Source organism: Pungitius pungitius, chromosome 19, assembly GCF_949316345.1.
Source record: "Pungitius pungitius chromosome 19, fPunPun2.1, whole genome shotgun sequence".
NCBI classification, from domain to species: domain Eukaryota; kingdom Metazoa; phylum Chordata; class Actinopteri; order Perciformes; family Gasterosteidae; genus Pungitius; species Pungitius pungitius.
In genome coordinates, this window is record NC_084918.1 from 10,140,353 (window position 1) to 10,212,441 (window position 72,089).

General features: G+C 44.5%; 1 protein-coding gene and 1 long non-coding RNA gene across 4 annotated transcripts; one reads left to right on the plus strand and one right to left on the minus strand.

The window, feature by feature from the left end:
• Nucleotides 1-20,137: 20,137 nt before the first annotated feature.
• Nucleotides 20,138-34,637, minus strand: LOC134107491 (uncharacterized). 2 transcript variants are annotated; one of them, XR_009942764.1, is made up of 4 exons: nt 34,500-34,634; nt 29,445-29,633; nt 23,926-23,995; nt 20,138-21,335 (listed from the first exon to the last, which is right to left on the minus strand). It is a non-coding gene; the product is annotated as an uncharacterized LOC134107491 (long non-coding RNA). The 2 variants fall into 2 exon arrangements; XR_009942763.1 differs by lacking the exon at nt 29,445-29,633 and having other exon boundaries at nt 34,500-34,637.
• slc35b3 (solute carrier family 35 member B3) lies at nt 34,563-41,132 on the plus strand. 2 transcript variants are annotated; one of them, XM_037456452.2, is made up of 10 exons: nt 34,563-34,786; nt 35,618-35,854; nt 36,058-36,179; nt 36,316-36,470; nt 37,777-37,884; nt 38,022-38,119; nt 38,262-38,354; nt 38,541-38,652; nt 38,864-38,933; nt 39,487-41,132. In XM_037456452.2, the coding sequence occupies exons 2-10, from the start codon at nt 35,639-35,641 to the stop codon at nt 39,635-39,637; spliced, it is 1,125 nt and encodes a 374-aa protein (XP_037312349.1). In that variant the 5' UTR covers nt 34,563-34,786; nt 35,618-35,638; the 3' UTR covers nt 39,638-41,132. The 2 variants fall into 2 exon arrangements, with proteins under 2 accessions (XP_037312349.1, XP_062415267.1); XM_062559283.1 differs by lacking the exon at nt 34,563-34,786 and adding an exon at nt 34,795-34,909.
• Nucleotides 41,133-72,089: the final 30,957 nt, after the last annotated feature.

A 72,089-nucleotide genomic window follows, 5' to 3' on the forward strand; every position in this document is an offset into this window, starting at 1 on the left:
TCACAGGACAGGAAGTGAAGTTACCCAGAGACACGAGACACAAGAAAGCTACAAAATAAGACAAGCAGACCCAAACCGTGACACTTTTTGAATGGTTTGCCAATTTGATCCACCCTCCCTGCCTCCCGAAAAAAGACATCTCGAGGAAAAGAATTTGCCGAGTAATTGGTGACATAATTTTTTTAGTGCCGTCCACTGTTTTTTCATTTTCAAAACAATGACTCTTTTCCACTACAGCATAACAAAAGCAGTGAAAGAGTTATGTAAAAAGTCAGACTTTGGTATAAAAAGTGAGACTTTCAGATCAAGTGTTTCATGTATACTGCATACTGTTTCTGTGCAATAATTCAAAAACCAGACAAGAGGTCTATACAGCGTTATTAACCTCAAAGCTATTAACCTGATCCGGTGTTTGGATATTTGTGCAAAGTCTGGCCTCAGGGTGCTTTTGTTAAGCGTGGAATTATGCAGATGTTTCCTCATTATTGCAATCACGTCTTGCCTAAACGGAGATGCTTATGAACACATGAATAACTGCTCTTTTGGGTTTCGCATGACTTCGAACAAAGCAGACGTTCATACCTCTTGTCTCCCCTCCACTGGCCCCCGATTAGAAAGCCTCTTTAAGCGAAGGTGCCGTGTGCTGCTGGAGCCGCAGTGTCTCGTGACTTAATCTGGATTGAAACCCAGCACCCTTTTTATTAGGTTATGCACGGCCGCAATGTGTCTTGTCACTTTGCGGAGACAACCGCCAATAAAATCCGTTGAACGGAATTAGATTGTCATTGATGTGTCAGTGGGATCGTGAGAACAACAGATCGATGACCCGAGCACCTCGCGCGATATGTTAAGATGCAGAAGACGGATATATGAACAAAAGGAATTCAACAGGAGAACAAGTTTGAGGAGCTGTGCACAACCTTTCTCTCTCTCTCTCTCTCTCTCTCTCTCTCTCTCTCTCTCTCTCTCTCTCTCCATCTCTTCCCCATATACACATGTGTGAAAACGCACGCACAAACAAGCAGGTCTTTTCTCACATTTTAGCTTGGAGCGATCTCACGACATCAAAACAACGGAGAGTCAGTGAGAAAAGGGAAGAGAAAGGAGCCAAACCAATTCCAATACAGCACTAATGGGCCACATCGTGCCAATACAATAAATAATGGCCCCTTCAGCTCAGTCAATAGTGAGTAAATGGAAATTTAACCTTTCATTAAATGTGGTCATATTATTTCCCTCACTAGCTACCCAGCTCTATTTCCTTCTGACACCTTTTTTCCCTTTTTGTGTACGAGAACCAAGGGCAAATTGTATGACGCAGAACTGTAACTTAAGTAGTTTATTGTAATATAAAGGTCTAGTTGAAAGGTCACAGGTCATACAGTAACATCCATTAATCTAAAGATCGATGGGCAACCACGTGGTGACAGCAAGCTCACGGGATATAATAAAAGAAGCGTCTTATTAAGAGCAGTAAAGTTTTCCTGCTCAGCATACATGTCTCTGCAGGCTGTGAAGTGGCATTATTGGGAGAGCAGGCGATGAGTCTCTAGGCATCCTGTCTGCTAGTAGATGAAAAGGCGCTCCGCTGTGGCCAACCTGCCCTCTTAATTAATTAGCGCTAGCAGGAAGCGCTGGCCCACAGGGGAGAGGAGGGCCCTCCAGAGGACTGGACAAGGTGATAATGTCCTGAAGGGGAGACCGAGTCCTGTATGCTCTGGTAGCTAGCTCATGCTACCATGCTCAAAATGTGCAATGTATGAATCACGGTCGGTGCTGCCCATCACCCAACGCATGTGTCCTAAATCTGCTGGGTAGGCTCCACCAGGTCTGGATATGTTATATTAGTACAGTATCCGTGCAGGGCAATTACATATCATGTGGTTACGGCAAATTAACCTTCGATTAAGCAGCACTGTGTGCTAGATATCACTGCTTACTGGTTTTACCGAGTACAATTTGACAGAAAACATACCTGCGGAGCACATACTGTTCCATCGCAATGTGTTTCTAGTGCATGAGGTGCTGGGTGTGTACGTACACCAGGACAGGGAGGCGGTCGCGGTAGATGGTGGGTGTACCGAGATCCCACATGTAAAGTTTTGTTTTCTTTTTCAATATGTTACAAAACTAGTTTCCCTGACCGCGTGCCTCAACGACCAACCAAATAAACTAAACAGAAAAAAGTTGAATCCTACTTTACTGTCTACGTCCTGAAAACACATTCAATTACGCATTTGGTTAACATTAGGGATACTATGCTGGCAGGAAACAACCTCGTTATTCAAATACAGATGTTCTTCAAAATGCATTTAATCTCTTTCTTTGGCTTAAATTTTGAATAAATCAGTGATGGTAAATGCCTACACATCTGTGTTAGCATTAGCTTTTTGTCTTAAGTCAGAACAGGTTGATGAAGAACAGCGGAGCAAGGTCATCTGCATGTCTGGAAGTCAAACATTCACATGATTCATGTCGTCACTCAATCTCAACACAGATCCTTATGACCCGCAAACTCTTAGATTGTGTGTTGCTGCGATGTTGCCTTGTTTTGTTTTTGTGTGTGTGTGTGTGTACCCGTGCTGGAGTGCGTGTGGGCAAACTTCACTCTCTTTCTCTCTTGGTGTCCAATAATGAGCATGTGCACCTTTTCTGCCCGGGGCCTTCATACACAATTTAGCCAGAAAGCCATAGCTGATCATGATTTAGCTTTTGACACAGCTCGCCCCGAGGCAGGTAGAGGGGGGGACTAATACAGATATCTGACTCCCAGACTGTGATGGAGGGAAGGAGAGAGAGAAAGTAAGAGGCCTTTTATTGACTAAATGATAAAGAGGTTGGTAATGATAAATAACAGTCATTTTATTGTTGAATTCCCAGAAAAGACACATTCTACACAATATATAAAGAGAGAAATAATAGACGGGGAAGTCGCTCGCCAGGGTCTCGGCGCGCACGCTCCCTACAGAGCCGGCCATTGTTAAACTCCAATATTCCTCTGCTGGGGTGGAGGTCACAAATTGTGTTAGAAGGACCTGCTGCTATGAATACTACATAAGGCTAATGCAGAGTGGCAGCGTCATCCCCGTCTCTGGCGCTAGAAGGAGGACCCAGGCAAGACAGCACCAGTCTCGCCTACGGGCATCTTTCTCTCTCTCTCTCTCTGTGTATCTCTATTCTGTGGTTCTCTCTCCCTTCTCTCTCTCTCTATGTCTTGTTCTCGCTCTTTTTCTTCCTCCCCTTTTTCATCCACTCCCTTTCTGTTTCTCAGCATGGTCCGTGCACTGTTTCCCCAGCACCTCAGTGTGTCAGGGGGAGCCTGTCACTCTCTGGCGCCTCCAAGTCTGCAGGACTCACCCGTCACTAAGAAAAGGTTGTCTAAACCTCTAAGGACAAATGAAGTCTGAATTAATGCAATGCAATTAATGCAAATAACAGCAATCTCTCTGTCTTGGTATGAAGGAGAGAAAAATGCAGCTTGGACACATGGTGGATAATAGTGTGTGCTGACCGTCATGGCCACCTTTTATTATCGCCCACACAGTGAATGCATAATATTTTCATCCAGTGGTCCAGTGTGTGATCCAGCTGTGCTATCTGGTGGGAAGTTCTGGTGTGACATACTGGTGGCTAGTGTGTGTGAGCCTCAGGATACCTCTGCGGTTCTGCAGTTCTTGAATACTGAGTGGAGAGTGGCCCAGAAATGAGCAGTCAAATCCAATTAAATTACTCAAATTAAATTGCACAATGGTTATGGAATACCTGATCGAATTACTCACATTCAGGGGATTTCGACAGCAACCAATTAGTTCAAAGTATAAAGTTCACACGCTCAAATTAACACCAAGAGAGGACAGGGCCTTTATTTGAGGGAAATGATACATAATAATTACATCACGTTGGAAAACATCACAAATTATACGCCATGCATTTAATAAGAAAATAGGAATGGTTAATAGGTCTTGATAAGACAAATCTAGCCTTGTCAAAGGTGCAACAGCTAGGTTGACTAAATTAAAGAGAAGTTATTATTGGTTCGAAAGGAGCTTAAGGGCTGATTGTTGCTCAGTGAAAACACAGGCACTCAGAGCGCTATGTTGGTAAAAATCAAGAGAAAAGACAAAAAGGTTGTAAAAAACCTATGCAGACGGTAGTTAACTCTACCTCCTCTGGTAATTGAGATATGTTGACCAGGCTGGTCCGACAGTTAACAAGATTTCATATTAGTTAATTTTAGCAGGCTTTTCTTGATGGATTGGCCAAAATAGAAGCTTTATCATTTTCTCAATAATGATGGAATTCTTTAGAAGCTCCTGGATTAATTGTACTTGGGACTTCCTGACCTTTTTTACATTTTAAATTTAGCTTCTCAAGGTGCCTTTTCAAGGTGAGGCACGTGAGTAATGAGATACAAAATCATCCTGTTAATTGACTTTCAGCACATTTAGAACTGCAGGACCAACGTATGCATTCCCACTTAAAAGTAAACCATTTCAGCTAATAAAGTTATTAATCTTGCCCATACAGTAATTATCTCAGCAATTATGCTGTAATTGCACATACATCAAGGCTACCTCTTATGGTGGGGCCAGCTTGAGTTTATTCTGTACGATTTTCTTCACATCATTTAAAGAGAATCACAGAATTGAATCGGTATCATTGGCATTTAACTGATATAAGCATTGTGACTTTTTTGTTTTAAATGTCTTTATATGCACTGTGTGAGGATTTGATCAAAAAAACACTTCTAGGGTTCTAGGGCAGCCATTAGCTGTATGAAAATAGACTTACCAGACACAACAAAACTGACCTTTCTCCACGTTTAAATCACTTGATTACAAGAACAAACAAGCAAATGATCTCTCGCATGCATCCCTGCTCGCATTGACGACTTGAGCCGCAAAAGTACCATAAACGGCGTAACATGATAATGCTACTTTAATTACCCCTTGGTCAGCCCACTTACAAACCTATTGCCGCAGCAGTCAATATCCCCAAAGATCCATTCATGCCTCGGCTGATGGTTAACTTGGGAGCCTTTGCTGAGTGCTTTAGCCTAATTGATATCCTTATTTAGCAATGAGCCAGTGGGAGTCGGAGGGGAGTTAAATGGAGCAGTTTACCAGGCAGCAAGCATGCTAAACCAGATCCCTGACACCCCCTCAATGGCCTGCTGCAGCCCGCACCATGATTTGTGCGGGCTCATTCACAGTTTCAAATGGATTAACATTAGCTGTTATTTTAGTTTTTCTAAGGACTGCGCTTGTTGTTCGTTCTTTTCTTTCCTTTTTCAAATGATCACAACGAAAGGGCAGGTGGAGCCAGGGATTTAGTTCCACAGCAAAGTAAAGCTATGACAGTTGACTGCTCCCAGGTCACCACCTGACACCACCTGGAGAGACTCTCGAAGCTTTCAAATAGCGTATACACACATGCTAAAATTCAAGAGATTGCACATGATCAACAGCAACTACAAATTGTCTGATTGATTGACAAATGATGCCATAGCAACAGGAAAAGCTATAACACATGCTAGAATGGGCTGGGAGAGAACAATGCATATCCAACAGGTCAAACAAAGCCATCGGGAGCAATGGGAAAAATCTGATTCTTCTTTAAACTGGGTTTGTAGGTCTCTCACTCCTGCCTGTCTCCCCAGATATGTCTCCCTTAACAGCTCAAAGTAATTAGCAACGACCACATGCCAAAGGTAGGGTGGCTACCGTACACAGAGAAGGCAGACCGTATCTTTAATTTGAGACAGTGAGATGCTCTGTGGGGGCTTGCGGAGAGCTGGGAGCTATAAGGTAGACAAGCAGCCCCCCCCTCCCAAGGTCGCTTCAGTGAGAAGAACTAGTCTGGGGACAAAGGATACCCCGCTGTGAGTGAGAGCACATTATGACACTTTAATTATCAATTTTAAAAGCAAACCCCTTTTCAGAAAAGCCAAACTTCTGAGTGCTGTTTGCATGGAAATCATAGTTTTTAAATGTTCAATTTCTCAGTGCCAAAGTGCAACTGTTAACACAACGCTTTCTCACAGTCTCAAACTTTGTTTTTGAGTGATACCCCCGAAAGTCCTCCGGGGCTTCCCATTAGTCACATCGTTGAGCACAAAATGGCCTCCAATCTTGGACGAGCGCAGTCGGCCCGTTCTTTATACTGTCAGGATGAAGAGGAGCAGAAAAACCCAGAGTCAATAAAGTCCCATGAAATGCTTGATATCGAAACGCGGCGCGCCCCGGTGACTGATTAAGCGTCCAGGTCCAGTTGTGATGCCCTCGCATCTCTGGAAGGGAAGAAAGACCGGGAGGGACGGAGAGTGGGGAGGGGGGGGAGGGGGGGGGGGGGGGGGGCGGGCATAATACAGAAAGCTTTGAAAAGACATGAAGGGCTTTGCTTTGCTTTGCTTATGTTTCTGCTTCTCATGTCTTGCTCTTTCACTCCAAAAAAGGTTGTTATGATCCTTTCTGGAACAGATTCATGATTATAATAGGTGTTCTTAATCATGGATGGTGATGAAGATGAAATACGTGCTGGCTAGTTACTTGAACTTTACCTACTCAGACAAAGACGTGAGATGAGAAAAGGGAATGACAGAGATTAAAAATGAACGAGTGCCACTTTTTGTCCAAATAGTGTTTTTCAGCCTGCAGCTCTCCACTGGTATTAAATGAAAAACTTATTTGATCAAACTAAAAATTATTATGCGTCAGACAGATCGACATAAGTTAAATGTCTTCCAAAAGAACTAAGTAAAAGTTGGCACCTATCAATTGATTGTCTTCATGAGTGGAAACTGGTACCAATATGAAAACAGACATTTCTGCTCGGCTCAAACTTGACAGGAATTTTACCGTTTTAATGAGCCGAGTTAAGTCAAACCACAGATAAAATGCATTTCATCAACGCAATCTGATGCCACGATTTAATAACCGAGCACTTGGTCCTACCTTGCTACACTTCTCAAAGTATCGTGTGCAATGCAACCCCCCCCCCCCCCACTTCCCCCTCCAACTCAACGTTAAACACTGAACCGCTTAACCACCAACTTGACTGTTTTTTTTTGCATATGCAGGAGGAGCAAGAGGAACCAAAGGGAGAGAATGGGGGGGGGGGGGGTTGCGTTTTTGGACAGGCCGTGTTAAGATCATTGCTCGGGGCTACAGGCAGGTTGCTATGCGCTGAAACGCTAATAAGCTTCCTGGCTCTCGGTGCAGGTCGGCGAGCCTGCGCCAACTCGTCCTGACACTTCACACACACGCTGTCTTCCACCCTTCTTAATCATTTTTGATAGGCCTCCCTGGGATGCCAGCCATTTAATTTGAAAGAGTTGAGCCACCCAAACATTTTCACCGCCTTTAAACAGAGGTCTGCCTCGACATGCCTGCTGCAGTTTGACCCGGTGGAGAGCGGTGGAGTAAACTGCTGTTTGGTTTTAGGAGGGTGATTTTAGGCCGGCTCTGGTAGGGACTCGTAGGGAGGATGGCTGAGTGAGGCTGACGTGGGTAAATAGAAGAGACTGGAAGATTATAACAAGTCGTACACATAACTATCCCCCTTTTTTAAAGTTTATTTCTGTTTTTCAACCATTTTAACACATCGTATTTTACTTAGTTTGGATTATAACCCACAATAATCTTAAGAAAATGATTAAATAAAATCATAACTGAAAATAAAATATGTTTCTCAAACGTTTTGAGATAAATAAAAAATAAATGAATACAATATGGGTTGAATATATACCAGATAGAATAATGTACCAGTTATGCTTAAAAGTTTTTTTAGTTTTTGATAAACTGTTTCCCTGACATGGAGTTTAACAACCAGTGTCCTACTCTTTATATCTTAGAATTCTGTCCCGCAGCCTGCAGCCAACGGAGTACGGTGAGAGCTGGAGCCTGGGCCATGTCCATAGGGAAGGAATAACAGGCTTTATTGGAGTCTGAGAGATTTATTTACTGGGGTTGTGGTGGATATGTAAGGGACACAATCACCGGGGACTTTGCCGACCAATTTACCATCACGTACTCCTCCAAAAACATCAGTCAGGAGAAATGAGACAAATTCTACAGAAAATAATCATAAACAAACCGTTACATCGCATTTCGGAAATTGTCAGGAGACGCGCTTGACGATAACTATCTGCTCAGAGTCAAAGGAAGAAATGCCCAAAAGGCAAGTGGGGATGTCTGTGTGCTATATGATATTACCGTGACTTTCAAGATAAAGATATCTTACATTATTGGTTTGGACTGGCAAAGACAGAGAGACCGAGAATCCTCTACAAGCCGACGAGAAACAGACGCACACAGAGAGAGGACCGGGGGGGGGGGGGGGAATGTTTCAAAAGTATTGCCTCTTAGCAAAGGCACAGAGAGACTCTGGATGTCCTTATGTCCTTCTATGTGAAACAGCTGGGACTCTCCCCGAAAACCACACTCAAGTCCGCAAAAAAGCCTGCTTGTTAGTTTCTAACTGGGGCCGATGCGGTTTTATACCCTTTTTTGCTCCACTTGCAACATGTACAGTAAAACGCCATTTACTCCCATTTACTCCCATCTAATTTCCGTGTGTGTATTTGCATGCAGAGAGGCACGTTTTGAACAGAGATGGTCGTGCGTGCTCTTTGCCGGAAAAAGAAAACACGGACGCGCGATGGCGGCCGCAAAGCAGCCCCCCGTAAACCCAAAGGCCTGGGAAGGAGGAATTGACATAATTATTAATTAGTCAATATTACTGAATGGAAAAAGTCTGTCTTTGGTTTCCTCCCCAGAGCTTAATCGAACGCAGCCGAGATGAAGCTAAGCTAAACAACGGCAGGGCGGTTAATCTCCGCTGCCGCACAGTTCAGATGCCGATAATGTCCACGGGTCTTAAGTGAGCGAGCGGGGCCCACGTTTTTTAGATTTACTTGTTTGCTGTTGTTTGCCGTCTTTAAGTGGTCTTTTATTAAAGCCAGCCATCTTCCATAGAGCCCTAATACATTTCACTACTCTGATGCTAATGACGGCCCAAGAACGCATTATTCAGCATTAGTTTCATTTCCCTTTGAGCCTCAAATGGCGACAAACTGTCTTGTAGCCATTAGAGCTTTAACTTGCGTCAGGCACGCCACCCGCAACAATTTTGACAAACACAGGTTGGAGGATGTTGACTTGACGGGGAGCAGGACACTGAACGCAGGTCCACTCTGTCTGAAAACAAAAAGCTATTTGTCAGCTGAATTACTGTTTGCACAAAGTCCTGTGAGGACACAGATGAAAGCAGAGAAACCTGTGAAAGTTGTACCTGAAATCAATGGGTCGCTTGCAGGTCGCTTGCGCTTATGTGTTATCGTGCATTCGTGTCTCACGGGTAAATCCATCCGGACACGTGAGCAGTTCTGAGTCCTGTGTTCGCACATCATGTGCTCGTGTGTGCTTTTTGGGCCGGAGAGCATTTGTTGGAAAGTTTGTGTGTGTATTGGTTTTGTTCCGTTTTGAGCATTCCTCATTTTTTTGCGTAGCGTGCGCATGCATGCATACATGTGTGCGTGTGTGTCTGTGTGTGGGTCTGTGTGAAGGCCAAGGACTCCCAACTGACATGCTGTTTGGCAACAGACGGTCCAAATGGAAGCGGCCATATTACTGTTCTTACCCTGCCATCTGCTGGCTCACAACATTCTAGGCCCTGCATCCATCCTTCCATCACAAACAAATGTCTCTCTCTCTCTCTCTGTCTCACAAACACACACACACACATCCCTTGCTGCTTAGTTCACGCCGTGTTTCTCTGCTGTACTACGTTCATCTTTGTCTCTTCTGTTCTCCGTGGTTTCCTTTCTCTTTGCACAGGAACATCCTCTCTTGCCCTCCGCGCGTCCCTTAGCGCTCACTCTCCTCGGATGAAACCAAAGGGGAGCAGCGGACGATTGTTATCGAAAAATAAGCACGGTGTTTGAGAGGGATTTTAATTGAGGCATTTGTTATATTTGAAAAGGTGAACTCCTGAGGGGACAGAAGGAGAGGAGTGGCTAACCCCTATTCATACCCGCCGACATCCATGAAGAATGGCATCTTTTGACTTTCCCTTTTAAAGCCGTGCAACCTTAAATGGCCTAAATATAGAGGAGGGGACGCAGACATGGTAATTCCCTGCTCCTTAGGGGGGAGCCACCAGAGTATACGGGGCGGTGGGAAACAGCCGAGGACTCCAATTAAGAATGAAGGAGGGTCCAGCCACCCAAAATAGAGTGAAAAGAGAATGTCAATTCAACTCTTTTTTTTCCTCCAAACATCTTCTCTCTGCCTCATTTCTAGCTGTTTCCCAAATATTTCTTTGTATGCTTTTTACACTCACTTTTTTATTCCTTCCCCTCATTCTGTCTCTGGGCTGTAATCATGTCATTAATAATGCGCGGGCCCAATGATTGCCTCACTAATACCAGTTGTCCGGTCTGTATTTCCACAGCTTAACTTCGGAGGAAGTCGACACAGGGCTCATTTGTTGTTGTTTTGGGGTTTTATGAGCCCTATACCTCCGGCAGACCCCACGTCCCTCTGACCGCTGACATTGTTAGTTCATTGTGAAGTTCTTGAAGCCCGAGGCGACACCCAGTAGGTCTGTGGAGGTTTGGGTCTCCCCGTATTCACCCCTGTTTGCAGATGTGCGTCCTTTCTGAGCGAGACGGTGCCCCCGAGGGGCCGTGTTCTGTATCGACACGGGTGATCGGCCTTTTGGCATCAAACCCCTTTCAAACTGTCATGTGACGTCTAATGCAGTTCTGCGGTGACTAAGTGATGAAGTCTTCCCGTATTATTAGCAAAAAAGTTTTTATCCTTACGCTTTGGGAAATACCCGCAGGCTCCGCTCTGTGAAAGCATCCTGGATGATTTATGCAATGTAACGGTAAGCGAGGAGGCGTTCTGTATGATGAAGTTATGAAACTTTGTTGGAAGCGCCGCACCCACCGAAGGTATTCATCATCAGGCGTCATCTTTCATGCACTATCCTAGAACATCTGTGAACATCTAGCATTAGATGAGACATAAAAATGCTGTAAAGGTTAGCGACAGACACTTGTTGATTAAGTAAGGTTATGTTGACTACATTTGATGGGTGAATTAAGGTAATATTCCAGCAGGAAAGAGGAAGTGATGGCAGCTACATATAAAGTATGAATTTGAATAATGTATAGGCTCCGTGACTTTCTTCTCTCCAACTCCTTATTCCCTAAAAGGGAATGCTTCAGCCTATGTGTGTTCACTTGACATTCCACGTTGGATGGGATTAGGCATGTTCAGCCTCATGACTGCGGTTAAATGGTGCGGTCTCAAAAAAAGAGGACATGAACTAAGGTGTTCTGAGGGAAATGAGGCATATTTGAAAAGAAAAAGAAGGGGAAATGGGTACACTGTTGTTTCAAATCCTTGATAAAAATACTAATAATCACAGTTTAGTCATGAAAAACAACAGAATGTTGATAATTGAGTTCCATGCCAAACAAAAGTCATTCTTTGTTGCATTTATTGTGGACTTTTACTGTGAGTCAAAACAAATCTGAAAGTCTGACATACTGGAAACGAGTGGGATGTTGGTCTCGAGCCTGGTGGGATGTGGTTGAGAGCTGCATATTAGCAAGATTCAAGGGTAAGGGAGTATTTGACCACCACAAGTTTTTGGGGTTGTGCAGTCACCTGGATGAGGAACAACATTCTGTTGGACAGCCAGCAAACACCACACATATACACTGTATGTAAGCATGGATACACACACCGCATGCATCCACACAAAAACTCACTCTCCTACGCTAAACTCTTCCAGAGACTCCCAACACGTAGCAACCCTTCAACGTCTCATAATTATGCAAATAGTGCACAGTGAGCAAGCCATAAACCCCTCAAAGCGAGTACCGTAGTGCTCTCCCCGTGATTTCTGTCTTCTCCATACGAATGTTTCACTATTTGTTGGCTTGAAACTTCCCGCACATGATTTATTAACCTCTGATACCACTTGATATTTGCAGCACCAACAAGCTGCTGCAGTGGATCGCACAGCGAAACTCATTTGCAATAAAGGCACATTTTCTAATATCAGAAAGCACGTTCTGAGCAAGTGACCAAGTTGAGGTGTGATCTGTTATTTAGACAGGTTGGATGCACTTCCTCACAGCCTGAAATTTCCCCCAGGGCTCTCCTCCATTTTTCACTGTCATGGATTTGAATCTTTTTACCACTGAACTCTTACAATTACTGAACATTCATCACCTGCCTACCTTCTTAGCTACCTAGATACTGTGTGGAGACCAGAGATATGAGACAGACCGGTGCAGTCGGGAATACCAAGTAAGGCAGCGATGAATTCCTACATCCTGGGATAGCAGCCACCTTTTTTTCTTGTTTTGGTGTGTGTGTGTGTGTGTGTGTGTGTGTGTGTGTGTGTGTGTGTGTGTGTGTGTGTGTGTGTGTGTGTGTGTGTGTGTGTGTGTGTGTATGTGTGTGTGTGTGTGTGTCTGTGTATGTGTGTGTGTGCACGTTTTCCCAAGCAGGTAAAAGTTTTCACTGGTTTGATCTTGTATATTTTGTCCACATCCTCAATCATTTCGATTCGTATGTTTATATTACACACTTACCAAAAAAAAATGACCCAGTTTAATTCCCAGTTTGCAAATACTGGGTTAACTTTTCCAAGTATATTGACAGGGTGTTTTGACCCAATTTTAGTGCTATGTTGTATGTGACTGATGGGTTATTTAGCTATACTTATGTCTAATTCAATTGTGGCTATTTTAAACCAGCGTGAGACACAACCAGGTCAGGTTTTACTTGAATAAAATACTCACAGACAGAAACACAATGTATGACATTAAAAACTGCATAGATGCACAAACTATTAAAACCTAAAAGGAAAAGTTAGCTCACAAGTGAGTTTTTAACCTCGGATTGTTTGTACTTTATGTACATCTTCTGAATGTAGAGTCAGTGGGTGTCATTCATTCATTAATTTCATTCTTCTTGAAAAGGAAAGAATCCTCTCTACTGTAAAACCACAATAATAAGTAGAAATGATCGTTGGTGCTTTGCCTGCCCCACTGAAGCTACAAGAATTGATGTCCAAATGGCACACTGTGTATTTCTGCAGCTTACCCCTCATGAATAAAAGCCCTTCTCTGCGAGGTGAGAGAGCCCACCCCTTGTGGCAACAGCCCCCTCGCGCCCTCCGGTCCCTTGTGTTACTCACGCTCACTTGTAGAAGTCCCTTAACGCTGACCCAGAAAGCATAAATATATTATAATCTCATCACCTGTCCATTTATACAGGTGTCACCCTGCCTCGCAGCTTGATTTCCAGGGAGGGGGTGGGGAGGAGAGTTTTTCCAGTGGCAGCGATTGAAGTCACAGCATTATTATCAGGGAAAATGTATTCATGATAGCTAGAGGTCCGAGTGCCCTGTGGGCTCGGTAATATAATAGCAGACCTCTTTATCAAATTGAACAGTTTATTGGAAACAGCTTGTACACATGATTTAGGCACGGGACGGTGAGGCAAGGCTGCGGGTATCCTCCAAACACACCTCCAGTGCACACACCCAAATGATGTACGTACACACACAGTCACAAAAAAAAGTCACAAAAACATGCAGCACACGCTGCGACACTCGCACATTTAATCACACATCTCCCTCCTCCTTCTCCTCCTCCTGTGCCCATCATATCTCATACAAAGCTCTCATTGGATGGGGGCAGCGTCCTGTGGTGGTCTGTTGTGCGCATTGTTGTTTGTATACTCTGAAGAGCAGTGTGATAGCAAAAGTGTGACGCGACAAATGGACTTTGTGCCCCGCAGACAGATTTAAGTGATAGGGTACTGAATGGGAGCTACCCAGCTGTCTCTTTTTATATACATATACCTGTAGATGCAAACACACACAAACTGTACAAACATTCATGAACACTTATAGCAGGCGTGTGCAGACTATTTTGTATTTTGTGGGCATCCTGAGGGACTGCCGTTCTACACCGAAGGTGAATACAGGTATGTACAGCTCATTTTATATGTTAAACCACGTAGAATTTCTCTCTACTATTAAGGACAATGATGTATTCGCTTCACGCTTCAAGTTCTTCACGGTGTCACAGTGTCTGCATTTTTTATATCTTAATTTTAGATATTTGACACATGAAGAGCCAGCATAGTTAAAATAGCATCTTCTCCATGTTCTTCTGTTTACCTTCAAAGGGTTTAAGAAACACAATATGACACATCAATTCCAGTGTCACAACACCCATATAACATAGCGTCCTGTTCTCTAAGATCTCCTATAGGGACGGGAAATGGAAACCATCACCGTGCCGGCTAACGATTTAAAGAGATGGTCAGAGGTCATCTGCGAGCTACTAATGATCCCTTCTTTTTTTTTAAGTCCCTCCAATCAGATGCAGTGGAGAAGTCACCCGGGGCCTCCAGAAGAAGACCTGTCTGGTTAAAGTTAAACTGAGGAAGAGCAGAGGCTGTGTGTGTATGTGTGTGTGTGAGTGTGTGTGTGTGTGTGTGTGTATGTGTGTGTGTTGTGTGTGTGTGTGTGTGTATGCGTGTGAAAACAAGGAATAGGTCAACTACCTATCAATGTAAAAGCTTGCTCAAGTGTGGAGGGCCTTTATGTTCACTTGTTGTTTCTGTGTGTATTTTATTCCTTCAGTACATCATACACTTAGAAATTGTCTTGTGGGTCAGTTAAAACATTTTTCAAAGCTTCAAAAGAAACATGCAACATGATGAAAAAATAATTCTATCTGAAAAAATGTGTCTGTGACACCATGTGTTTAACTTCATCTGACACTTTCAAATTTGGAAGCGGTCTTCTAAAAGAGTTTGTGAAAATGGAGCTCCAGATTTACCAGACACTGTTGCCTCTGGATAAAAAAAAACCTAAAAAAACCATAATATTCCACACCGCTCATATTTGTTGGCAAAATTGCCTTCATTCAGAACACCGGCTTAAAATGTTGCAGGCGTGCCACGGCTTAGAGGTTTTCAGCATGTTTAGCAACTGCAGAGCTGTGAGAATAAACGCTCATTAATCCTTTCAGCCATTTCTGCCCTCAACAGGAGCCTGGTGCACGCAGGAGTTTATCCGCGCAACAATGAATACGTTTCAAGCATGACTGACCAAAAACATCTCGCCGCTATCGCTGTCAAAAATAATCTGTCTGTACGGCGTGTGTTCATTTGGTTTTCAACATATCTCGTCGACCTCTCTTCTTCTCCGTTTCATTTTCCGGTAGCCTCGGACCACGGCCCCCGTCAGTCCTGTGGAAGTTAATTATGGGAGCCAAGCTGTTGAGGGGTTGAGGAGAAGCTTTTTTTTGCCCGATACTGGATACACACCAAGTCTGGCAACGCCACCGAGCATTGTCTGCCGTGATAAAATATGGATGGAAGCGCTGCTAGGCAAATCGTTTATCAGCCAGGTTTAGCATGCACATGTGAAAATGAAAGACTGTGCAATCTGCATAGGTTGTGTGAGCTTAGTTTAGTATAGCCAATGCCATTTGTTGTGTATAAATGGCGGGCTGGCTGTCGCCCCTGTGGGACGTGATCAATCACACATTGCCTGCTTTGCTCTCTAACAGCTATGGGCGAATCCATTCAAAATATTCAAACTAACATTTCAGTCCCTTCTTAACTGCCTGCTTTGTTGCTTTCTACTTTCTGCACCTTTTTGTCTGGCCCCCCGTGTGAGGAGCGGCTTTTTCTCCTGTTAACGTATTCCGCATTCTAACAACCATAAACTTATCCTTAAACTCTGCAAGACATCAGCCATTTAAGGACCAAAGCACTAATGGTCCATTATGATAATTAAATCTAACATATTTCTTCAACCCCGGGACAAGCCATTATATGGAGCATGAGCCGGCATGTTTGCTCGGCCACAAAGCGGCCTCTGAAATAACTCTGCGTGCTCAGTTTAGTCTCCCGTTCCCAATTTGCCTTAATGAGCCGATTCAAGCTGTCAGCCACTGAGAGCAAAAAGGGGCCGTGATGACTGTCAATCTGTGCAGGGGAAGACGGGGATGAATGGACAGAGGGAAGGAGGGAGGAACGGGGAGAGGTTTAAGGAGGTGGAGAAAGGTCACGCACAGATTACACACGCAGTCAGCTGAGCTCGAGGCGGAACAAAAGGTGAAATCCTGCTGTTCACAAGAAAACTTGCCGACAAGCTTTGTAGATATTTTTGTCATTTTAGATCAAATATTTAAACGCTAGAAAATGACAAAGCCGGGCGAGGCTCAATAAAACTACATATCACTTTACAATCATCTTGAAACACATTAACGACTTAATCATTGACCGAAACAATGTCATTCTAAAAAAAAAAAGCTCAATTCCCAGTGTTTTTGTCAATTTAAAAAGAGAAGAGAGGTTGGCACATGGCTATTAACAAGTAATCACAAGAAGTGTTATAATAAAGAATGCCCTTCATTTTGGCAGAGGGCAAGGTAGACCCCAGTGTCCAGCCCTCGTCTTCAGAGGAAAATATGGAGGGAACTTAGGTGTTTGATGATGCGTTTAATTCACACAGGAATACATTAATATGATAGTCAGTAGAGCGGCAAAGCCCTCAAGTAAGGTTCTCTCATTAGTATGTTTCTCTATTTCTTTTTTTAATTATTCAACAAAAAAAAACGAGGAGCTGCGTGACAGATGTATCGGCTGTGTCAAGAAGGAATGATTTGAATTTGAATTGTGCATAAAAACGTGCTCTTATGAGGGCTCATTTGTGTATGTGAACCAAATATTTGACTTTAATGAGAATTGTCTCTGGAGCTTGGGTCAAATGACACGGGTCTGTTTTAACACAATATTTACTGTCTTTTCAATGAACCGCTCACGTTTCGCATGTTCCAATGTCACAAGTAGGAATGGCACGCGCAGTAAAAGACGTGACATTATTGGGAGCATAAGCAGACTACCGATGATGCGAAGCGGGGAGGTGAACCAGACCCAGTGTAGCGCGCCCCTCCTGTGCCGCTGACTTCAAACGCATACCATTTGGAGTGTGCAATGCCCCGTGCGACCTTGATGCTTTAACAAGTCATTCTCAAATCATCTCTGTGGGCTATTATCTCACTTGGCCATTGTCACAACTGGTGAGCGAGGCTTTCATCATGCTCATGAAGTAAACACCTGATCTGCCCACACTGGGGTATTGTCTTCATGGCCTCTGCTTCAACAAAACCCGGCAGACAACAGCAAAAACGCTGTTCTTAATCATTCAGAAGTCACAAGTTGGTAGTAACAATCAAATTTGAAGAAAACATTTTTTTTTTTCAAATTGTCTTGAGTGCTTTACATTTTTTCTGGCTGGTTTGATTAGGTTTTGTTAATCAAAGAGCTCAGGGAATCGGCTCAACGTATAGAGGGGCGTACAATGCAAACGATCCAAGAAGCAAAGCCTGGATTGTTTTTAATAACGTTCAAAAACAAAATCCTCAGACACTGACAAATGCTGAGCCTTGTTGCAAGCAGGAGCCTGTATGTAATGTATTTTCTTTTACATTTAACCTCATCTAATGGGGCGGCTAAAAATATATGCACTTCTTTCAAGCAGTTGTTACTTCTTTTATTGTGTCCGATTACCTCATTACAACGGACGTCCTTTTGTTAAACGCGCTCTCATTAACTGATTGTCATTATTGTCTTTCCTTAATTTTCCTTGACACAGTTAACCACAGCGGGTTCCACTGCTCTGACTCGAGGTTAACGCCAACCTCCTGCAAAAAGGTTAGCCAGGTAATTCATTGCTTGATTGGGCTCACTCTGCAATTAATCACGCTTAAATGAATGCACTCACGGAGTGATCGTTTAGGAATGATGATTAATGAAAGCGTCAAATATTCCACACATTCCGCTTCTTATTGGGCCGCTTTGCTAATGTGGGTCACAGCTGCAGTGGTGGAAGAACGGCAGTCACCCTCGGCCTCTACCGGCGTAGCACTCGCACGCTCTGAGACAGGGGTTAAAGGTCCTGTGAGTAAATTTGGTCTCTTTTTTTTTTTTTCTTGTTTTTTTTCCCCATTCTTGTCTCTTCGGTCCTATTTGAAAAGCCAGCTGCGAATGCAGCGGAAGTGATTTCTGGGAGTCAACGCGCATCAAAATACAGGTGCAAGGTCGAGAGGACGAGCGGCGCACCTCGTGGGCATGTGAGACACTCGGGTGTCAGCTATCGTTGAGTCAATTAATTATTGAACTTGGCAAGAGATCAATCGTTCCAGTGAGGTGAGCCCATTTCCAACTTGAAGCATATTGAGACGGTAACCTATGACAATATTAATCACTAGCACAACAGCAGGCTAATTCCCAAATGTAATTAGTCTACATTTTAATTCATTGAAATCTAGCACTTTTCTAAACTCGCTTAATTATGTACTTACATTTAATTATAGTCCCCCCCCCCCTTGGTTTGTTTTCCACAGATGGAAAAACATATTTATTTTGTGGTGGAAGAGATAAAATAAAAACTCCACCTGGGAAAGGATCGGCAGGTCTCTGCTGAGTTGCGCCGCGTCTGGTAGGAATTTACCGGATTAGCTCAGTCACAAAATGTGAGATGAACCACATTGTCAATCACCCTCAGGGCAGCACGAGAGAGGAAGAGCTGTCAATCAAAGCGGGTCTTCAATCGTCCCATTCACATCGCCTCCTGGAATCAGTCTCTCCCGCTGACTGCTCTTTGACATTTGATGCACGGGGGCCACGAGGATGGAGAGGAAAAAACATCGTCAGATCCTCCCTCCCTTTCTTTCTTTCTTTCTCTCTTTCTTCGTGTCAGTCGGTCTGTTTGTCCTCAATCTTTGTGCTTTAGCAGAGGCGAATGAATGTCTGTTTAAAATAATATGTTGTTCATTTAGCGCCAGACAACAGCAATCGCTGTGAGATTAGCTTGCTGAAACTCCTACAATGCTGTGGCGACAGGCAGAAATGTGGAGGGCGGCGTACAGACTAAATGGAGTGGAGTTTGCAGATTTATGAATGGCTTATGGTATTCCATTCCAGGCTGGAGAACATACGACTTCCCCAAACAGTATCGCGCCCGAGATCATTGATAAAATGCAATGCATTTGCTCAAGCTCAGACAATAAATGCACCCAATTTGGCAAAGGAGTCGATAAAAAAGAAGGAAACGAAAAAACGGAAAAAACGGCTAATCTGCTAAAGAGATAATACCCCCCCTCCCCTCTGAAAGATGCTGGGGGATGAAAAATCCAGGCGCAGTTTGTTGTCGTTTTTATGTGTTTTCTCTCCTCTTGTTTGTATTCCGGGGCAGCCGCCTGGCTCCGAGTGAGGTAGGCACAGTCATTGCTCTTTTGGCTCCCGCCCTGACACCTTGTGCCCTCGAGTGTGGACTCCTTAGCCGCGATCTGATCAGCATCTTTATAGTTTATCAGCCTCGGGGTTCAATTTTGGCTTGGATGCTTTTACAAATGAACGCAATCACTGGTGAGCCTTCGCATCCTGATTGCATTGAGAAGAGCGGGTGGAGGAAAGTTTAGTGGATTATCGTGCCACTTGAGGATGGAGCACAAACACACAGCAGCCGTGGAGAGGGAGGGAGGGAGGGGGGGTGCCTGTGTGCCCCCCTTCCCTCCTCCCCTCCCCTCCTCCCCTGCCTGGGCTATTGGCACTCACCGCTTGTACTCCGTCTTATTTCACTAAAATAATATAATTGTCTCGCGTCTTATTGCTTGTAAAGCCATCTTCTGTCTGCAGGCGATGTGTGTGATCAATGCGCTATCTAACAGAATCAATTCTTCCAGGAATACCTTGTGTTGGTGAAATGATTCCAGGCAGATGCAACCAAAGGGGGGCTTGAAGTCGGATCCTGTGGTACTAGGATTCGTTTAGCGACTTGGACCCTCCAGTTCACACAGAATACTTTGGGCTCCTCGCCCATTTCTCATGTTATTCACTGTGCGTATGCGAGCTAGTGCAAAAAGGGCTTCCCAGGGAATTCACATTCATATTGCCGGTAATAGGGTATCATCCCTCGAACATCTTCTAAGCAGTTTATTCCACTTGTAAGTGCTACAGTTTTTGGTCTCCCCTTCAGATGTATTCTGAAAAAAAGGTCATATCACCTGTTTGGGAATAAAAAACTGATTTTTCTGAGTTTTATTTCATCCATCAACAGTGTCATCTCTGTGACAATGGGGGTTTGTGGCATGGAAAATGTATTTAAGAAAAGCCTGTAAACACATATACAACCAGGAAAAAAACTGCAACTTCCCCGAACCAAAACACCTTGATTCACGGCTGTGATATCGGCGCCTACCACGTCACAACAATGAATGAATTAAAATCCCACTGCCATTCCCGACAGTCGTTTCCCAGTGTGCACCCCTCCTCTAATTCTACAACTAAACAATGATATCAAAAGTGAATTATGTGAGACCTCTGGGGTGAGTAATATGCCAAAAAACTATTACAGGGGGAAACTATGGGAATAGACCCCTCTGGAGGAGAAAAAAAGAGATTGAGAGAAGAGAGAATTGTGAAGCAGGATCAGGCCAAAGGGAACTATTTTGGCAGATCAGGTTGTAATTAATTGTCAATGCAATTCTCGGTGGCAAGTTTGTCTTTGTTAAGTTTGTTCTTGTAGATTTCTTTCTAACATGGAATTAAGAGAGCATGTTGATGGAGACCTGAGAAGAGAGCAAGATTGGCATGTTGAGCATATGGTGTCAACAACTTGTTAGAAGAGCCTTTAGCAAAAGCAGTATCTGACCTAATAAGCATGCAGAAGTTCCCAGGATGTTCCTCGGCATATTGGGTTAGTTCTAGAAAAAAGAAACGTTATGCAAATTCAGGTATGTCTTGGCAATTGTTATTCAGTTGTTTAGTCCAGTGGTTTGATTCAATTTGGGGGGGAAACAGCAATGCCAAATTGTGTCTTTAGATAACATCGCTGCAATGATTGAGTTATGCATTATTGCATTTGTGGGCCGGAGTTTAGTTTGTTACTCTGCAGTTTCAGGCTTTACCTGAGAGCAGCTCAAGCAGCAAGAGGAGTCAGGTCCAAAATCCTTTCATTTCCTTTGCAAACCACACGTCATGCTCTATATTAGGTGGATAACGGACGAATGTTCCTTCATGTCTGCGCACCTTAGATCTGGCTGGAGATTTTGCCCCCCTCCCTTCTTTCCCTCCGCACTGTTTACTTTTCCGACGGTCTCATCTTCATGTGTCTTCTTGTTTTTTTCTTCAGCCTTCTATTGCGTCTCTCTCCCTCTGTCCGTCCCGCCAGGCTCTGCAGCGCCGGCCACGGCCCATTCTTGGGTAGCACAGGAAGTGAAACTGTAACACAGAGTTCACTGGTAATTGGCCACGGTCACGCTAACCAAACAGGAAGGAATCTGCAACTGATTAGAATTCTTCCTCCTGCAATAATAGTCCTCCCTTCGTGGACCCCCACCTCCCAACCCCCTTTCACCCACGCCCCCCACAAAATTAATTACATTTGGGGGTCTATTCCCACTATTGGTTTTCCTGTTTTATAGAGGGACAAATCCCAAGACAACAAAGCCAATCGGGTTTTTCAGTTACAGACAGAAGGGCTGAGGAAGCACAGGCAGGCATCCATCCATTCATCTATCCATCCATCCATATATACATCCATCCATTAGTCTATCCATCCATCCATCCATCCATATGTTCATCCATCCATTCATCTATCCATCCATCCATATGTACATCCATCCATTAATCTATCTATCCATCCATCCATCCATATGTTCATCGATCCATTAATCTATCTGTCCATCCATCCATTCATCTATCCATTCATCCATACATACATACATCCATCCAATAATCCATCTATCCATCCATCCATCCATATGTTCATCCATTGATTAATCTATCCATCCACCCATCCATTCATATATACATCCATCCATTTATCTATCTATCCATCCATATATCCTTCATCCATCCTTCCATCCATCAATCCATACATTGGATCATTCAATCATCTATCTATCCAACCATTCATTCATCTATTAATCCCTTGCTTCTATCCATCCATGTATTAATCCATTCATCTAACCATCCATCCATTCATCCATCCATGTATTAATCCATCCATCCATCCATCCATATATTAATCTATCCATCTAAATAGAGTGGCACTCACTCACACAGACTGCTGAATACTCTGATTGGGTCTCTCTCTCTCTTTCTCTCTCTCTTTCTCGGTGTAAAATCTGGTACAAACGGAACTACCATACCTACCATAATGCTTAGTACTAATAAAGTAAGTTTAATGGGGAGAACAGTCTTAGTTGCTCCTCTGTATTTTACCAAACACAAGAAACACAATGCTTGATTGGATTTGATAATGATGTCTCCTGGTAAAAAAAAACAGTTGGCGTTTTCACATTTTGGGTTTATTCTAAAAAGTCAAACCTGTGATCAATCACCGCCCATTTAAAAAATTTAAAATGTAAAGCACCATTGCCTTTTTAGCGTAATTCGTATCCTTCATCATATGAAATATAATTTGTAATGCTATTTTAAGATCTGTAAAGAACCAAGAACAAAGCCACTTGTGCTTTTGTGACTGTTTGGTGCCAGCTGGCATCAATACCACAGGAAACCAGGGGGCCACTCTTTTACGGTCGGCTGCTGTGGAAATGTTCGAAAAACAATCAGCTTGTGTGAACGCTGCACACCTGAAATTGTTTTGATGTTTTCATTTTGAACAAGTGTGTTGCTTGATGTGACACATTCATTTCACAAACGAAGTTAAGCACACAAGAGCAGCAAGACGCCAAAGGTGCACGTGTAATGTTTAAATACTGTCGTGTTCCGCACCTTTCAAAATAAAATGAATATAAAACCACAGAGATGCATTTTCATCTCATCTTCACAAAGAAACACGGAGAGTCGGGGCTGCTTCAAAAATAAAACGAATGCCTAACAATGTTTTTGATGTCCTATATTTAAATTTGTACGGTTACTTACATTACTCCTACTTCCCTGGTCTTGGAACTAATCCGATTTATATGGAAATGGGGAGCTCTGTTTCATGACAGAGTTGGGGAGAGAGGGAGAGAGAGAGAGAGAAAGAGAGAGAGAATTCCCAGGTTCGCTCCTACTCAAAATGTGCTGAAAACAGATTTTCAGAATCCTTTGGCTTCATGGTATTGGTTATAGGGGATTACACAAAGCACTTAAATCTCAACAATGAGCTGCTCTTTTCTACCAGGGAAAACATTCCTTCATGCTGGACACATTCTCCACACTCAAGAGGTTAATCGGGAACAAATCAAGCCAATATTGTTATTGTGTCGGGCACCATTAACACAAGAGATTATAAATAATGAGTTTTTATTTTTCTAGATTCAAAGGTTTCTTTTTCAAGGCCTTGAAAGAAAATTAGTTATCATGTGCCATTTATTGTAATTATTAAAAAAAGTAAAAAACAAAATACAAAACATGTGTAACAAGTGGCAATCAAAATGATCAATGCAAAACCTTAACGTATGTTAAAACATGACATGATGATGAAAAGCGTTGAATAGTTTCTGCATTAATACAGTCCGATCTAAACTATGGTGTTTAAGTTGGGAGGACTCTAAACAAAACTCTTTGTTTTGGGACAGATTCATGTTTATTTAGAATGAAATTAGAAAATTAAAAATGTAGTTTTTTGAACATGTTGTTTCAGTTTTATAAATCATGTTTATATTGTATTTAGGGTATACTAAACTAATTGTCCTAATAAAACCAACCGAGGTAAAACACAATTTCAGTTAAACAAACAGTATGGTGTGCAGCTAATGCAACCGCTCATTGAAGCCAGTGTCTCTGAGCTTCCTGGCCAATCCTTATCTGCTGCAAACTCTTCTCTTTATCTTTAACAGAATTTAAAATCATCACTTACCAATTCCCTTCTGAACAGCTATGCAAGCTGGTGTTGTCAGTCCTTGGGTTGAAAAACCGAAGATGCCGTCCTGGAAAACGAGGAAATCAAAGTTAAATGAGACCATGCATGCCAAGAGAATGTTTAACCAAAGGGCAAAACGGAAGCTGGAGATAACAGAGAAGAGAAAACCACATAATGTCGTGGTACTGCAGTCTGTTTGGAATCGTGCATGCTTGTGTGTGTGTGTTTTTGTACTTGGAGGACATAAGGGTGTTACTCGTCATTATACATTGAAACTGTCATCTTATGCATCTGTAAATGCATGCGTTTGTGGCTGCATTTGTAAATGTGCATACTTCAAATAAACAAGTACCAGTGTTCATGTATGTGGTGAATTATGGATGAAGAATGGATGTGTGCGTGGGCAAATTAACACAAGCGTGATAGCAACACAGGTATGTGAGCACATAGTGGAGTGCGCAGGTGTGTGTGCAAGTGACTAAGGGCCTAGAAAAGGTTTGTCCCATAATGCAGTTTGTCAGACGTTTGAAGTGGGCACCAAAAAACAATGGCGAGCCTGTGATTACACTGAGCCCCAGTGATGCACATTTCCTATGACAAGTTCACTTCAAAAGACCAAAATCCTGCCCCAACCACAGCGCATACGGCTACATGACAGGCGTGCATATGCTTTGTTTTAACATGAGAGGACATCAGGGCACAGGGACGGAAAAAGGGCAGCATTTATATAAATTCATATTTACGCTTGTAAAACATAAGGTTTGAAAAGGAAACGTGTGATGTGCTAAAACAATTGATGATGTGAATATCCATCATCAATGAATACAAAATGGAAGCATTGAATTTGATTCAGTCGAATCTGCATTTAGCGGATTTTTTGGTTAAAATCGCGTTCATCACAAAAAAAGAATCCTAGATCAAACACCAGCGGCCATCTGACGTTTGAGTTTATTTTCCACTGCTTCATCCTCCGCCGGAATCACTGTGCGAGCTGCACATGACAGACGGGCTGGAATGGAGCATGTCTGGATTATGTTTATTCAATTTAACTGAGCATTTATCCTCCCAGGTATTGCTGCCAGTGTGTGCTCCGTGCGTGAGGGAGGGGTGACAGCAGCAGCGTTTCCAGCAGTTCACGAGCCCAGGTGAGAGTGCGCTGAGAGGGAAACATGCAGCCAGTCCGCACACGTCAAGCTCAGGAGTCTTTCCCAGGAATGAAGGGAGAGGTGGAGACAGATAGCGATCTGCTTTCTCATGTGGCTCTGATGTGCTTCACCACAAGAGGAGATCTGAGTCACAAAACCGCACCGGCAGATAATTAAAAGCATTTTACACTAAACACATTTACGCCACATAAGCAAAGAACTATTGAACATTTTCACCTGCTTAATGGATTTGTTGATTGGTATTATCCATGACTTTCATTTAAAGGGATGTTGCTTTCCCACAATGGTCTGTCATGCAAAGAGACATTTAAAAAAGCCTTAAAAAGAAACAGACTTGAAGTTGTCAATTTTGGACAGTGTGATGTCATATGCACAGAATACCTGTGGGTGTGTACTATCTATTCACTGAATCATTTGGCGCTGAGCTTTTTTTTTGTTCTTAATTCTCATTGCCATGAAACACTTCACAGAGAATATCAACCCAGAAGCAATATTTTCTGCAAGCAAAAACTAGTTCAAAGACTTTTTTTTCTCTTAACCCCCCCCCCCCCCCCCCAATCCTCAAGTTACTGTCCTGGCATCTAGTCAATTTGCAGTGACTTTTACAAGATTTTTTTTCCCCTGACTTTGTAGCAACACTGAAGCCCCCGGGCCGGTGGGTCATATCATTATTATGTGCAGGAAATTATAAGCATGTTTTAAAAGTGAAAATTAGGTTTAATAGTAGAGTACGGCTGCAATAAACGCCGCATGGAATAAAAAAAACGCCAATTTATGAGCCTTTTGGGTAATTTAAAGAATTTGGCCTTGATCATATACATTATGAATGCTGTAGTATTTAACCATATGCGATGGACAAGCTCTATGTTCTGGACATTCATTAAATCGTCTGTATCTTTATAATTGCACGTGTCGCAGTGAGAAAGAGAAGCACAGAATCAAAATAGGAGATGTCATAGTATATTATTTGATTGTAAGTTGGGTGTGATTTGTTAGCAAAGCCCAGATCTTGGACCCGACCAGCACACAGGATCTCCATGCATCGCTGACACAGATGAAAAGATTTCACCTCCCGCCTCACCCGCCCCCCCGCCCCGACTCGTACATCGACGCACAATCGGAAAAATACCCTGCTAAAGAGGGGGGGAAATGGGAACGAGGTGTCCTCGGAGTAACCAAAAAAAAAAAACGCGAGTCCAATTTCCTCCTTTGTCACTTTTTGTAGCTTTACACTCAACTGGAGAGCGAGCTGAGAAAAGAACGTGTTGTCGGCCAGACTGAACCACTGGCAGCTCTCTCCGGCCCGTGTACCACTGGCAGCTCTCTCCGGCCCGTGTGTAAAGCTGACATCTAGTTTCCTGAGTGAAGTCATTTCCTCAGTAGACGGTTTGTACACAAACACAGGACTAATATCGAAGTAGGGGAGGGGGGGGGGGTCTGTACGCGGCTGCTTGTCTTGAAGAAAAGGGCAGATGGCAAACATTCACCTTTAAATCTAATTCCGCCCTTTCGTCGACGGGCACAGATAAAGACATTCACTAGTCATGGTTAACTGGGAAAATATTATGATGAATGGACTTTTGTTCGCGTTTCCCCCCCATTATTCATGACAATAACAACACAATGTTCTCTGACGTTAATGGTGCATGTGTGTGGATGCATCGCTGGCAAAGGCAAGGGTACTTATTATGGAAACAGTGCTATGATGAATGTGCTGGAGCAACTCAAACTTAATCTAAACTGCGTTACACGTTGTTTTGAATATACCTCCCTGGTATGCCCATCTTTAATGTACTATCAAGTGCAGGAATTGCTGTAGCCTCAAAATTCTGAGCGGCGGAGAAAGAGGGAGAGGGAGAGGCTTTAAAATACTGTCTGTTAGAAATGCAAAATTTATGAATACCCCCCTCACATCTCAGCTTGATTTATGTGAAATAATAATACACTATTTAATGCTTAAACATAGCTAGGAGCGATCCGTGGCTATCAAGATGTACAACGGAGTAATGGGGCTGGAAGACAAATCACCTCGTGGACTTGTGATGCTTATTTAAAGGTGCTCAGGCAGATATATTAAACTATATGTAATTGTACACTAACTCTGTGCTGTAAGGCAGAGGCGGCAAACACAGGAGGAGGCCAGTCGTGATGCGGATGGAGTGGGGTAATCAATTTGACTCGAGCATCACCATCCGAGGCGGCCGGGGGGAACCAGGGAGGACTCTTCGATCTGCTACCATGTCATCTTCTTTAGGCTTCGGCCTCCACTCACGCATCCATCGGTGCTAAAAACTTTACCACTCGTGGACATTGAGGAAAACAAAAAAATCCCACAAGTATCTGGTTGAAAAGTTAATGTTTTCTAATTTTAGTTCTGGCACAAGGTGCGCCGGGTCTAAAGAGGAGGACCGGGTCCAAACGGAGCCAGTGGTCACACGGATTGTGATTTATGATTCACTGATTGCCTCATTTAATTAAAGTAAATGGCAAAGCCAAAGCGAGGCCAAATTGTCCTGATCTGATGAATTGGCCGCCGTTTTACCACCAAAAGCAGGTAAGGTAAATAAACAGGGTAATTACGATGGTAAATGAAGCCTGTGTGAGTTGAGCCCTGTGGGCTGTGGGCGGCTCACCCAGGATGCACTGAAGGAGGGAACAACAGGCGTTTCCCGTAACTTTCTATCATCCTCCCTCTGTCTCGAAGGCCGGGCCATGCCAAGAAAATCACGCTGTTGTTCACGCAGACACCTGCGCACACACTCGGTGTCACACAAACCGCAGCTCCCCCTGAACCCCCCCCCCCCCCCCATCCCTCACTCCTGGTGTGTTCGGGCACAATTATAGCGACGGTGATCCACAGGTGTTGAATTCTTCTGGCAAGCCATAAAACATGATATGCATGATTTGTGCAGTCAGCCAGGTCTGTAATTTCATTCTCCTTTTCTTTCATTTTCCCTTCCTGGGCCACGCGATCCATTTCCCCGCTTTATGAGAGCGGCAGACACCCAGAGAGACTTTCAGGATGATTACATGCCCCGTGCCATGGGGGGTCTGAGGAGCCAACACGCCAGCCTAAGACCCGTGTCAAACCCGGGTGAAAACATCCGTTTGAATAAAGGTTTGGAATATTTGAAATGCTCGAGGAGTGCGTCATTTATCCACCTACACATTCGCGGATCCCCCCGGTGAAACAATCGACCGCTAACATGTGTTTTTTTTCAGATCCACTCAGGTAACAATGGAATGTAGAATATTGGCCCGTGTGCGCGGCCTGCTGTCACACGTGAGCGCTGTGGATTTGCGAGGCCCCCGCCCCCCTCCCGTTGGCCCTGTGAGCGCCTGGCTAAAAGAAACAAGCGAAAGGCCCTCATTGATTTCTAATGATGATTTAAAACATTTGTGTGAGCTGCTGCAACCTCACGTTGGGAAATCTTTACTGCGCTCTACGGTGGGACGTCGATGTCACAGCACCCCGACGGCCGTGAACAAAACTGTGCCTGCTACTTTCACAGTGTTGCCTGAATGTGATCAGGAGGAGCGGAAGATCCTGAGCTGTGGTGCACACACACACACATACATACACACTTTGGGTTATATTTTCACTCATGCACACCTACAATGTAATCGCCAAAGGAGGAAAACTAAAAATTGAGTTTGTACATATTAAAACCGAGTCATTATTATAATCTGATCTAAGATTCACATAAACTTATTTCTTATATTACTTTATGGCCATTAACCACGGCTTGCCATTTTCATAAATATAATGTTAATATCTATGTAAATAACTGCCTCCATGGATTTAAGATGAGGCAATGTTAGTTATTGGCTGCATGAGGACGAATGCAAGTGAAAAGTGAATCGGGCCAGAGCAGAATATGGCATATAGTTTGTTATTTTCACAAATCCGTCAACGGAGAGAACTCCTCAAGCTCCAAATCACAAGCAAATAATTCAGACGTAAACCACAGCATTAGTCCTGGTGTGTGATTGACATTTTGTGTCTTTGACAATATACTCCAAATAATTAAAAATCTTGAAACGTAATGGCTTTCAAATCCATTAAGTAGTTAAAGGTTATGAGAAAAAACTGGATTATTGCTCACAGCAAAACACCTAATTAAATGAGACTACGTAATTTGTTTCTCAATCCCTTTCACTTCATAAACCCAGCGCAGGTTAAACGAATGGGCAACAAAACACGTGTCACTTACCATCACTGTGAGGAGACAACAAACAATCAAAGTTTTTCTTTTTTTTTTTTTTGCTTATGCGCATTAGTGCAAAAGCGAGTATGGTAGATTGGATAAGTCGGCACATAGTTCCTGCATGAATTGTTTGTTTAATTACTTTTTCTTTCCTTTTCTTGGGAGCACACTTCCAAAGAGAGATGCTTCCCCCTCCTGGCTGCTCGTGTGAAAGCCGGAGACTTCCCGGTCTCCTGTGGCCGCCCTCGGTGCCACCGTGCACTCTGCTGTGTGCGTGATGACGCGTCTTTAGTGTCATTTCCATCCCGCTCCATCTGCTGTCTGTCTCTACCTGGTCAAATAATAGAAATTACATCAAGATAATAATAGCGTGAAAGATTGAGTTTGAATCCTGCAATGACATTGTAGTTGCTAGAGAGTAGGTGATGTATTTACCATATGTGTCTAAAGTTGTGATAAGACACTTAGTGGGTGAACCGGATAAGGTGTCCGACTATGAGGAATAGAGCAAACAACTGCCTTATTTTAGGTTGAATTAAACTAAAACAAACTAAATCAAAATAAGTATTTCTAAAATCTGACTGCGTCTAACAACCGTCTAACAACCTTTCCTTACATTTGACAAATGTTTTTATAAATGGTCATGTCAGAAAAGACAGAAGAAACGTTATGTACACCGCAACTTTCAAAAGCCAAAGCTAGAGCATTCAAACTTTGATATGTTTGTCTAACAAACAGCACAAAATGTGAAAGCAACTAGTTTACTGAGGCACAAAATGGAGGAAACTCCTAAATATACACATTTGAGGCCATTAAAAAAAGTAAAGTATTAACAGTTCAGATTCTGCCGATCCTCTGGTGAGCTACACCAACTGATCATTACTCCTCTAATAAAAAACCATGGCAACCAGAGTTGAACTCATTCACTTGCGATACAGTGCATATAGTGATATTCAAATAAGGTTCTTATGAAGCTGCTTCTATCTCCACTAGTTTGAGGTCCTGGTTTGAATTGAATGGATGTTTACTGAATGCCAATTGACTCTCCACCCTGATACCAAGTCCCCCTCTCATGCTGAAAGCATATTAAGTGGCAAGTCTAAGGGGTCGGACCCGGCGTGGTGCACCTCCTGCCCCCCCGATGACAGATGATCTGGATTTCAAACATCCACAGCCTCCGTGAACCGGTCTGCTCTCCGGTCGCAGGCAGAGGGGATGGAGGGGAAAATGAGGATGGGGGGGGGGGGGGGGGGGGGGTTGGGGTGGAGGGAGGGATGAGGAGGCCTGCCTGAGACGGGGGGTGTGGGGTGGGGGAGGGAATGTAAGAGCAGCAAGACTAGCAGATCAAAGAAAATAACATGGGAGAGGATATGAGTGCTTTGAGAAGTAATATCGGCGAGATAGCATCTGTTTTCCGTAGCATGCAGGAGGCTTGAGACGAGCCCAGGAAAAATACAACAGGGAGCGAGTGCACTTTAGCCCAGGATAAGACCAAACACAAATGGGTTATTTAGAAGCCCTCTATGCAATATCTGGATTCTTGAACCGGTCCACTGCTGGGGATGTGGGGGGGGGGGCTAATGTGGAATAAATAATTTGGAGGATCATTATAAGGCGGTGTTTGTATTAAAGAAGAGAAAACATTAACGTTATCACCAGGACCTTTCTGGAGACTCAACTAAAGCCTGAGAAGTCTAGTTCTGCAGCAGAAAGCTCGAGAACAAACATTTTAGATGCCTGTTAATGATTCAAAAAGGCATTAATAGGATTTCCTGAGTCTCATCTCTACGCTGACCTGAATTTAAAGAGGTTTTAATGAAGAGGGGAGGGAGGTGACGACTCTTTCATTATGTGCTTTCAGGTGTCATAGCAGCCTCGCTTGATCTCACTAATAGTATTATTAGCACACAAATTCAGCCCAGAATGATAGAAAACTTTAAAACGCATATCCTCACTCATCAATTTTAACAAAGGGATATTGTGGTCTATGTGTGACAAGTTTGAATTCCTCAAATGTTCCAAATCCGAGACCAAAACTCTGCAAAGGAAACTCACCCAGACCTTTTGGTCCGTATAGTATATCAGAACCATGCACGGGTCACGCTCCCATATGAGCTTCCTGAAGATTGAATAATGTCCATCCTGCAAGAGGCCATATTGGATCCAGATTTCACTGGTTCAAAAGTCATTTCTTTCCCCTTCATTTCTCCCCATCTCTCCCTCTCCGTCTCTCTGTCTCTCTGTTTTATTTCCCTCCGTCTCTCGCCCTGCTTTATTTATCGCGGGTCCAGTGGTGTGGTGCAAAACCATTACCCGCGCATATGTACCTTTTTGAATAATCAATAAATAATTATTTTATTATTTAATAGCATCGTATGGGAAAAGGAAATGGGTTCTGTTGCATAAATCCATCACGCCTGATGAATGGGCACACTTGTAAAGTTGGACCTGGGAGACGGGGGAAAGTGGCGTGCGGTGCTGCGCCTGCGCCCGACTGCGCCGCCTCGCTGAGCACTTTCTCCACACGAGGTTGTAAATGTGACATTTTTGTCTCTTTGGGACTGTCAATTGGAGTGCAAAGGGACTGAGGGGAAGGGGATTGTAAATTCAGAGAGATTAATTAACCTTTTACATTTGCGATCCAGCCCTGCATCTTGTTCCGTATGCCGTGACCCCTGTGAGCAGCGGGGTGAGGGACCCGGCCGCAGACGGCCCAGGGAGTGCAGACGGCCCATTCCAAATGAGTTATTAACAGAATTCTTTTTGAATAGATGGAAAAATTGAGGCCCGGCCATTTTGTGTCATAAAGGCCCGGGTAGGCAAGGAGGCAGGGGCCTCCCAGGGACAGGAGGCAATACCATTACAATCAAATCTGAGATGGAAGAGGGATTGAGCTGTCCATTCTGAATTTTTATATTGTCAGAGGGGCCGGGGAGGAAATAATGCCATCCTCGAGTGTATTAACCTCTGGCTGGGGAAAGAGGACAGGAATGGGGAGCGAGAGAGAGAGAGAGAGAAACTAGCCGGGCCGAGGGAGGGACTTTAGATTGGACGACAGGGAGAAAGGAAAGCTCAAAGAGGGAGGAGAGGTATGAAAGTGCCAGAAGAGAGTTCCATGCCTTATGCTAGGAGAAGCAAAAGAGGAATAGACAGGGATATGAGATGGCTGAGAGACAGAACAGAAGCAGGGAAAGTAGGGAATAATGCAATAAGGATTTAGAGAGAAAGTAATGTAGGACGGGAGAAGCATATATGTGCATGATTACAAGGGTGAGATAGGAAGAGAGTTTCTGGGAAAGACGAGGGCAGTCCGGAGGGAATCGGAGAAAGACGCGGAGGGAGGAGATGAAAGAGGAAAGGTGGAGAAGTTTTGGGAAACTATGGCATCTGGACAATAGAAGTCGCTATGAGCTGCAGAACTGCTTTAGATCGTAGAGGCAATATTAAGATGAACGTGAACTCCATAATCATCATATTATGATTTTGTCCAAGGCAAATTTTAATCACAGCTTTAATTTTATTATCAACAGACAAAGTTTCAGATTGTTCACTGACTAAAACCTGCCAATACCAGGATAAAAATAGTCTACTACAAGTCAAAGTCCTGCATTCATTACAGATATTAGACATATTCACTGTAAAATTTATTTTGAGCATCAAACACGAAAGCAGAATATACACCGTCAGTGGTGTTATATATATATATATGGAATCAACACAAAAGAGTCTACATCCTAATGCTGAATTTTTAGGCAACCAAAAATGTTGTTATTACCTTTTCATGGAATGAAAACACACTGAGAAAGGCTTAAAGAGACAAAAGGAAGTAGAATAGCATCCCCTGCATAATCATCTAATGTAATCTAAACTAAATAATTTACCAAAGGAACTTTGTGCTGTATTAAAGGAGACGTGCAGTTAGTGAATGAGACCAAACACCCAAACACGCTTATACCCTCTACAATCAGACATATTTTTGCAAACAAATAACAATGAACCAATTTTACAAGATTTAATCAATTCATTCATCACTTCAAAATGTACCTTCTACAATACTCGATACAATACTGTAGTAATATTTTGCACACGTTAACTACAGCATGAATATGGAGCCAAATCCAGGCCAAAAGTTTTGATCATTTGGAAAGGAAAAGTGAAAAGTAAGTCTGGGTCTTGAACTTTGAAAATGTGCCCAAAGCGATGCACTTGAGAATGTTTAAATGTGAGAATAGTACAAATATGACAATAACAGCAGACAATTGAAGACTAAAAAAAAGTTCAAACCATGCATACAATCCGATCTTTCAGGCAGAGGTCTGGTCTCTGTAGCCAGAATTAGCTACAGGTCTGGCAAGGGTTCCTATAATTAAAGACGTTCTGCTCTTTGGAACAAGCTGTCGGATGACTTGATGTCCTTCACGATAGAAAAAGCAAGCTTCAAACGTATTTTTTTGTCACAAGCATATGGGGGGGGGGGGGGTGTCTTTAGGGGGGTTCTGTTTGGTAATTTTTATATTTTGGGTGGACTCCATCGCATGGATACTACGTTGTGGTTCACAGTGGTATGTGGAATTTCAAAACTAGTTTGTTGCTTTTATTCTGTGAGTTGGGCAAAGTAGGATCCAAAACAGCTCGCTGATAAGAAATATGATCAAGTTTGGCTTCTACTCCGTGTTTGGACGTGAAATGCAGTAGGTGAATAATCGCATGCACTCAAATGAAAGATGATGTTTTTGGATGCATTAGCGATGACCTAAAACCGTATTGTGGCTGCTAGTTTTACATTTTCCTGTCATCCAGGATCCCGGGGAAAACATAGCCTTCCTCACAGTGTACACTATGAATGTATAAGAAGCATGTTATGGCTCATCTGTAAGGACCTAATTACATATATTTTGGTAGTTAAATATAGTTGACATATCTTTTCATTATAAATCCCACTATGCAAACTCGCTAAAAATTATTATTATCCGTAAATTATCCGTAAATCATGCAAGAAAACATCCATTACAAGAAATATCGAGGGACGTTGTTGATCTGGACTAACTAGCTAAACGCTGGTGTGAGTGAAGGCCAACTTACATTGAAGCTGATGGATTCTTTGGAGCAGGTAACACCTCGTGCAACTGGCCGTATACAATATAGAAACATATATATATATATTTACATATTGGGCCGGTGACGTGTAGTGACTCACCTGTCACAGCCTGCAGGCAAACGAACCAATGGCATCACAGTTCAGAGGTCAGCGCGGAGCGGAAGTCGTTGGCCGCTTCTTTCACAGGCTGCCGATGCGTGCGGCTTTCAGCGGGCTAACACGCGTATCAACGTGTCCTGGACGAGTTGTGCTGTCAAAGAAAAACATGAAAACGCCCGAAATGTGCGCAAGAGGAAGACGTGACGTCCAGGGACATGGTTGTCCACGGCATCGCCTCTGAAGAAGCGGATACGCTAGCGGAGTGAAACCCGGAAGTGGTGTTTGAGGTAACGAGCTTGCTGCGGTAGTTTGCCTGTAATGTTGGAAAATCAGCGCCGGAAATGATATTAATCGCCAATGCAAATCGGCTCATAATGGGATCGTGATTATTAGGATTACCACATATCATGGTATGCGTAATCTATGCTAACTAGTCAAAGAAAACCCTCCGCTTAGGTCGTTAGCAACCGGCTACTTCTTGTAGCTTAGGCAACGTCAACAGCGATCATACATTTTGTAAACACTTGCGATATTGTATATCAAATTCCTAAATCATACTCTAAATATGGATGGCGGGCGTTTTGATTTGAATGTGATGCTGTGGTTTTGGGCTCTTACTACATATTGTGTGTGTTTATCAACGTTATAACCAAACACTTGGGCAGAAAAAACATTCTAGATTAAAAATCAGGATAGCATCTTGCAGATAATTGCATATAATATACATTTGATAGGACTTTTGAGTGACGTGTGGTGCAGCATTTGATGGTGCATGAATGCAAGTGTAAAGATAAAAGATTTATGATCGCTTCCTGGTTGTTTTCATTGTGTCTTCAATGTTCTTTGCCTAAACATGATCCACAACAACCATTCAAAAACACAGCAAGGGGCATCATCTGTTGGTATAATTTTCGCCTGATTCACAGACGCAACAAGTCTTACTTATTTTTGTATTTTTCTGAATGGTCACTATCTTAGCAGAGCTCTCAGCTGGGATGATGAAAGTTTACTTCCGGACTGTGTTTGTTCCAGCCAAAATACCCAAGTAACATTAATGTTGTGAAGACACTAAAGCAGAAAAAAATTATTGACTTAATATAGCTATTTTTGACCTGCAGGTCCCAGTTGCAACGGGCAACATGACTGCCAAATACGGCCTGGTGAGCTACAACAGCTCCCGGAAACACATTTCGATTTCCATGCCGTCGTCCACGGAGGTGATGTCGCCCCACATAAAGTCTGTGGAGGAGCTGAGGGTCCTGGGAATCAACCTAAGCAGCTTCAGTCCCCCCACGCAGTTCTTGATCTGTGTGGCTGGAGTCTTCATCTTCTACCTCATCTATGGCTACCTGCAGGTAACACAGGGAGGAAGACCACTGGACCACAAACAAAACTGTGATCCTTTCAGCGGTTGAGAAAGCTTTGTGTGTCTATTTGTGTTCTATTTATGTACAGATTCCAAAGGGAAATTTAGTTTGAAGTTTGCATTTTACAAGATGTGCTTCAAAAAGCTGTCAGTGCCTGCTTTGTGATTTATTCATTTGGCCCCCCCATCCAGGAGTTGATATTTTCCATTGAAGGATTCAAGCCTTTCGGTTGGTACCTGACTCTGATCCAGTTTGGCTTCTACTCCGTGTTTGGACTCGTGGAGCTTCAGCTCACGCAGGATAAACGCAGAAGGTGAATAATTGCATGCTCTCAAATGAAGGATGATGTTTTTGGATGTATTGGTGATGACCTAAAATGTAAAAGAAGCGACCTCTGTTGATTGCCAAAATAAGTGTCTCAACTACTTACATATTTTCCTGTCTTCCAGGATCCCGGGAAAAACCTATATGATCATAGCCTTCCTTACAGTGGGCACTATGGGCCTGTCCAATACCTCCCTGGGCTACTTGAACTACCCGACACAGGTCATCTTCAAGTGCTGTAAACTCATCCCAGTCATGATTGGCGGGGTGTTTATACAAGGTGAGCTCATTCCACAGCATTTGTATTTCTACACAGACGTTACAAATGAAACTTTATATTTACTTGTGGAGGTGTTTTCTTTTTGCTTGTTTGACACACCATGTGGTTGCTATGTAGCGCTCTTTAGCTTTGTCCATGGCTCTAAACCTCTTTCATTCTGTGTTCTATTCTATGAAATCATTGGATCTCCTCTTGACACTTCATTTTGGAAGTCATATTTGGCTCGTCTATCACAGCGTCTATCGTCTATCACAGCGTTAACTCTATTCATTTTCATTTTATCATAAGGACCTAAACTAAATGTGACACATTTTGTCAGAAAAATTACTATTGCACTTGAGCTGTTCAGTTGTTTTTTTCCCCTGGAAAATAAAAACAAATATGTTAAGTAACAATTCACCAGACAGTGGGATCTCTCAAAATAAAGGTTACTTCATAATTAAATACATGTTGCCCTTATTGGACTTTACTAACTATTTAAATGGTCATCTCAGGTGAGAGTACATTTTACACCTCATTTCAGTCGTCTCACACGTTCCCTCTGAAGGGATGACCGCCTTTCAACATTGGGCACCTTCTTTTTATCTGTTGTTTTCGGTTGTCAGAAAGTTGTCGGCTGCACTAGTTCTGTCTGTCCTTTCATCCTCACACCGGCCCACTCAAGCTTCTGTGTCCTCAGCGTCAGACAGGTTTTGCGGAATAAAAAAAAAAATGAAATGAGCTTTCCCGGGTCTCTCTCCTCTCCCAATGCATAGATGTGAGCGCTGGGGTCCCTCAAGGGGTCGAGTGGAAAACAGAATTTATTCACTTAGGATGCAAGTAGGAAAGAATGTGGGCGCGAGGGATGGATGGAGGGAGGGTTGTGAGGTTGCATCTGATGTGAGGCCCTTCAAAGGCGAGTCAGGGAATCAAAGCCGACCACGGTCGACCTGATGCTGCGTCCCCTTGTCAACCTCAAGGCATCCATCCGTCAAAATGTTTTTGTTAGACTCCTTTTGTTTTTTTCGTCCAAACCTGAGCTTTTTTGCTGTATTGTTACAGACACAACCTCGGCTCAAACTTTCAATGGTCCATAATACCAAATGTGAAACTTAAGTCTTTTTTTTATTCTATCAAGCTCGGCCATCTTTGGCAGATTCCATTGCAAGTTGAGCTTGAGGCAATGTCTCGGATTGGTGTGTTTGTGACGTTCTAAAAGGTTCTGGAAGTTTCACCAGTTAATCTAAAAAAAAAAAGTTTATTTTAGAAGTCGCAGTTTCTCATTCTTATTTCCTAATTTAACGTTCCAAATGGTTTGCTTTCCCAGGTAAGCGCTATAACGTGGCTGACGTGTCCGCTGCTCTCTGCATGAGTCTGGGACTCGTATGGTTTACGCTGGCAGACAGCAAAGTGGCCCCCAACTTCAACGCCACAGGTAACCACCTCTGTCCGTTCCAGGAGGAGGGTGGAGGCCGAGCTACCGGCTTCCTCTCTATGCAGCTTCAGCCCAAAATACATGAGGCCCGTGTGCATTGGGATGCCCGAGTGTTCATGCGTGTTTGTTGCACACAGGTGTCCTCCTCATCTCTATGGCGCTGTGTGCGGACGCCGCCATCGGAAACGTGCAGGAGAAGGCCATGAAGCTCCACAATGGCTCCAACTCTGAAATGGTACCCCGTTTGAGTCCATCGGTCAACCTGCGGCTCGATTCAGTCATGAGACGCAGACACACACTGCATTGTGAGAATTGCGAGAATTGCTGTTACCCCGCCCGTGATGTCACTGACTAGCCACATGGCGCTGTGTCGACAGGTGCTGTACTCGTACTCCATCGGTTTTGTCTACATACTGACAGGCCTGCTTTGTGTAGGGGGACTGGGGCCAGCAGTGGCGTTCTGCTCCGAGGTGAGTATCGCTTAAGACTGATACTAGACACTTGATGTTCTTTTGAAGATATGCAAATGACTACCTCACAGTAGTGAGTTCCTCTCGTGCGTGATTTAGCCCGGCACTTTATTTGCAGTCGCGCTGCAGTTTTAAACCTTGCTTCCATGTCTCAATAATTATCTTTTACCTTCTCTCCCTTCCCAGCATCCTGTGAAAACGTACGGTTACGCATTCATCTTCTCTCTCACGGGTTATTTCGGCATCTCGTTCGTGCTCGCCTTGATCAAGCTCTTTGGCGCCCTGGTTGCAGTCACAGGTCAGTGTGGCAGTTTCATCAAATCTGCTCGTCTCTTCATTCTGGCATTATTTGACCATGTTATGTTATCTTCGAGTATTGAGTCATAATTTATAACATATTCATATTGAAAACAATATATTAGAAGTGTTTCACTTAATTAAACTATAAAGCTTTTATTTGTTGTTTGTAATGAAGTAAAATCAACTTTTTTTTTTTTGCTCCCTTGCAGTGACCACCGGGAGAAAGGCCATGACTATCGTCCTTTCCTTCATGTTCTTCGCAAAACCTTTCACTTTCCAGTGAGTCCGCCAACCTTTTTGACTGCTCCGTTTTCTTCTGGTTTAAAGAGAGTCTCCACAGGCCTCTCCTTTTGACTACTCAAACTTGATTTGGCTCCCGTGCCCCTGGTGCGTGTCCTCATTCCATTTTCTAGACCTCGACTGATCCGCTGCTCTTTCTCCTCGTACTTCACTCCCGCTCGCCCTCCAACTCCTCTGTGCGTTCAAAGGGCTTCTTGTGTTCTACCTCTCCTGCTAGTTCTCGTCTCTCGTAACTCTCTACACACATGCGCGCACACACACACACACGGTACATACAAGACACAAAAAACATGTGCATCTTTTGCCAAATTGCATTCTCCTTCCAGCGTTGCTGGACTTGCAGTCCCTTTCAGGGCCAAAAGACGTGATTATCAGTATCTGCCTTTCCACGGGCATCTTGTTGAACTCTGCTCTATTTCATACTGTGTGTATCCAAATATATGCACTAATTGGCATCCACTGATGTTCGCACATGGCAGTCCACTCCGTCCCCTTTGAAAAAGATCTAACCTTTCCACTTCTCCCTCATCAGGTACATCTGGGGCGGCCTTCTGGTGCTCTTCGGCATCTTCTTGAATGTTTACAGTAAAAACAAAGAGAAAATGAAGCTCCCCTCCATCGGCGACCTCAGGGGCTGGCTGCTGACAGGAAAGAAAGTCCGACTTCTCTCCCAAAACGTATAGGAGGCCCCCCCCCCTCCACCCCCGGGGGGCGTAGCGGAAGTCCTGCCAGTCGCTGGCAGACTGTTTGTGTCCGTTGAGATGTAGAGTCGGGCCGCCTGTCACGGCGTGCAGAGGCACCTGCCGGAGCGCCCAGCCACACATCGAGCAGAGGATGGGAATACGTGGTGTGACCGGCACATCATCAGCCTGAGAAAAAAAAAACACAGATAAGTGAACTAGGACGAGTGACAGAGCGGCTGTATTTCATCACCACGTACCAGTACGTGACTGGTGTAGAGCCGGCTGGAATCACTCAAACTATCTGCAGCAAACTGAAGGAGAAAAACTATATTTTTAACAAGGGAAACAATGGTTATGGGCTCTTTTTTTTCCAAAAGCGACGGTTTGGACCCCCCATACAAACCTTCCCGACATGGAGGTCAACACTAAGGACTTTTCTCAAGGGAAGACGGCGCCTTAGTCAACCAAAATGTTTTGCACCAGAAATGACTTGTTCACGTAAAGAGTGGAGAAATGTTGTAAGGAAAGAGTACATAGCATCACAATGAAAGACACTAATGATAAAAGGGCATATTTGCCCCCCGCATGTGCCAGAGATAGGCAGCCTTGTTTTACATAATCATTGTCTTAATGAAGGTGGCTTCTCTTTTCGTAGTTTATTGGTAATATATAACTGGTTGTGCCCTAATTCAAACAATCTGTGATTATGTGGTGACATTTTGGGGAATATGGAGATAGTTGCTCCAGTGTACATCGTCAGCTGCCCTAATAAAAGGGTACCACTTTTTTCACATTAAATATTAAAACTTAACAACCTCCACTGTCAGTTTTTTATATATTAGAAATAAAAACAATTGTGTGTATGTATGGACACACTTCTCCAGTTTTACAGCTTGAGAAAATAGTTGAATTGTGTGTGTGCGCGTGTGTGCGTGCGCGCATCCAGTGGCCTTGGGCATGTTTGATTAGGGATCCTGAAAAAAGATAGTAGTGCTAGATGGAAAATAAACAGCAGTCTTCACTTTGCCCAGGCAGTTCTTTTCATTTGAATCATGTGTGAGAGAGATTCACATGCTAAATGATGAAGCTCACATCTGGTAATCAAGCAGCAAAATGTCCTCTGATGGTCCATTTACAGAGATTTTGTTGATTATGGATTATTGATGTTTTGTCAATGATGTATTTAAATCATTCCTGTAATCATAACCCAGCATATATGTTCTTATCCTCTGAACTTTTTTTATATTAATAATTTTGATGTGATAATCTAAAATACTTAAGATTGAATTACTCTCTGGGGATTGATGCAGGCCTGCAAAGTATCTTGAGTAACGTCCTCAACTTTGGACGCAGAATCCTCTTTGTCTTTCAATCGGCTGACCGTGCATTTGACCCCTAAATGAAAACACACAGGTAACAAGACAATTTCCTAACAGAGGTCAAAACAAGTGAACATGTCCGCTACTTAAAAAAATGCCCAATCAGTATCAGCTTGTAGATGTCTGTTGTCGTTGATGGCCCTTCAATGTGAGTGTGTGAGTGTCATTGCCGTTTTATGGTGTGTAATGAAAGAGACTTGCCAGCTCTGCAGGAGGCCGCTGAGTGTGTGTCTCTCTCTGTGATCCTAATGGAGACACAGATATTACAGTTTCACTTCCAGGCGGGAAACCTAACGCTGGGCCAATTAGTAATTTGGTATTTCATCAAATTTGGCAGCTTGTGTCTGATGACAAACTGACAGAGATCCTCTCTCCTCCAGGGAAGCTTTGGCAGATACAGCAGCACACACACACATGCCCGGTTTTCCTTCCAAAGCAAAGTGGTGAGTGTTGAACATGCTGGGAGGACGTAACTCGATTGAAAACAGAAAATGACTTTGGCTACAGATTCTGGTTTCACACAAACACAAAATGTGGAAAACATTTTCTTCGGGAGGCCTTTTGTTTGTTTATTTATTTTTAGCTCAGCGACTGTTTCCATGTGATTGATTCACAGCAAAACAGTCCATTAGAGGTTGAGAGGTCACGTTGCAGTGTAAAAACATTACTTTGCCATTATGTCCATCTCTGATGTGCGGCGTGCAGGGCTGCTTCATCGCCGTGGGAATGCCTGTTCTCTTCGAGCTCCCTGAAAGGTCATTATGGGATGGGAAAGCCCAGTTGACCCAAGGCAAAGTACATCATTTGTCTTTTAGCACCAGCAGAACACACCTGACCAAGCAGGCTGACCCCTGTTAGAACGCTGAGGATTTGGGCCATTTTTCAAAGCCACGTAGGGATTGGCCGTCCACTGAAGTCAGCTGTTTTAGACAAACATATTAATTAATTTGTATTATTGTAAGTGACTTAAACTGTCTTTAATGAGGTGGTGGTCGAACACATGCACACAAACACACACATAACCTGGTAACCTGGGCCCCTGCTCTCACATGGCTGTGTCCCATCCTAATAAATAATGCGGGGTGTCCAGAGCTCATCATCCCAACAAATGGGATGCTATATAATATGCGGTCCACTTCCAATAGGTTGCTGTATGATATGTGGCCTGACCTCAGATACCCACAGCAGGGAGGGCTGGCAGCCCATTCATTACCGGCGCAATGAGTTCAGTGGGGGCAGCAAGGTGAGGGATATACAGAAGTTCTCACAATGCACACACACAGAATCCCCATCGTCCTTGGTGCACACACAGGCAAATAGAGGAGCGCATGTGATCCTTGAAAGGAGTCAGTTGTATGATTAAATATAGTTTCTATTTTCATATCTGGCTTTTGGGCCAATACACTTATTCACTTTCTTGCTGAGTTGCACGAGGAGATTGACAATCTCATTCAACTTGAAGAGGAAAAAAAGGAAATCTGCATGCTTCCCAAAATGTTAAACCATAAAAAGAACTATTGAATATGTACGGTGCTGCCACATGTACGGCAATAATTCCTGCTTTCTACCATCTCCCTCTGTCCATTTCCCACACACATGGATTATGTCTTTCTTTCCCTTCTTTAAATCTGCTTTCCTTCCTTCCTCTGCACATCAGCACCTCCTCCTCTTACCTCAGACTCATTACACCCCACCCACCCGCACCCCGTCCTCTGCGAGGAGCTCTCTTCATATAATGTGATGGCCATCTGCTCGGCTGAGCCACGCTTTCCAAAAGCCCCGCGGGCTAGATGTTTATCTGTCGTCCCCCTCGCAAACTCCTTTAAGGGTGCAAAACATATCAGCAATCATCGGCGCCACAATTAGCACAGGTGCTGCTGAGCTGTAAAGTGATCAGGAGAAATGGGAGGAAACATAATTGAAGTGGATTAGAGCGGAGAGGTGGGAGGGAAAAAAAACAACACGAAATAAGATTCTGGAGGCTTGGACAACGGCCCCTTTCTTTCTATATTGATGTTTAAAAATTCACTGCGCTGTGATTAAAGCTGGTGCCGAGCGGTGGAAGTCCTGGCAAGGAGCTGAAGCTTCTAACAGCTGTCTCCTGTGTTCTGTGGTTTTTCTACCACGCTGGTTCCATACGTGTGGTCCTGTCGGGTTATTAAAGCTGCAGACTGTTTCTGTGTATTCTATGACCAAGATCAGGGAGTCATAAACATGTACTGCAAGCGCGTTCCACTTTTGCCTGAGTGGTTTGAACTGCATTGTGTGTGTGTGTGTGTGTGTTACTATAGATAGTCTAACACATGACAAACCAAATCTTCCATTCAGCTTGTCAGCATCCTCTGACACCACGACAACAAACATTTGTGCTTGGGCATACAAACGAATATAGATACTGCAGAGACACAGACACACAGACAAACACACATGCTCACTGACACCGTTTGGTAGCTCCAGCAGGGCCGAAATATTCTGCTGCAGTCACTCATGAAGAGAAATTCTTAATAATAAATATCTAGCCAATAATGAATGTGCTGCTGGCTGCAGTTGTCTTGGGGGCATAATATCTAATTTCCTCCCAATGTTTCATATCCCTGCTCCTGCATGTCGACACAGTCCATCATTACACCCCAGTGCAGGTTCCTATCACTTTTATTTATTTTTCAAATCAATATATAAATCAAGGCCTGGACGGATGAGATCCAATAAATTACAGAGTGCCGGACAAATGGGGAATGTTAACTGTGTGCCATGAGAGGAGATTCCCGTGGGTGCTGCCTGGTCTGCGCCGTGTGCTCGTGGAGAATCTACTAAATGTCACATTAAATCACAACTAACTTGAATATTACTCAGCGCTGTTTTTAATACAAGTGGAAAAACTCATACACGGCCTGATCTGAATAACTTTGGTGGATTGGTTTTACATTCACCGGTGGGCTATACATCTTTTTGGATTATTTAGTAATATTTTGGACAAAATGTGAGGCATGGATTTCCGTTGTGCTATATGAAGAAAGCCTAGTCACAACACAGCATTTCTTGGTGAGGGATCTCATTTTGCGCCCCCCCCCCCCCCCAACAAGCACTCACTCAAATCGAACGGGGGGGATGCAAAATATAGCAATGGAGCCCTGATCCTTTGTGCAGCCACCGGGTGTGAGTCAGCCCCCTTCTCCTCCTAGCTCAGCCACATGGAAAAATGGGAAAGATACTGGACGACGGGCAAGAAACATGGACAAGAAGACCAGGTGAAATAGAGCATAGAGAACAAGGGAGGAGGGTCAGCAGCCTGGTAAACCTGCAGCTGCCATGTTGAATCCTCACTGCGGACTCACAGAGGTGCAGGGGGGCCAACCAGTCAGCTCGGGCATAGTCCCATAACATGAAGGGCGGGCTCACAGGGCACCCATACACACACACACACACACACGTGCACGCTCTCAGAGCTATACCTGAGCTTGGCAATCATCGCTATCAGCAGGGAATATGCTACCATCAGGCCCCATAACATCAGAGTACACCTTGGCGCTGACACCACATGACATGCATATGTGCGGAGGCAGCGTGAGGCGATGCCAGGCCAGGCAGCAGCAGGGGTTTGAAGGAGATTCCCACTGACAGTGGTCCGGTGGGGAGAGGGGAGAGGGGAGGGGGGGGGGGGGGCAGGGGAGACCTCCGCTGCAATGTGAAACAGCAGGCCTTCTCCACCGCATGGTAGGAGCACAAAGAGGGAAGCAAAGCCGCATGGGCACTGAGAGGAAGGGTTTACGTCAGCTGGTGTGTTGGTAGCTGGTAAAAAAAGGATGAAAATAGGGATCTGTATATCTACACTTCCTAATTATTATAAAAATAAGTCACATTTAGCCAACCGCATAGACTTGTTAATGGCTGCAAATAATTTCTGTCATTGATTTATCTTCTTTTTTTCTTTAACAATTAATCACAATCTATTCTTCGGCCAATGAAATGTCAGTAATGAGTGAAATAGGACCTTTCTAAAAGCCATCATCAAACACGAGAACGTTTCTTACTTCTTTTCACTAAGTTTGAAGTCTTTCAGAAAGAAATATCTCAGGACCCCATTACTCCTTTTCTCCTCCATTTTCTGATAATCTTGTGCAGTGAGCAGGACTACAAACTTTTTAAATCATCCAACCTATAAAACAGTGTTGCCGACTGTTTTCCTATCACAGCAGCTGGCATCGCTGGTTCTAAAAGTGAATAAATCTAGTAAGAAAGTCAGTGATGGCTCGTCCCTTCAGGCCTCCCTTCAAAGCCACGCCCCAAGAATGACCTTTATGAACGTTGAGAAAGAACACCTATGAGCCTTGTTAGAACTCACCACTGTCAAACTAGCAGCTTGTGGAAGACTGCGGTGACGAGTAATGAGTGCACCGCAGGGAGACAGACAGTTAGCTCATCCAATCTTGACATTTAGCCCAAATGAATGATTGCACGGGCTAATTGAAACTCTACGACAGCCACAGAAACCTGATATCTGTTTCTTTCTTTCATCAGAGCTTTTGATTTATTTTGGGATGCTAAGATAATTTCATTAGTTCTAACAAAAAAGTTCTTTGATCAAAAAAGAAAGCAGCAATTTAGTTTGGGTTGAGGATTAAGGCCACAGTGAAGTTCAAGTCTTAATAACGAAAATGCATGCTTATGGAACTTCTCTTTTGGAGAGGCACAGTATAGTTTGAAATCAAATAAAATGTTTGCTAAAGCAGCAGTTTGGAAGGTTGGATATGTATATATTAACAGGAGTCCCTTAAAGCACCTTTGTCTTCACATCAGCATCATCATAGATCAGATGGAGCACTGATATGTGAGCAGGTGGGAGAATAAAACCAGAACATGATGCCGTCAACCAGCTAGTGCTCCAGAAAGTTTCTGCTTGCGACAGTGAGAAGAAACAACATTCTTTAAACAACAGCATAAATAAACACCTGAAGGACATTTGTTCATGTAGATCTGATTCCGCTTATTCCTTTCATAAAAGAGTATGCATTGGAACCAGTCGCAAGTGAGACATCAAATCGAGGCAGGAATGTGCCCTTTACTTAAATTCTATAATTTATTTAAATATTTTGAGCATAATTCTATTCTTAACTAGGCAAAATAGGCAAATAAATTTCTATTCAAACATTACCAGCCTAGAGAATATCAAACCTCCAACCATGTGATACATGCAGTATCTTTTAACACTACAAAAAGAAACATCTCATTTAAAAGCAAGAGCAAAGCAGAAGGCAGTGGTTCCAATATGGAGAATATAAAGAATAAATAATCCAGTTGTCTACTGCACCCAACGCAAAGCAATTTAACGCATCAGTGGCAGCCGCCTATTAATTTCCTGAGGAAGGAAAGAAGTGTGTTGGGTGGGAGAGAGGAGGGGGGGGGGTGAGGGCACCGATTGGAGAGACTACGTAGCCGCATCGTGTATCACACCGCAGCCAAACAAGGCAAAAACGTGAAAGCGCACTCTCTCTCACACACACACACACACACACACACACACACACGAATCCCCACAAGCGAATGCGCGCGCGCGTCAACAGAGCTGTTGGTTCCCACAATGATGTCAGTGGCTGCGTGCGAGCGAGGTGGCACTTTATGCTTAATGATAGTGAATTAAAAAGGAAGCCTACAGATAAAGAGGCCCATATGTGACTCATCTCCTCAGGGCTTTGCATCAATAATAGGCGCCCCAGGCAGGACGTTCCTGCCTCTCCTATGCATTCCCAGCGAGTCCCAGTCGGCTTTAATTAGGTACCCAGCCCCTGACCCCTACCATGCTTCCCAAATAACTAAAGCGGGCGTGGCAGCTACAATATCGCTGGCGCCGTTCCAAACAGCGACACGTCTTCCACCGTGGGGGCAGGAAGAGGGTGGGGGGGGGGGGGGGGGGGGCGGGGGCACAGTGCCATAAATCCAGAGGCATTTGGACATGGGCCACCATCGGCCCCAGACGACCGCTGTGGTGTCGATAAACACGCAGGGGCCACAGCCTACAAACACGTGATCCCAAAAACATCACAGCTGCCCGAAACCCTTTGCTGCTTTTCCTGCGCAGGGTGTCTTCAATCTCACTACAGAACTAATTATGCGTTCCCTTTTCCAGGGGACAAACCAGGACTTCCTGCTCAGTGGCAGTGAGAATTATCGATGCAAAAACTTTTTGAATATTCCGTTTACTAGTTTAAGAGCAATTCGTCCTCCTTGAGGTGTGAAACAACGCACTGGACGTCTCTCTCGGGCCAGCTATTCATTTGACCTGTCTCGTAGAATCAGTATTTTATTTGATGCATGGTTTTTCATTATCACTATGGACCATCATTACTTTCCTCTTATTATAGTCTGGGGGACATGGCAGACAGAGCTGTGGATGAGGGACAACACCCCCCACTAACACACACACACATACACACACTATAATTTCTTTCTTTTGGGGGGAAAAAAAGTGCCCCAAAGACATTATGTCTCTGTTTTCCTGCAATTAATTAATGGGTCCCCAGCTAGTTAGCAGTAGGCAGCACTTGTTTCACCGTGGCGACTGAGAGAGGGCGAAAGGGGTTGGAGCCAGGCTCGCCTCGGTAGCTTCAGGGTTTTAGTTGTGAGCCACTGGATTTGGACTATTTTTAACGAAATCCTTTTATGGATAGATAAATCTGATTTTATGCAAGAAGAGTCTCCTGGGTTTCAATTAACTGGGGGTCACGCTGCAGATCTATCACAAAAAGAAGGAGGGAAGGGAAGAGAGAAAGGGGGAGAGGAAAAGATAGAAACGACAGAGAAAGGGAAGAGGAAAGCCTTTGATTAATACGGCCTAATTAAACATTTGTAAAATGCATTATCTGCAATGTTGTTTTTTTTTGCTTTTTTACTTTTCCATGATGAGCCACGGTTGCCTAATTGTCTGTTTGTCTCCCCTAAAAGTTGTTTTGTGGTTACATCAGGGGTGTTAATAATGCAAAAGACGCGTTGGAGTCCTTTTTAACTGCAGTTTGTCTTTCCACAATTAGGGACTCAAAGAAAATGTGTAATTGGGATTGCTGTGTTTCTCACCCTTCAACTAGAGTCCTCTGGGTGCCTCTTGAAAACATTGGATTAACTGCAAAGATTCGGTGGCGAGGGCGGGTCGTGGGTGGGCGCATGCACTTTTACACGAGACTCTGCAAACTAATTTGATTCCTAAAACATGCGCGATGACAGCTTCCCGCTGCACGGCGGAGGTAGATTTGACTTTGAATCATGACACGCTGTTTAATCACGGGCCACGAGGCGCGGAGCGTCGCTAGACCCGAGGAGAGTCACATAAAGAGTGTCAAGCATGCGGGGCGAGAGATACAGAGGGAAATACAGAGAGAGGGCCAGGAAATCCAAAACAGATTAAACAGTGTTTGGTCAAAACACACAGCGTGACGTGTGCGTCTATCACCTCGGCGCTGCCTCTCTCTCTCTCTCTCTCTCTCGTTGCAATGCATATTTCTTCCCAGCCGGCCCGCTCTCTCATCGTTAAACTATCCACAGGGCAATTGTTAATGTGAAGATGATCTCAGGTTGTAGTCGCTTACACATGCACGCGCGCGCGCACACACACACACACACACACACACACACACACACACACACACACACTCAGCACACTCAACCCCCTATGACATTTGTTTCCCCATTCAATTCACTATGGAGGACAAAAAATGACTTAAGTATAAATAAGTAAATGTATAAATAAATGCTTAAATAAAAGAATAAATACATGAATGTATTAATATAACTTTACACCTGAACAGAACATAAATAAATTAATTGATTTATACATTTCTGTATTCCTTCATTTATTGATGACTGTATTTCTGTGTCCGTATGTAAATGAGCTCAGGGACCAAACCTCATTCTTGAGCAGGATTGGTCAAATAGAGCGAGACAGAACCAATCGATCCCAGCACATCGCTCCTGTAGAGCATCTAGAAGCTGCTAGCAGCTCATGGCTTCTACCGGGCGAGATGTGTCTGAGCAGCTTGTGAACTGAGAGTTCCTGTTTAACGTGTTACAACAGCAGTTGTTTAGCTCACGTTTCCTAAATGCTGTTGTTCAAGGTTGTGCAGGTAAACTGTTATATAGCCATGTAGCGTCCACTGCTTTATTGTTCTGCAGCACTGAGAACCGCAAACCAACCAATTTCACCTCCGCGGCCACATGACGTCACACCTGGCACCCAGTGGGTGGGGGGTGTCTGCAGTCTTCCCTTGTGGAGAATAAAATGACTATTGCCACGAAGAGTGATACATGTGGTGCGTCAGTTCACCTTCCTGTAAGGTGTGCTAGGATTTATTCAGCCAACAGGTTTCTTATGCAACGTCCTTATTGTCTTTACTGATTACAGCTTCTCCTCTTCACTCGGTCCATACATTGAACGGAGAAGGACGAGGTGATCTGTTGCTGCAAATATTTTTTGTGTTATTTGAGATAAATGTCTATAAATAATGTTGAAAAGATCAGTAAAGCCGGTATATTAATATATCTTTACACACACACACAGCGCTGTCATTAGCATTATTTTTTACTTTTTTGTTGATCGGACCACATTCAATTTAATTTAATCAAGTAATGGGGTTGCAAATTATCTGATATCCTGAAGAGTTCTTCATTGAGCTGAGACAAGTCCTCCGTCACTTTATCCAGCAGAAACTGAAGCGTGTCTTTCTTAAAGTGCTTCTCTAAATTGTTTGCTAACAATCGCAATCGTTTTGAATTGGTTTGAAAATACCATGTAGCCAAATGATAACAACAGCTTCTGCCGAGGAGCGAACTTCAAGACAAAAAGAGTAGACCAGGAGCGATCACACCACTCTGACCAATCCTGCTTCATACAGAGGTTCATTAGCATACCTCATTAGCATACACACACGCTTAAATAAATGTGGAAATGTAGGCGAACAGAAATGTAGAAATAAATATATGGTATGTATTTGTTTACGATCTGTTTTATTATCAACTTTTATTTATTTATGGTTACATTCATTTACCTCTTTCATCATTTATTTATTCATTCATACATATTTTTTTATTCCTGTATTTATTTATACATTTATTTAAATATATTATTAATTATTATTTATATTTAGTCATTTTGTGTCCTCCATAATTCCCAGCGTGTGCAGCAATAGCAAAGTGTATTGTGTCCATCTTTCGTCTCCCCCCCTTTCTCTCTCTCTCTCTCTCTCTCTCTGCATAGTGAGGGGAATGATTCAGTTCATCAGAGCACAGAAATATGCGTTTACACCTTTGGATGAAGTGCACACCCACACTGGACCATCTCAGGTCTATTAGATGATACAAGCTACTGAGAGGAGCGTGTACTCACACACACTCACACATACACACACACATATTAGTAATGCTGATTAAACTGGCAGGTTGAACTGCATCAGTAACAGATTGTTTGCTCTTGTCTTTAGCACACAGAACATATCATGGGTGCTCTAATGAAGGCAGTGATGGCAGCAATAGCCCGTGAACACCTAGAGTTTAAGGAAAAATGTTTTGCTATCTGTTTGGAACTCTTCAGCCTTCTCTGGTTGCAAGTGTGAAGCTTGTTGAACCTCTGATGTCGCTGTGTGCTAACCTCACCCAGGAGGGCAATCGTACGTCTCTGGAGAAAGATGAGACGCAAAACCGTTGGACCTCAGCAACACAAAATATTCACAGGGTGTTGAGTAAAGCAACAATAAAGTGAGAATGGTAAACTCACTATTGAGGTAGCTAATTGTCACTTAGATGTTTTACGTTGCTCACTTCTCTGGTTTCGCATCTTCTCTCTTCTCTTCTTATTCTACATTCTTGCTCTCTATGCCTCCCTCTACCTTTCGACCAGCATCTGCTAGAATTGAGCTTGTCATCCCTGGTTGCAGGGGGCTCCAAGTGGAAGCGGTGCTCTGGTGCTAGCAGGGTCTGCACAAGAGACAACCTCACTAATTAGACATCCAACCTTGATGAGTGCTCTCTCTCTCTCTCTCTCTCTCTCTCCCACTCTCTCACAATTGCTCTTTTTCCCCCTCCATGAGCACATGTATCTGGGCCCAGAAATTACTTAATATGATATATTAACATATTTCTGGCATGAACAGCAGGAGGAGGGGGCACGTTGAAGACATATTTTCCAAAATTAATTTCTAATTTAAAATCCTACGCCTTTTATTATAAGCTGTGGGCGCACTTGGTACCAGAAACCCAGCAAGGAAGCGGGAAGAAAGGCAGGAGCAGTGATAGAAGAGGCGAGTCAAGGATGGAAGAATGGAATTATAACCCAGGCCAGTCTTTGCCTACAAACCAAATGAATAAACGGGGAGGAATATGAAGACACAGGAAGGATTTAACTTCTCATGGCCGGCCGAACTCAGCCCGGCTTAATTCAGCCATGAGAGAACATCCCCAGAGATGAAGAAGAGAGGGAGGAAGATGGGTCCAAAAGTTTTAGGCATCCTTTGATCTCCCCTTTGCCCTAATTAGTGGCCTCACATCCTCAGTGAGCCTCAGAGGGAAGGGAAGCCAGCGGCCGCAACCACGGGTCAATCTATTAGAAATTGTTATGAATCCTCGGGTGCTCATAGGAAATGTAGGTCCGGAAGCATGTCCGCATAGAATGGGGTCTTCAGAAGATCAAAATGACCAATTATGCCTTCTTATTTTGGCCAGCGAGAACATAGGATTTGGTCAACATCTTTTTGTTCATAATTTATGCCCATTACTGAGGATTAGCCGCACTCATCCTTTCCTCGGCTCAACAGTTACACGCAGTTAAAAGATTCATTGAGTTACAAGGCATGGATTGTATTTACTGGACCAATTGAAAAAGGGATTCTCTATACTTAGAATAAAGTAGAAAGTGGGAACATGTATGTATGCACTATTGTGTAACATTTAGGTCAACGAGTGTTCTACTTTGAGTTTCATAACACCAAGCTCTGGAAATCAAGTTAGAATGGAAAAGTGACAGAGCCGTCAGGCCTCCACTCGTATTATTAAACACTGTGATATATAGTCTACCTCCTTCAATGTCATATAAATGCCACTTTGCATTTACTTTGGAGCGTGTTCTTTCTAAATTACACATGAAGCAGGAGCTTCGGAGGACGAGGTTCTGTCTGAAGTCATCCCATATGTTTGGCCCCTTTTAAGGCATGTTAGCAGAGTACCATCACAGGATTTATCATCATTAACCAAAACATCATTTCAACAACATTTCAAAATCAAAACAGTAATACTTGTGTCTCTAATTTCACCTTCATGTCTTTCTCAAAGACAACTGAGAGACAAATATTTTGTTTCCCGAGAAATCAAACTTTGTTTAACGTACAGTTAAACCAGGAACTTCTCCAGTGGTTACATCACTATGTTAATTGCGCGTGGATCAGTCATTATACTCCTTGTTAAGTTATTATCCGCCGACGCACCACGCGACACGCATGGACTTGTAACTGCATGTTTAATCACCAATCTACCCAGGAGCCTACAGCTTGTTTCAGCTAATATCAAATAATAGCACAGCTCACCGTGTAATGAACAAACACCCCCTTCCCCACACAAAGAGAAGTACACACAGCCTCCCTGCTGCACCATTCAGACATGGCGCAGCACAGTGGACACGGACATTGGTCTCCTATTCTGTGGCGCTTGTGTTTCAGCCGGGGTGTTTTTGTGCTGCAACTCTGAGTGCGGTGTTGGCTCCGGGAGAGGCACGGCTCTGTAATTAAGGACAGAGGGAGGAGGATGTTCGTTAGATGTAGTGTCCTCATTAGTGTAAGTTCCACCCGGAGGTGGTGCAGAGCAGAGAACACCTAATGAGACACGGATTGTAATGGAAGCGGAGAACCAACACCCGTCCCCAATTGGGGGGGGGTGAAAGACTTCTGATAAATACCCCAAAATATATAGTTTTCTTTCTCTATAGGGTAGAACATTTGTACCGCATTCAAGGAGCAGATATAAAATGACAGCGTGTGGGAATATCCTTAGTTCTAAAGACTTGCCACATTTAAATGGGCACAAGAGACTATTCTATTCTATTTGTCGCTTGTTTTTTGTTTCTATTCAATTAGACCTCAGATGATAAGTGCTGCATGTGTGTGCCGGGCTACAAATGGCTGTTACATACAGTAAGCAGCCAGCCAGCCATACAGACACTGTAGGGGCTCACCTGCCCTGTGGCTAAAGACGAGTGGAGCTACTGTGTCCTGCGCACACATGGACACACACACGCGCACATATACAAAATGTCTCACAGCATGCTGCTCGCCACAAGTACTGTACAGGTAATCTCACTTAATCATCTCAGAGGTCACCGCAAAGCGAGGAGGGGCGATAATTGCTGTGCTGAGCAGCAAAAAGTGAATGATTGCAGGGAGAGAAAGAGAGAGAGGGAGGTGAATAGAGGCAAGGAGGAGATGGAGGATGAAGGAACAGAACATAGATGGAGAGAAAGTGTGTGTGGGTGTTTGAGACTGCTAGAGGGCAGATTCAGCTAATAACGCCGCTGCAAGGACAATTGTCGGCTCTGATTCTTGGACAGGAAATAGTCCTTTGATGGAGGATATTATATATATGTCACATTATTAAAAGCAGTTGTTTTGATTTATTTTGTAGATGATTTTCAGCATTTCTTTTAGAAAATGAATTACTTTGACACCTATACTAGGTATGTGATCAGGAAATTATGAAATATATGCAACCAAAGGAAAGGAAGGGAGAAGGAAAGAGAGTGAGGGAGCGTGACAACCTCTTCTTCCCCCCCGGGGGGGGCCAACAGGGGCTGCTGCTCTCCCTCGGGCGCTGACAGCCAACCAAACAGGTACACCGCGAGATGATTTAAGGCGATAATAACCTCCACTTTGGCGGATGGATGATGCCTCTCACATGGCGGCTAACGCTTAATGAATGAAACATTAGTAAACACTACTAAAAAACCTGATTAGGGAGCCCCCCCCCCCCCCTGCCGACAGCAGGTATGGAGGGGAGGGAAAAAAGATGAGTAGGCAAATGTGTCCTCGCCACCACCCACAGACACAATGCCGTCGCCTCCCTCCTCTCGTCACTCTCGCTGGATTGACCAATTTATTTTTCTTCTTTTCTCACCCGCTCAGCACTTTTGAATAAAAGATGAAGGAGAGAGAGGAAAAGGGTCCTCGGGAGGCAAATATGTATCAGTGTGTGTGCATATGTGTGTGTGTGTCTTCTGGGTCTGTTGCCACTAGGCCAAGTGATATGTGTACAACAAGGTGTGCCGCCCGCAGATATGCACAAGCCAAACAAAGTGGCTCAGACAATGAGACAGAGCTCTCCAGATGAAAAGAAGCAACAATAGATATGCACTGTCACTGCCCTACCTACCAGCCAGCTTGAGTCATGGAGTAATGGAATACACACATGATCGCCTCAATCCACGGGAAAGAACATGAGGAGTCTGTTAATAAAAAATCTATGCAGCGGACAATAAAGACTCACCAACTGGCTGACGAACTAAACGTGTTTTACTGCAGGTTTGATCGGGGTTAAGTCCCTCCTGCTTCAAACTCTCCATCATCATCCCATTCCCCAAGAAATCCTCCATTACAGGAATAAATTACTCCAGGGCCGTCGCCCTGACGTCTGTGGTTGTGATTTCCTTTGAGGAACATTTGAGCACAGCACAGGGCCCCTCCTGTACCCCCTGCAGTTTGCTTACTGGGAAAACAGGTTGTTGGATAAATACAGTCTACATGGGACTGCTTGTAGACTTCATCGGGTCTTCAGAGAGGACAATTGGCTCCAGCAGCCTGCGCTCCATCCCAGACTTAAACAGCACCATAACAGGCAGGAAAGATCACTACAGACCCTCCTGGACTTTGGTAGGCGCTACAGAGCACTGTACGGCAAAACCAGCACACAGGAACTGTCTCACTGATGAACAGCTATTCTGTCAGACGGCACCTCAATTGCACCATTTCCACTATCTGCACATCTTTGCTGCTGTAAAGTCAAATATTTATATATAGTTGTCAAATATGTGTCTTTTTTTATTCTTATATATATATTCCCATTTCATAATGTATTTTTAATGTATTCTTGTTATTGTAATTGTATGTACTGTGTACTTGTATGTACTGTTTTTTTGTAATTATGGCGAATAAAGCTGATTCTGATTGTGATTCTGAAGCCAATGATCTGTTCAAGGCATTTTCTCAGGTTTGAGAAATTTTAGTTGCAGTCAAAGAAAATCATTGATGTAAATACAAAGGCATTTGATGCTTTTGTGATGCATAATAAATGACTTGTGCTGCCCCTTGAATTGATGCTTCTTTACAGAATTTTATTTTGGTATTATGCTTCTCCATATTTGGCCCATATGCACTAGCTTACGGTGACCTCAATGCCTCCTTCACACAGAAGGGCACGTCCACAGAAGACTGGACTATAAACTGCTACCTTGCTCTGTGTGCAGAAGGTCAGCAGAAACAGCAGCTAACTGTCACAGAGGGGAACGATATCACCGGCTATAGCAGCGCTAAATGGGACCACAGCGAGTCAGAGGGGACACGACTAGAGGAACTGCTCACTCACCTGTTTCTAATCATGGACACATCTTTGGCAGAGACGGAGGGACACACAAGGACACACAAACAGGCCAGACTTGTCTTTGACTCGGGAAGGGACGATACAAAACAAACAAGGGCATGGAGGAGAGATGGTGTTCAGAGTTTGGTACAGAAGTAGTTGAAGTGGGATGGAAGTGGTTGGTATGTTACGATATGTGTAAAAGAGGGGGTTTGCATTTGCATGGTTACAAATAAATGTATGTTTCACTCCTCATTAGTGCTTTCGCAAACTGTCAAGCGGGCTCTTTGGTTACACAGAAAGGATGGAGGATGGAGAAGGACGTAAAAGAGTAAAGTTAAGCTGAATTAGCATCAAATCCATTTATAACATCAAAGATGAAAGATAGATTTCCACTGAACATCGACGTTTGCCATAATGTTCATATGTATTACACAGTGTGACTTCAGAGTCAAATTAAGTTCACTGGGCTAAATTATGCCAGGCTGAATTTACGCATTTATATGACTCTTTTTATGGCTGATTCAAAGCCGCCTAGCTAATCAACGCTCTATTACAAAGCTTCTGCATGGCGGCAGTTTGATTGGCTTCAATTTACATAATGGTGGAACGCTGAGAAAGTGAGACCTCAACTGCTTTCCATTTCTCCGCCGAGCCGATTAGATAGGTTTATAGATTTGAAACATTTGCGCAGCATTGATTTTATTTATTTCATTATTCGTTCATTGGTCTATTGCACCCGGGAACAAGCAAGTTGTTGTATGACAATCATGAGGGGAACATTTCTCCCATCCTGGACTACGCTTAGTGCCGGAATCCAATTTGTATTTGGAATGAGAAAACTGTTTTATCTGCAGGTGCAGATTTCTCAAAGTATACTTGCAACATCGGTGGTGGTCACTTTTACCTATACATGATTTGCACATTTAAATGAGCACCCTTGACATAGCAGATAAAGGCTAAAGTTTGATCATTTCAAATATTTCAGCATCTACCTTTTGAACTTTCTTTGATTTATATGTATTGTGCATGCTAACATTACAAATTAGGACACACAATAAGTGCAGCTGAGGCTGCTGGGAATGTCCTTTGCAGGTTTTGTGTCAATCCCCCATCCAGATGTTTAAATATTGCATAAATTAGAATATTGATATTGGTGGCAATGGATTAAAAGACAGGAGAACATTATCATCTTTACAATTCCTCCCCTGATGATCATGAATGTCTGCACCAAGTCTCATGGCCCAAGATTCAATAGTAGCTGAGATACTTCAGGATTGACCAAAGTGACCGGCAATGCAATCCCCTTTGTTGTGCGGATAGCATGGCCAAAAAGTTCCCAGAGTCCACCTTCAATAACAAAATCTTTAAAAAATAAATTTCCCCAGTAAGAAATTAGACTTTAAGTATCCAGCATCCACCTTAAGTGTTGCATTTTGCAGTCAAATCTTTATTTAGCAAACCAAAAAGCACAAGAAAGGCTCTCACAACAGGTTGAACAACACTACTTTCACATTGTAATGTACTTTTTCAGATTTACAGCAATCAAGACAGGTAAAGGTAGGAAAAGGTGCAGTTGTTTGTCTTACAGTTGGCCTTTTCATGCAAGATATGGAGTTTACACACCAACCTCTACTACAGTGTACACTGTGGACCTGTAAAGATAATGGAGTGTGTGTATGTGTCTGCCAGCGGCACCCCAGCAGGAATTTCTGCAGCCAGATGATTTCCCATTCCCTTTTCTCCTTGGCTGCCTGTGCTGCCATTTACAAAGAGCACCAATAGAGGACGGTCATACGTGCCTCGAACACATACACACTAACACACGCACAAAAACACACGTGTTACTCGTGCAAACTCAGTTTACAAACACATGCAGCGTCAATGGCAGAAGAAACGCACAGGCACAGTCTTTGATTGGGGCCTCGTGGCAGTCAGTGCATAGTGTCAGGAATAAACAAGTGGAATTAAGCCGCTACAAGAGATCACGTCACAGAATAAGAGTAAATAGATTGACTCTCATCATAACTACAAATCATTTGTCAAAAGCCAAGGTGGTGACTTTGTTTACTTAAATTGTTTAATCTGTTCATTAGTATCTCTGTATTTCACTACACGCACACACACACACACACACACACACACACACACTGCGGCTCACACTCGAGCACACGGCATCAAAGAAGGAAGCCCTATAACGCGGCCCCTCTCCTTTGGTCTCTGGCTCATGAGCAAGCCTGAAAGCCAAGTGGAGGAGGATATTAAAAGAGGAGAAGAAGAGCAAGAAGATCACATTTTTCCAGAGCAGCAAAGCTGGGGGCGCAAAGCACCCATGTGTTTCCCCCTCTCATCTGACGCCACATGAAGCCTGGCGCAGGTAACTGCACTTTTTAATGATGCCATTTGCCTAATGCCTTCTTGTGGTTGTCAATCTATCTCACATTATCCCTCATCTCGCCTGTCTCGCTGTATCACCCGCATCCCCCTTGACTCCGGCACACCAAAGAGCAAAGAGCCTCGCCTGAAACATCGCTGCAGCGGCCCATTAGGAGCATCCTCCAGACTAATTGGACGGGGAGACACCGGGTAAAAGACGGGGAGGAAACAACAACAAGCAACAACAAAAAAACAGGGGAGAGGAGGACGGTGATGGGCATATCTTTTATCCTGCATCCTCCCCAACTTCCTTTTTCTGCTGATCCGAGTGGTTCTACGGGGGCACAAATTGGGATGAGGGAGGAAGTCAAATGGGAGAATCAGTTAAGCTGTAAGTTGACAGCTCGTGTTCGAGCCTCCACTGTTGCGTGTTCCTCTCCGTGTCTGTCCCTGTCAATCTCCTCCGTACCTTCACACTTTCATCTCAACGCCTCCACGTCTCCACATCTGCTTTGGACCCCCGTCTACCGCCGTGGCTTCCGTGTCGCATCCATCCAAGTCGTCTGCTCTCAAGCGTCTGGCTGCAGGGCGGGGCATGGTAATTGGTGATACTATACAACACGCACAGCCGTGAGACCTGTGTCCAAATATTGCCCCGCATGCACGCCTTTTACTTAAACGCATCATAAGCATTGTTTGAGTCTTTTAAAAAGGGGGAAAAAATAACGTTCACTTGCTGCAAAGTCAGAGGCACCGGATGCAAAGTTATAGGCACATACATGCTCATACATAGTCACTTCAATTTCTGATGCAGGAAATATACACATCTATACCCAAAAAGGCTTTATTTCTACTACACTCTATCTTTGGAGCCATACACACTTGAGAGGGTCCGTCATTTTGCACAATCATGCCTTTCTGCCCATAAACACACGCGTGCACAACCTTCACCTGAATTACTGTCGCAAACACGCGCGTCTCCATCACACATATCCCAACAGAGGCTTTCACGACAGGAGCGGGTGACATGGAGCCCGCTGGATGAATAGTTTGATGGCCCCGGGCAGGCGAGGGGAAAGGATAGGCCGTAAATAGGATTGAAGTTTAAATGGAATAATGCGGCCTGGAAAAAAGCTAGGGCTTGGAGTGGGGGGTGAGCCCAGAGGTAATGTTAAGGTTACGAGTTCGCCTGGAGAGCGACTGGAGCAATAATAAGACTTATTTTTTGGGGGGATGGAGAGAAGAAAGAGGTTCTTGAGACAAAGTTAGAAGACGACATAACAGATCAGTCAGGAGCGCATTTAGTTCGAGCAAACAAATGAAACTTAGCGTGTTTGATATGCTTCCCTCACCGATTTTGTGTTTTTCAGTTTCAACAGATACAGATCACCACACATGAGGAACAGACAAAGGAAAATGATGGTGGAAAAGAAACGGAAGGCTTGTCCTCTGGAACTGATGAGTGGACAGCCCGGTGTTGGAGGATGGGGGTGATCCCAGTAGGCCCACATTAAGAACAGAGCACTGCCTTCGTTACGAGTCATTAGACAGCCTTAAAGCTGACGGCATGGGCACGGAGAAGATTAATAAGTCTCCAACAAGAAGGCCATTTGCGGGATGTTTGTGTAGCATTTGCATGCGCTACACTTTATCACCCGTCTTGAACAATGCACGTCACCAGCGACGGCTAGCTCCGTGACTCCGAGATGATCCCTGCATGAATGCTACAGAATCTTAGCTGATGGACTTCATGCAGCTTTATTGATCTGATGCAATCTTATGTTTATGATTCCTGTCGCATTTTAGGTCCAAAAAATGATTTGTCTCTTGCCGTCTTGTAAATAACAATCATTTTCACCAAGAAAAAGCAGCGTATTGGTTCACTGTATGGGAAGGAACCCTCTCTGTGCATCACCTAGGACTGCCATAATTGTGGTATGTGCTTGTTTAATGTTTGCCTTGCATTGCATAGATGAAGTTTAATTTGAATTAAAGCTAGGAATTCAAAATGTAAACTATTTTTAAATTTTCCATACATTTCCCTTACACAATAAACACAGCTTCCTATGTCAAATCCCTAATGTAGATCTTAGCCCACTTTCCACGGCTCTCTCTCCTACTAGTGTCGATAAACAATTATGGGGTGCTCCCCCAACAACTGCGGATGGGATAAGCTTCACAGTAAATTAGCTACAATTAGCACTGCAGCCGGCATCAACAAGACCGTCCTCCGAATGCTATTAAATGTCCACCCAATCATATCTGAGTTAGTATACAGTCCACTGAATCATTTCTCAAATCAATGATCTCAGTAAGTGCTCGGTAAAAAGGCCTCCTTTGCCCGATCAGCTGGATGTGGACAATTAGATTGGAGTTAGGGGACAGCCTTGATTAGCACTTTGCCCGAGGGGCAGCACAAGTAATTTATTATGCAACTCTGCGCTGGGGTACCTTAGAACACAGTGACGGCAGTAACTTCCATTTAAAGGCATGCTGGTAAAATGTGTTTTATTTGGGTGATCACTTGTACTTTTTTAAAACTTTCTTCTAGAATTTATTTTGTCATCTGTGTAGCTCTTTGGTTTTTAACAATAGTTTGTTTATGGAGCTGTCAATGCCAGAGAACCAAATAAGCCTAATTTCAACCTGAAATGTCTAGGTCAGGCAACGGTTCCAGGCAATATGAAAAAGAATGCAACTTCAGCAGATTTACCGTCAATTACAACCAACCTCAGCTTTCTTTTTACTATATACTAAAGTCTAGTGTGTCGCCCAATATTCATTATGTTGCATCCTGAGCTTGTTAAAGTAATTTAGTTTTTCAAACCAAGATATTAACATTTTTCATTCAGTCTGTGTCATGGTGCAGAGGGCAGCCCCTGCTGAAACGCTTACCTAAGAGTCCAAAATGTAACAGAACTAGTACATTAAAACAAATTGCAAACATTATAATATCCCTCACGTATTTCAGGGTGATGTGTCTCATTGAGGTTGAAACCTGCATTACACTGTGCTCACTCACCCGAGCCACCCACAGCCACTAGGTAATAGTTCTGCTGCCGAAGCAGCACCAGTATGTCCTCGCCTCCATGAAATTAAGCATAAAACATTGATGGAGGCAGATTAGGTCTTAAAACCAGGCTAATGTAGCATGAAATGCTGCAGCCATGCTCTAGCGATCAGAAAGCTCTGAGAAGTGACTCATTTCATACCGGGCCGCATGTAAGGTCTCGGTAATGTTCACATGGACCCACTGGAATGCGCTATGTAATATTTCATGTAAATACTTTCTTTTTAGTTATCTAATATGCAGGCTCAAAAAACATTAAAGATATCAACAGGACATTAGGAGCTTGTAGCTTAATTAACGGGACAGAAAATATGGCAAACATTACCGAAAGATAACGTTAGGTAACGTTAGTTAAAATCCACTCAGAGGAAAAACTGCTGCATACTGTCTGCTTCATATGTAAGAACTCATGGGGAAATGAATTGGAAAAGACTGCTTATGCTCTAAGAGGGAACGGTTAGACTGAAAAAGGTCAAGGGTTTGTTGATTTGGATGGTCTTTTTTGTCAAGTGGATGTTTACAGTGCTTCACTTTAGAGAGCGGAGTCTGCCCCATGAAGGGAAATCCAAAAAAGACAGATAGGCAGTGAAGCGGACAACAGTACTGTCGGATGTGGCTGTTTATGCTCCCCATCACGCACACACCAAACACGCACATGCACGGCAAACACACCAACACACACACACAGACACACGCGAAAAACGCATCTTTTGGGCGCACGCACACATGTGGTGACAAACACACACACACACACACACACAAAGCAGACAGCAGGGCTTTGTCTCCGATCGCGGCGGAGCACGGATCCGCGGCGTGGTGAGAGCAAACGATTTGAGGCATATGTCAAGTCCTTGTGGATTCAAAACAAAGCACTGTCAAGAACGCTCTGCCTTGGACCCGGGCAGCCTGCTCCCTGCTCCGCTGTGCTCGGCATGCGGCGGGCGATGCAATCCTCCCAGTCCAAGACCAAACCCATCATCGTCCCTTCACATCGAGGCCTGTTCTTTTGCCCCCACGGACCGCTGCAGACTCTGTGTGTGCTGCTCCCGTCTGAGCGGCTGCCGCGGATTTGCCTGCGAGGCTAGAGAGGGGGCCGCGACACCCAGGAGACTGAGTCCATTCACATTACCCACTGCGGGAGAAGCTGCACGGCGAGCGAGGCACGGGAGAGAAGGGAGGGGGGGGGGGGAGAAGGGGAAAGTGTGTTCGTATGTGCGTGAAGACGGATGTAAAGAACTTGCTGAGGTACAAAGAGAGTCAAAGTTTTCTAAAAGAAGAAAGTCTTCGATGAGGAATTGTTTTCTAGTCCACAAAGACTGCATAGTGAAAACCTTTGATCAGAACCAAACTGTTAAGGATGATGTCTCTTCTTAGCTAAGCGAGAGATAGCTTGACATTTACCACAGACATGACAGTATTATAGCTCTTCTTCTAGAAATTCCCCAAATTTTGAAATATTATTATTTTCTACTCCCCTTTAAGGAGCCTAGTGATTAACGATTAATTATTTCATGTCTCTATTCTGTTTTTCTCCCCATCTAATTATATTCAAATAAAATAAGCTGGAGTGACATCTTCATTATTACAATCAAATAACGTGGAAAACATCCCTTGTAAAGGGGATAAAGATGCAATTCATGGTGCAATTAGTGGTAACCAAAAATATTATGGATTAATAGATGTGGCCCCACTAATGGCATTCTTTCTCTGTTTGGATCATAATGACAGTTGGCTGCTTAATTTAAAGAGCCCTCTGATTAAAGGGAATTAAATAATCTCTAATTGCAGTATCGTGGTAGTCTTAAACGTCTAATTCAATTATCAACACAAGTGGTGTAAAAAGAAGAGTAGAAGGAGGAGAGAAATCTCATTGAACATGCCGTGCCATGTCAAATGAGTCTCCCCATTATCCAGTCAGAAGGTATTTCCAGCCGGCCTGTGTTAAAAACACGAATTGGTAAAAAGAGCCTTGTTTGCTCCAGGGCAGTGTTAGACTCCACAGCCTTATAGGTAGCTTGCTAACCTCAATCATCATAATCCAACATAAGAAAATAAGCAGTTCCTCTACAAAACCAAAGATATTTGTCAACGTTATTTCCCTCATGATTACATTCCCATCTATGTGTATTTGTTTTCATATGTCACTCCGAGTTTTTAGCAGATAACAATAAAAACGTGGATCTATCAAAACTAGGACCATGACGGGCATAATGTATTTGGAGAGCAGAAAAAAACCTGAAGCATATAAATAGGAATTATTTAAAGGAAAGTAGGTGTTATAATTCACTGTATCTTGCATAGAAGGTATAGCAATTGTAATACATTAACAATCAACAAAATTCCCATTTTAGGTCTAAAATGCTAAATATTTTTTTAAAAGCCAGGACAAATATTAAAGTATACTGTTATGGCCATTCCTCACCCCCCCTCAAAATGATGGATGGTCTTTCTCTGCACCCCACAGGGAGATGTATAATGGAGTTAAAACAGGGATTGTTGAGTCCTATGTAGACCTTTTCTCAAGCCCCCAGAAAATGACTCTCATAATCCTTCACAGCAGGCAGGATGGGCCCCACTCAGTGTGGTGTTGGCGCTCCCTCAACTAACATGGTCTCCCTGACTTTATTTATCAGTCTGCCGTTTCCAGTAAGACTCATAAACGATCTTCTGGTATTCATATCTGTTGGGCAGATGTATGCAAACACACACAGAAACATGCGTACAGCATTTTTGCCCACTGTCTAAACCTGCTACACAAACATACACACACACACACACCCCTCTTAACATGCTGCTAATGGTATTCTTCTCCTTGGTCTTTAGTATGTAAAACCGATGTGATAGATGATCATAGGAGGCACGGAGCAGGCTGAAACCCAGTGGTGGTGGTAATACACTACGCCCGGTTCACAACAGAGTCGACCCAAGGCCCCGGCTAACGACTCCTTGCCAAGTAAATGATGATAAACACAAGCGCTCCTTTCCACCAGTGGATGCGCATTACCTAATGATGTTCAATCGCAGTGGTGAGCGGTAAAGACAACAAATATATTATACCAATGCATCTTAAATGGGAATCCCTAAGGAAACACATCTGAATTGTAAATTCATGCGCAAGCCTCATTTTTCATATTCGGCAAGGATAAAATTCCAAACAACTGTGTACTTAATGTGCAATGTGTCTTTTTGATATTCTTACATCTTTATAAGCACTTAGTGGGGTTTGTGTGTACTTATTTATAGGAAATGTGCAGCACTTACCCATTGTCAGAAATGGACTAGGTTCAGATTGATGATTTCGTGCAGTACCACGCCAGAGGTCAAATGCTTTGTAACCATGAAGTCTGAGAAAAGTAGATAAATTGAAATGTTGAGCTTATTTGTAATGAATAAATTGAATTCAGGCTATCCGACTGTCACGCTGTAAATCTCCCTCTAAGAAACTTCATTCATTCAGGACACCGGCTCATATTGGAGCTGTAACTTCTCCTTTATTATTTTTCCGTTCTTCTATATTACTTTTAACAATTCCAGTTTTGTGTCATGCCTCTCGACTCCAGCTCTATATGAGAACAAAAAGTGGAGAGTTGGGATCCATTACAGTGTATTTTAGGGATTTTAAAGACAAATTGCACACTGGGGTGGCCACAAAGACCCTTTATGTGCAGAAAGTAGGTTATTAGCTGGAACCAGAGATGTCCTTCAGCCTCGATATGTAAGAATAGCTGGCATCATGTCCACTACTTAGAAATCAAGCTGCCTTTGAGAGACACAACTTGCAAGAGATGGCAGGCCAGGCAGCGAATGAATGCTGGCCGGACTTAAAATGGTTGTGAGATGGATAACTGGCAGCTGCTGTGGCGCTGAGACAGGTAAAGCCCGTTGGGCTGGGGAGGGCTGGGAAGGTTGGGGGATGAGAAACAAGTGTCCAAAAAGTGGAACACTATCTGATAAGCCTGCAAAAGACTCAGGCCCGGTGACATCTGTGCCAAGGGCCTTTCAGCAGCTCCAATCGAAACAGCCCGGGACCAGCAGGTCCCCTGGGACAGTTGGAATGGAGTTTATGTACCAAAAAACACACACATGGACCACACACACTGCACACCTACAGGACAAGTGCACGTTACATACACATCAATACACACATCATCGGGGCAGAAAAATGAGTGCTTGTCTGTGTCGATTAAGTAAATGTGTGTATCCAAGTACTTTTATGTTAATAAGTAAGTTAATAAGTTAATAACTATAAAGTTCAAAGTTTCATACATCCACAGTGTGACTTTGTTTTGTAGTTATACAACACATTTATCAAACTACACAGCACCTGAAATAATTTCTCCTTGCTTCTGTTGTGTATTCAGACAGACCTGCTGAGCAGCTGAACTTTGATCATTGACAAGCGGATACAGATCTTCAGTCACCCACCTCAAAACACGGAAAAAAAAAGTAAAGGAGACGGAGAGAAGAGGAGAACCATTTGATTCCCTCTGGGCTCACCTATGCTCACTGTGTTGTAGGGACTGTGGATAAAACCGCCCAACAGAGGGCATGTGCATCTGCTCCCTGAGTCAAATTTGAGAGAGGATGAACCTATTCTATTTCTGAAATAGTGAACTGTGGTCGTCTGGGTGGGTGTAGCACTGAGAGCGTCTAATGGGGAGGTTTAGGTGCATCCCACGCACACACACAAACACACACTGCGCCTCACGGTTTAGATGTCAAACATTGAAAGGTAGCTTAGCAAATAAAAGGAAGAAAGATATTTCTGATGAAGATTCTGCACAGTTCTTACAAGAGTTGTCTTGTTGATTTTCATGTAGTCCAACAAGGAAAGGAAGCCATGTCTGTCTGTCATTTTATAGCATTTTACAGTGACATTATTGCTGCTGCGCCTGTGAGAGCCGTCACACGATTAGCCTAGCTTAGCATTAAGGCCGGAAGACGCTACAGTTGACAAATGAACACGTTGGCTTTGTCATCTCTTCCTCAGTCCCTCATGTTGAATGTGTGTCTTAGGGCATGTCAACAGGGGGAATGGGTTTGTCATCAAAGAATCCGGGAGGGGGGGGGGGGGGGGCTGCTGTGAAGGCTTCCAGGCACCTTTGAAAGCGCTGAACATCGGCCATTTGACAGACGAAATAACACACAAGCACTTACTCGCGTACAGAGCACACCTCCGTCGATCTTTATGACCCCCCCCCCTTCCCCGGTTGAAGGTATGTCACAGCAGGGCCAAGGGGATAGCTGCTAGCATGTCACCAGGGTGGACGTTTGCTGTCACACATAAACCCAAGCGGGCCAGGCACATGCCTTCTCTGCTCCTATCTGCAGGCCGTGTGATAGACAAAGGCCTGTGCACTGAGGAGGAGCTTTACATCGTTGTGTCACTGAGCTCTGTGGGAATCTGCTGAGGGACGGAAACGGTCCCCTGGAGAAAAAGTCAGTGTAGCACGTGTGGGGTGGATTTCAGCCTTAGATCACTCTGAAAGAAATAATTTCCCAGTTATTTTTACATTATTTTAAGTGTTCACCTTTCAAAGCCAGTCGCATACATCATGGCAATGTAATTCTCCAGTGAATCATTTTAATTAATCGTGTCAAGATGGAACATAAAATAAAAGGCTTTTACATTACAATGTCATTTAGCTGACGCTTTTATCCAAAGCGACTTGCATTGCATCATAACCCATGCATTACATTTTGCCTGGGGAGCAATTAGGGGTCTTGCTCAGTGACACTTTGACATGGCACATGGGGCCGCCGGAATTCAAACCACCAACCTTGGTGCTCCCAGCGCATCACACTACTCCATGCGCCACCATCGCCCTATTTAAGGGCCTCAGGTGAAACCCGTATACAATATTATGTAAAAGGGTAAACAAAGGGTTAATGAGAAGAACCCCCCCCCCCTCCCTCCCATGGCCACCAGTTTCCATGCCAACATTTAACCCCCCCACATTCCCTCCCCAGATGATGTGATGCGGCTGTCACGGTTCATGAATCCACTGCCCTTTCCTTGTCTTGTGTGTCATGTGTGGGTGTGTGGAGTGGGCGGAGTCAGCAATCTCGCGTAATCAGCAAGACATCAGCAAGCCCATTTCGCCACCCTATATATTCTCACCATGTCCTTCCTCTCATTGTCAGATCGTTGTTTGATGTCACCCGTGTTGTGTCGTGTTCCTGCCAGCGTTCCCGTATCGTGCCTGATATATGGTTCACATCTATGTTCACGGAGTTTGTCTGCACTGCCTTGGGAGTCGTCGTCACCACCCTCACCAGTCGGCGTACCACCCACCACCTGGAGGATCATCGCGGGAGTTCGGCACTGTGGTTACTGTCACTGACTTAATAAACTTTGTATTCACTTGCATATCTGCTTCCGCGTCGTAGAGTCATGACAGAACGATCTGACCATGCAAGGGAAGCAGCGAGTGACTCCGCGTTTTCGATGGAGGCATTCATGAATAGCAGCCTCAACCGCATGGAGACCCAAGAGAGACACCTGAATGACACGGGGCGAGCTGTACAGGCTCTGGTGGCGCACGTGTCCGAGCTCACCCAGCAAGTCCAACTCTTGCGGGGGCCCTCTCTGCCCCACTCACCAGCCGCTCCCCCCACACCACCGGACGGCTCCCCCCAGTCAGAACCCCGCCTACCAGTTCCAGAGTCCTATGCCGGTGAGCCAACCTTCTGCAGAGCATTTCTGACACGATGTTCTATGCATTTTTCCCTCCAGCCCAGAACATTTTCCACAGAGCGAGCCAAGGTCGCCTTTGTGCTCACCCTACTGACTGGGAGAGCAGCACTATGGGGAACGGCTGTGTGGGAGAACCAAGACCCATGCTGTGCCTCGTTCCAGACACTCGGCGAGGAGATGAGGAGAGTATTTGACCGTGCGGTCGCAGGAAGAGAGGCGGCCAGCACGCTCACGGAGCTAAGACAAGGTGAGAGGTCGGTATCGGATTACTCCATTGAGTTCCGGACATTGGCGGCCGAATGTCGGTGGAACGAGGAGGCGCAGTGGGACATGTTTCTGCATGGGCTGGCTGACCGCGTCCAGAGAGAGATCTACGCCCTGGACCTCCCCACTACCCTGAACGACCTCATTGGACTGGCACTTCGAGTGGACGCGCGGCTGACCAGAGTCGTGCAGCGTTCTTGGTCCAGCCGGATTCCTGGGGGAGGTGAGGATCGGCGACCTAGCGGAGGAGACACGGCTGGTTCTGGCTATGATCACGAGCCGATGCAGGTCGGGAGAGCTCGGCTGTCCCGGGAGGAGAAGGAGAGACGGAGGTCCCAAGGCCTTTGCTTGTACTGCGGAGCAGCGGGACACTACGCGTACAACTGCCCGGGAAAAGGCCAAGCCCGGCAGTAAGTTTGAGGCTACGGTCGGGTGGGCTCTCCGCTGAGAAGACCTCATCAAATGCTACGTTCCTTCCGGTACGACTGAGATGGTCAACCCACACGCACGACTGTCGTGCCCTGGTGGATTCCGGAGCAGAGGGTAATTTTCTGGATCATGCCCTCGCACGCAGTTTTAAGATACCTCTTTTGCCCCTCGTCCACAAGATATCGGTTCACGCATTAAACGGTCAGGACCTACCCAACATTTTGCTCACCACCGGGCCCATGACACTCATCACCTCGGGCAACCACTCAGAGACCCTTTCCTTTTATGTACTGGACTCTCCACTGGCACCTGTAGTTCTTGGACATCCCTGGCTCACCAAGCATAACCCCAAGATAGACTGGCAGCAGAAGTCGGTGTCTGAGTGGAGCAGTAAATGTCATGAGTCCTGTCTTGTGTCTGCCTGTCCCCCTGTTTCTGTCTCTGTGTTCCAGGAGGAGGCGGTGGATTTGTCTAACGTGCCTGTGGAGTACCTCAGCCTGAGGGAGGTGTTCAGCAAGTCTCGGGCCGCGTCTCTGCCCCCGCATCGTCCGTATGACTGTGCGATAGAGTTATTACCAGATAAATCTCCGCCAAAGGGCAAGTTATATTCACTTTCGGTTCCAGAGAGGGAGGCGTTAGAGAAATATATTTCTGATTCTCTAGCGGCAGGGTTCATCCGTCGCTCCTCCTCTCCAGCCGGGGCGGGGTTCTTTTTTGTGGGAAAGAAGGACGGCTCCCTGCGACCCTGTATTGATTACCGGGGGCTGAACAGCATCACGGTTAAGAATACCTACCCGTTACCGTTGATGTCCTCAGCCTTCGAGAGGTTGCAGGGAGCAGCCATCTTCACTAAGTTGGACTTACGCAACGCATATCACTTGGTCCGCATCAGGAGGGGGGATGAATGGAAGACTGCCTTCAATACCCCCAGGGGACACTTCGAATACCTGGTCATGCCCTTCGGGCTGTCCAACGCCCCAGCGGTCTTCCAAGCACTGGTCAACGACGTGCTGCGTGATATGGTCGATCAGTTCATTTATGTCTACCTGGATGACATATTGATTTTTTCTTCTTCCCTCCAGGAACACGTGCAGCATGTCCGTCTGGTGCTTCAGAGGTTGCTGGAGAATGGGCTTTTCGTCAAGGCGGAGAAATGCGTTTTTCATGCACAGTCTGTTCCCTTCCTAGGGTACATCGTGTCGACGGAGGGAATGCGCATGGATCCTGAGAAGGTTAAGGCGGTGGTAGAGTGGCCAAGTCCAGATTCCCGCAAGGCCCTACAAAGATTCCTGGGGTTCGCCAACTTCTACCGAGGGTTCATTCGCAACTTCAGCCAGCTGGCCGCGCCGCTGACTGCTCTGACCTCCCCCAGAACGGTGTTCAGGTGGTCTGAGGTGGCGGAGGCGGCATTTACCAGACTGAAAGCCCGCTTTGTTTCAGCCCCCATTCTGGTTACCCCAGACCCAACACGTCAGTTTGTGGTGGAGGTCGACGCGTCAGAGGTGGGGGTAGGTGCGGTGTTATCTCAGCGCGCCACGTCGGACGGTAGGATGCATCCATGCGCGTTTTTATCACATCGTTTATCCCCTGCCGAACGCAATTACGACATTGGTAACAGAAAAACTGTTGGCGGTCAAGCTGGCATTGGAGGAGTGGCGTCACTAGTTAGAAGGGTCGGGGGTACCTTTTATTGTCTGGACGGACCACAAGAACCTGGAGTTCATTAGGACCGCCAAGAGACTGAACTCCAGGCAGGCTCGATGGGCACTTTTTTTCGGACGTTTTGATTTCACGCTGTCGTACCGCCCGGGTTCCAAGAACATCAAACCCGACTCTTTATCGCGCATTTTTGACCGCTCCGAACGCCCACTTACCCCAGAGAGTATTTTACCCGGGACCCTATTTGTCGCCACACTCAGATGGGAGATTGAATCTAAGGTCCTGTCTGCCTTAGAAGGGGCAACGCCCCCGGTTGCGTGCCCACCGAATCGGTTATTTGTGCCGGAGGGATTACGGTCCGACGTTATTCAGTGGGGGCATTGTTCTAACGTGGCTTGCCATCCGGGGGTCAGTCGAACTAAGTTTTTAGTCAAACAACGGTTCTGGTGGCCACTCATGGCAAGGGACATTCACAGCTTTGTTTTGGCTTGCTCGGTCTGCGCCACTGGTAAGACCTCCAACCGACCCCCAGATGGGTTACTTCAACCACTGCCAGTCCCGTCGAGACCCTGGTCCCATATCGCCCTAGACTTTATCACTGGCCTTCCCCCCTCCCAGGGTAACACGGTAGTCTTAACTGTGGTGGATCGGTTCTCGAAGGCGACTCATTTCATTCCCTTGCCCAAACTACCCACGGCCAAGGAGACAGCGGTGGCTGTCGTGGATCACGTCTTTCGCCTGCATGGCCTCCCGTCGGACGTGGTTTCCGACCGGGGACCCCAATTTGTTTCAAAGTTTTGGCAAGCATTTTGTAAATTACTGGGAGCGACTGTTAGTTTGTCCTCAGGGTTCCACCCCCAGAGCAACGGTCAGACGGAGAGAGCCAACCAGGATCTGGAGAGAACGTTGCGGTGCCTGGTCTCCAAGAATCCCTCCTCCTGGAGCCAACAACTGTCCATGGTGGAGTACGCCCACAACACACTGCCAGTGTCAGCCACGAGTCTATCACCGTTCGAGTGTAACGTAGGTTACCAGCCACCCATTTTTCACAGCTTGGAGTCCGAGGTTGCGGTTTCCTCGGCCCACGCCTTTGTTCAGAGGTGTCACCGCACCTGGACCAAGGCCAGAGAGACTCTACTCAGAGTGAGAGCGCGTACCAAGGCCAAGGCCGATCGCCACCGGTCTAGGCCCCCCGTATATGTTGCCGGCCAGGAGGTGTGGCTCTCTACTAAGAACATCCCTCTCCGCTCCGTCTCTAATAAGCTCGCTTCCAAATTCATTGGCCCATTTACAGTCGCTAAGGTCATTAGTCCGGTGGCAGTCCGCCTCAACCTCCCCCCGGTGTACAGGAGGGTTCATCCAGTCTTTCACGTGTCCAAGATTAAACCCGTAATTCACTCGCGCATTAATCCGGCTGTTCCGGTTCCCCCACCGCCACGTCTCATACAAGGGGAGACCACCTATTCGGTTAATCGGGTTCTGGACTCTAGGCGGAGGGGACGCGGAGTCCAGTATTTGGTGGACTGGGAGGGTTACGGCCCGGGGGATAGAAGTTGGGTTCCGGCTAGGGACATACTGGACCACTCCCTTATCGAGGATTACAACCGACAGGTAGGGGAGGCTAGGGACGCCAGGAGGCGTTTTTAAGGGGGGGGGGTACTGTCACGGTTCATGAATCCACTGCCCTTCCCTTGTCTTGTGTGTCATGTGTGGGTGTGTGGAGTGGGCGGAGTCAGCAATCTCGCGTAATCAGCAAGACAGCTGATCACACTTTGTGTGCCAGCTGTAGCCCATTTCGCCACCCTATATATTCTCACCATGTCCTTCCTCTCATTGTCAGATCGTTGTTTGATGTCACCCGTGTTGTGTCGTGTTCCTGCCAGCGTTCCCGTATCGTGCCTGATATATGGTTCACATCTATGTTCACGGAGTTTGTCTGCACTGCCTTGGGAGTCGTCGTCACCACCCTCACCAGTCGGCGTA

Excerpts from the sequence above, each read along its gene's own strand:
- slc35b3 (XM_062559283.1), top strand. Across the intron at positions 38,653-38,863 it reads CGCCCTGGTTGCAGTCACAG|TGACCACCGGGAGAAAGGCC; the intron begins GTCAGTGTGGCA and ends GCTCCCTTGCAG. Across the intron at positions 38,934-39,486 it reads GCAAAACCTTTCACTTTCCA|GTACATCTGGGGCGGCCTTC; the intron begins GTGAGTCCGCCA and ends CTCCCTCATCAG.